The sequence below is a fragment of the Vigna unguiculata genome, chromosome 4 (genome assembly GCF_037176805.1).
Source record: "Vigna unguiculata cultivar grain cowpea cultivar isolate G323 ecotype 2 chromosome 4, ASM3717680v1, whole genome shotgun sequence".
In the NCBI taxonomy this organism is placed as follows: domain Eukaryota; kingdom Viridiplantae; phylum Streptophyta; class Magnoliopsida; order Fabales; family Fabaceae; genus Vigna; species Vigna unguiculata.
In genome coordinates, this window is record NC_140795.1 from 8,280,867 (window position 1) to 8,352,955 (window position 72,089).

At 30.7% G+C, this 72,089-nt stretch overlaps 4 protein-coding genes, 1 long non-coding RNA gene, 1 other non-coding gene and 2 pseudogenes across 7 annotated transcripts in view; 6 read left to right on the forward strand and 2 right to left on the reverse strand.

Moving 5' to 3' along the window:
- LOC114180440 (ABC transporter C family member 14-like) overlaps positions 1 to 724 on the forward strand; it is a 4,741-nt pseudogene extending 4,017 nt beyond the window's left edge. Inside the window, exon 7 of the transcript XR_014994219.1 lies at positions 293 to 724. The product of XR_014994219.1 is annotated as an ABC transporter C family member 14-like (transcript). The remainder of the gene's footprint in view (positions 1 to 292) is intronic.
- Positions 725 to 21,950: 21,226 nt separating this feature from the next.
- On the reverse strand, positions 21,951 to 23,756 carry LOC114180441 (uncharacterized). The gene is made up of 3 exons (XM_028066759.2): positions 22,846 to 23,756; positions 22,606 to 22,740; positions 21,951 to 22,516 (listed from the first exon to the last, which is right to left on the reverse strand). The coding sequence occupies exons 1-3, from the start codon at positions 23,281 to 23,283 to the stop codon at positions 22,094 to 22,096; spliced, it is 996 nt and encodes a 331-aa protein (XP_027922560.1). The 5' UTR covers positions 23,284 to 23,756; the 3' UTR covers positions 21,951 to 22,093.
- Positions 23,757 to 26,228: 2,472 nt separating this feature from the next.
- Positions 26,229 to 27,826, forward strand: LOC114181132 (inositol 1,3,4-trisphosphate 5/6-kinase 4-like). The gene has a single exon (XM_028067489.2). It carries the CDS (start codon positions 26,272 to 26,274, stop codon positions 27,709 to 27,711), a length of 1,440 nt encoding a protein of 479 aa, XP_027923290.1. The 5' UTR covers positions 26,229 to 26,271; the 3' UTR covers positions 27,712 to 27,826.
- Positions 27,827 to 28,161: 335 nt separating this feature from the next.
- On the reverse strand, positions 28,162 to 31,626 carry LOC114181395 (uncharacterized protein At1g66480-like). The gene is made up of 2 exons (XM_028067839.2): positions 30,797 to 31,626; positions 28,162 to 28,496 (listed from the first exon to the last, which is right to left on the reverse strand). Exons 1-2 carry the CDS (start codon positions 31,358 to 31,360, stop codon positions 28,401 to 28,403), a joined length of 660 nt encoding a protein of 219 aa, XP_027923640.1. The 5' UTR covers positions 31,361 to 31,626; the 3' UTR covers positions 28,162 to 28,400.
- A 5,684-nt stretch (positions 31,627 to 37,310) lies between these two features.
- LOC114182542 (uncharacterized) lies at positions 37,311 to 38,440 on the forward strand. Its single transcript, XR_003604114.2, has 2 exons — positions 37,311 to 37,976; positions 38,188 to 38,440. It is a non-coding gene; the product is annotated as an uncharacterized LOC114182542 (long non-coding RNA).
- Positions 38,441 to 42,946: 4,506 nt separating this feature from the next.
- LOC114182583 (receptor-like cytoplasmic kinase 176) lies at positions 42,947 to 44,067 on the forward strand. The gene is made up of 4 exons (XM_085671844.1): positions 42,947 to 43,013; positions 43,066 to 43,382; positions 43,591 to 43,758; positions 43,930 to 44,067. The coding sequence occupies exons 1-4, from the start codon at positions 42,947 to 42,949 to the stop codon at positions 44,065 to 44,067; spliced, it is 690 nt and encodes a 229-aa protein (XP_085527970.1).
- Positions 44,068 to 44,339: 272 nt separating this feature from the next.
- Positions 44,340 to 44,703, forward strand: LOC146886725 (receptor-like cytoplasmic kinase 176 pseudogene; annotated as a pseudogene).
- Positions 44,704 to 48,724: 4,021 nt separating this feature from the next.
- TRNAK-UUU (transfer RNA lysine (anticodon UUU)) lies at positions 48,725 to 48,796 on the forward strand. Its single transcript has one exon. It is a non-coding gene; the product is annotated as a tRNA-Lys (tRNA).
- The last annotated feature ends 23,293 nt before the right edge of the window (positions 48,797 to 72,089 follow it).

Below are 72,089 nucleotides of genomic sequence, written 5' to 3' on the forward strand. Positions count from 1 at the left end.
ATATATATATATATATATATATATATATATGTATATCAACAAAATATAGATTGCTGGTATATGTAGAATTTCATAGCTATATTTTCATTGAATACCTCAAAAATGCATTTCATATTCATTACATCTGATAAATATAGACCGGTTTCCCATCATACCTTTCACAATTTCATGACAATTCTCATTTCTTACAATTATGATAACATAGTCAAAATTTAGCACAGGTTTGGGTTGCCTTGGGCAATAACCTTATATATGTCTTTAAAATAGTTTGATTAATTGTGTTTTAAAATAGGTTTCTTCATTAACATCACAATTCAATGAAATGAAGGCAATGATGACTTTCTTTGTATAAAACTATCAAGGAGAATTGTCTCAAGACTTTCCTATGTTTCATACATCACTGGTAATATTTAAATCTTTAGTATATTAATATATATTTTATATTATAATGAATGTTACTAATTATGTTTTTTATGAGGTGTTTGATCAAGGGAGTGTTCCTAATGAAGAAACAAATGATTCAAATCAAGATCAAGATTGATAGTCGAAGAATGCTATATTAGACTTTTACTATTTTACTTTTATGAAGAAACAAATATTGTAATATTTCACTAGTTTGAACATCTAAATTTTATTGTTTACCTTGAACAAACAAACTTTCTTGTTTTTATATATTATATCTAGTTATAAACAAATATCAAAAGTTTACAATTTTTGTTTATTATTTGATATGTTTCAGGAATTATGTGGATTAAAAAGTGTAACAAATAAAATTAAAGGGATTTAAAACACCAAGCAAAAGTCATCTATAAATAATGAATTGCATTGTTAGAGTTAAAAAACCGTACTAGGGATTTAAAAACGTTGAAATTGAGTGAAATTGAAAACCAACAGAGGTTTAAAAGACTACCAGAAAGTAGCGAAGTTTTTAGAACCGTCGGTGAGTAGTGGAGGTTTCAGAATCGCCGGTAAGTAGTGGAGGTTCCAAAACTGCTAGTAAGTAGCGGGGGTTCCAGAACCGCCGGTAAGTAGCGGGGGTTCCAGAACCGCCGGTAAGTAGCGGGGGTTCCAAAACCGCCGATAAATAGTGGGGGTTCCAGAATCACAGGTAAATAAGTGGGGTTTCAGAACCGCTGGTAAGTACTGCTTTACCAGGGGTTGCTGAAAATTGCCGGTAATCTGTTAACGACGGTAACTTTTCTAGGGGAAAACCAAATCGTGGGTAATGCCTTTAGTGGAGGTTAAAACTGCTGAGAATGCCAAAAATAACCTCCATTAAAAAATATTCTTGATTCCTGTAGTGTCTCTCATTGATTCCTGAAAAATAAATAAAATAAACAAATAATAAACCTCAACTACCACGTGCCAATTATTCTTATTTTTATTACATCATTTGACAACAAGCATATGCCACTGTTTATATAAGGATTAATGTATATGTCGAATTTCAAAGAAAGGAAAGAGAAGAATGTCAAGGGGTGATGTACTTGGAAGAAGACAACGTAGCAATACTTGAAGCTGGAAGAATGAAGACAGAAGAAAAGACAAGATGTGCAACTTAGAAAAAAATAAGGTCATAATGTTTTTTACTAATATATATATATATATATATATATATATATATATATATATATATATATATATATATATATATATATATATATATATATATAAGGATATTTTTATGAATTAAAATTTAGCGGATACGAGTATCCATAGGTATGGATACTATGATACTCGTACCCGTCTCATTAATATGCGGGTATCAAAAATACCCGTACCCATGGGTAGCGGGTATCCATTTTTAATATATGTTTTCTACCCGTTGCGTGTTTTATCCACAGATACCCGTAGGTACGAATTTTGTTGACATTAATGCCACTATGAATAAGGTCTACTTGTTGATCCTAAATTAAGTTGGATTGATCACAATAATTAATCATTTACCTATCATTAGATCATATTTAAACTGTCACCATATTGTCAATTAATATATGATCTTAACTGATGAGCGAGAGTCTTAATAAATACTTAATTATAATTAATGGACCTCTTTTGGATCCTATATTAATCGGGCATATCATATCTAACTAGATCAAGTATGCACAAAATATATATATATATATATATATATATATATATATATATATATATATATATATATATATATATATATATATATATATATATATATATATATAATCTTCACTAGTTTTAATATTCGAAAGCAACATTTACCGGAAGTTAATATCCGAAAATAACTCTGGTCAAACGGTTAAAGAGTAATTTTGCAATTTGGTAAATGTTTTGAGAATGGAGAAGAAATCTTAGAGATACAAGAACAAACGTCCATTTTCTTTAGTGGATTTCTTCTTAAACCTTTTTTTTTTTTTTTTTTACTTCCTCGATCCCATAAAAACTCAAACTTTAAATTACTCATCATTAAAATTATAATAAAAAAATAAACATTATCTTGCACCTATAGTTTTTAATATATTCAATTAAAAAAATATTACGGATGTATTTTGAACTATATATTCAGAAATTCTTTTAAAAATATATTTCAGATTATATATTTTGGAATATCATCCCAAAATATATTTCCGGATTAAAAATGACAGAAAAGAAATAATCTAAAATGCATTGAAAAAGCACATTTCTAAATATATTTTTTAGAAAATATATCTAATACCTTTGAAAATTAGCATTTTGGAGTACATTAAAAGCGCATTTCAACCTCTCCACTCTTTCGATTAAAAGATGCTCCAAATGTTCACAATGTGGCACTGGGAAGGAAGAAACAAGGCGAAAGAATATATAATTTAGGATTTTTAAAATAATTTTAATGAACTTCTTTTCTTTCACTCAAATGTTGGATTTGTGTGCTTCTTTTGACATAAATTGAAATATTTGTAGACAATTTGTTAAATAGATAATATACTCACTTAGTTGACTTAATTGCTTTTAGATATTAACAAATAAATGTGTATTGTTAGAGGAAACTTATATCAAATTCATTTGTATTGTTTGATGGTATAAACATTTGTGCTACTTTGAACTGAACATTCAATTTACAATAGTGATAAGGTAATAATATTATTTATATCATAACTAAATAAGAAAACTAATTCTTTATATTTAAATAGTGAGTGTAAACAAAAATATAAAAGAATTGGCATTTTATTATTAATAATTTTATATAAAATATTTAAATAAATAATTATGATTCTAGTTCAATGCCTTATTTTAAAAACAAAAAGTTCTTTTTAGGTGGAAAATTATTTAGAGGAATTTCACATCCTTTTAATTTAAAACTTATTTTTTAAAAGAAATTATAACATTTAAAATAACGTAAGCTATAAAGATTTTTTATTTTAATGTCTTCTTCTAAACAAAAATCTTAGAAATAAAACTAGTAAAAATGTATGCATTATGCATGTGTATATTTACTCTCTATTTTTTACGATAATAAAAATTAATAAATTATTATTATTATTATAAAATTAAATATAAATAATTTATATAATTTTATTGAAATAGTTTTCATTTATTTTATTGGTAGTGTTATAATTAAAAAATGGTTAAATTTAAAAAAAAAATGGTTAAATTTAAAAACATGGTTAATTTTAAATAAATTAAAAAATTAATTATTTTAATTTAAATAACTTTTATTTAAAAGGTAAATTTGAAAAACAAATATAAAAAAAGAGAGAATAAAGTGTTACTATAAATTGATATGAGTATACCTATTCTCCTGGAGATGTATGAGGTATATCAGTTTGAAAATATTGAAGTTTAATGAAAATAATGAGAACATCAAATAGATATATTATTAAAAGGTTTTCACGACTAAATTTAATCACACCAATAACTTAGAAATTCTAAAATCCAAAAACGAAAAACTAATTATTGTAAGTAAACAATGTATTTATAATTAATATTAACTTAAATTAGAGAGGAAGGTCTAAAAATAGAAAATGTTGGTAAATAATACGATTTACTAATAACTATATTAAAGATTAATTTTAGTCATAAAAATTTCTTAACTTCTAAATCAACTCAAGTCAAAAGAGTGTTAGAAATTGAATTTGGAGATGGAAATGTCCTTCTAGTTTTTAATTTAACATGACGTAATAATTACAATTTTAATTTATATGAAACACTATTTTAGATAACCATAACTTTTAAATTATAAAATAATATTTAATTTAGTTAATATTATAATTAATTTTTTTTATCTTTAAAATTGTCGCTATATAATAATTTTCTTGTTGTATATATTATAAAAATAATATTAATTTTGAAAACCAGCTAATTGTTTATTTTTATATTTTATTTTTTTCATTTATAAAGTATATATTCATTCTACATCTTTAATTTACGTAATAAGAAAAAATGTTTATGCTATTCAAATAGTATGAATAAATGAATATGCTATTCAAATTATTATGATGTTAAAAAAGACTCACAATAGAAATTAAATAGTATGAATAAATGAATATGCTATTCAAATTATAAATACTTATTACCATCATAATTGATGGTTAATAGTTTATCAATGATTTCTTTTTTCTAACAAACTATTACCTATACTTTTAATTTTAGTTGGAAGTTTTGTCTGTATTTTGCAGTATGTGTAGATAAAATTACAATTCTTTTACAATATAAAATTTTATAGGATAAAGTATAAAGATAATGAATCAAGTTCGGTAGGTCAGTCCGCAAAAAATAAACGAATCGGGACATAGATTTCAATATGCTAGCTCATTTTAACCAGTTCCGCTCAACCCATCAACTCGACGGGCCAACCTACAGGTCTAATTAGGTCAACCTGCAACACCTTTTTTTTTAAAGTGTGTTGTAGTGTTTTACGTCTCTTTACTGTGCTCCTAAATGCACTTACTAAAATCTCTTTTTCTCAATCAAAAGGATTCTCAAAATATTCTACTTCAATGACTATAAGTTCCTAATTGGCACACTACAAAAAAAATGTCTCATTAGTAACTAATTTTAGTGACCAAAAGTTGTTAGTCACTATAGTGACTAATTTATATACCAATTTACAAAATTAAAAATTATTGGTTACTAAAATAGTCAATATTATAAATAAAAAATTATATTTGGTCACTAAATTAGTTACTAATTAATTAGAGACCAATTTAGTAACTAAGTCATTTTGGTAGCCAAAACATAGGTAGCTAATTTTTAGTGACTAATTTCTTTGGATAGCCAAAACCATAGTAGCTAATTTTAAAAACCAATTTAGTGACCAATAATAATTTTTTATTCATAATAGTGACCATGTTAGTAACCAATAATTTCTTATTTTGTAAATTGATATCTAAATTAGTCATGATAGTGACTAACAACTATTATTTACTAAAATTGGTTACTAATGAAACATTTTCTTCTAGTGGCACAACCCATGCCCAACTTACATATATGTATAATTTTTTTCTTCTTTTCACTTAATTCATAGTCATGACATTTACTGATATATCTAAAACAATGTTATATGCATTAATGATTTACATTTTAATCCTTAACTATTTTTTGCACTTGATATTTTCCGTAATCATCATCATCTCATGAATCTTCAACGATACAATTCACATGGTCATATTCATATTCACCACCACAGTTTGGTAAGTAATAGTTATTTCTTCTTCATGTGGATTTTGATATTGAAGATTCATGTGATGAGGATGATAACGACAACATGAAGTTGTGTAAATGGTTGAGGAGTTGTTATTCACCATTATAGCTATAACATATGTTTGACCTAAAACGTGTTATATGCAAAATGTACATACATACATACATACATACATACATACATACATACATACATATATATATATATATATATATATATATATATATATATATATATATATATATATATATATATAATACCATGTAATTTCACAAATCTTAATATTTGAAATATGTAATATAAATTAAAATAATAAAAAAACCTTAATGTTATTGTTAATTATCACCATTTCTTCACTATTAAGATCTTTTGTACATTACATAAAATTAAAAAAAAAAAGAATAATGATTTTATCTCTATTTCATATTTGATACTATAATATGAGAATAAAAATAAACAAATTAATTGATGATAAATATGGGACAAATGTGAATAAAAGAAAGGGTGATAAGTATCGATCAAATGTAACATATTATCTCAAGAATGAGATTATATGTAAGTTAAAGGGGAATAATATCTTTTATTGTTTTCAAATTTATAAAGAGTACCAAAAGTATAAGCTAAAAGGGATACAACTTTGCACATTAAATATATCAATAAAAAATATTGTGCAAAGAAAGAATATGTTCTTGTAAATAAAACCAATATCCATTTTAACTCTTTACCAAAAATATAGTAAGCAGGTGTATGAATGTATTTGAGTTATCTCAACAATCACCCAACATCCATAAATTAAATTACATTTGATTTTATTTAAAAAAATATTATCAGAGAAGAGGTCAGCTCATAACTATGAGTACCTACACAAACATACTTAATTACATAAAAATGGTCAAAATAATAAGAAAAAAATGATGATAAATAAAATACATACTTTTATTACTTCTTTCTCCACCACCTTACTTCTACCAACCACTTACAAACTTTTTAACCATCTTCAAAAATTACTAAAAAAATATTACATATGAAAATTTTGTTCTTCAAAAATGAATGTGTTTGAAAATCATAAAAAGTAAATAAAAGTGTATTAAAACCAGAGTCAAAGTTAAAGAAAATAAATGATACCGATATGATTGGTGAAAACCAATCACTCTTACGATTTGACCCTAATCAACCATGAGGATGATCTATGGAGATAACCTCATTTTACGGGCAACTAGTCCACCACTCTCTAAAAACCCTTATTGGTATGTGAGACTTTTCTTGTACTCTTTTACTGGTCTCCATTTCTTGTGTATTTATAGCATTAGATTACTTGTTGTTGACGCACTTAAAGACGGCCGCATCCAACAATTATGTGAATTAGGGTTTTGAATCATTTTGTATACATGTTCGACCCTAATGGGCTTAGCCCAATTTAATATGGGCTCTTTTATCTTGATTTTTTTTTTCTTAGAATGGATTGTGGTCTCCTTTTTATATAAGTTGAAACATTTGTAAATAATTTTTTAAATAGATTCTAAATTTATAAAAGTCATATTTTTGTGAGTCTATTTAGTGACTACAATATATTATCAAATAAATGTATATTCTATAAAGATAATTTACACCATATTCAATTCATGATGAATTCATGGTATAAGAATTTGTCATGCTTCTTGTAATAAATGAAACACTTTATTTATATTTATAGTAATAATATTTATACTATAACTAAATAAACAAACTAATTATTTATATTTAAGTAGTGAATAAAAAAATTACATTTTATTATTAATATTGACTACATGAAAGAAGCGCATTTCAGCCGTTTCCCACTCCAAAACTACCACCCTCCCAGATTTTTAATATATCCTTTAGGATTTTTAATATAATTTTAATGAGGAGTAAAAGGGATACATCAGGTTTTTTGGAGATACTTGAAGAAAAATCGGAAGTGCAAGAAAAAGTAACATTCTTCTTTCACTCAAATGTTGGATTTCTGGGCTTCTATTGATGTAAATTGAAATATTTGTAGATGATTTGTTAAATAGATAATATACTCACTTAGTTCATTTAATTGCCTCTAGATATTAACAAATAAATGTGTATTGTTAGAGGAAAGTTATATCAACTTCATTTGTATTGTTTGATGGTATAAACATTTGTGCTACTTTGAATTCAATTTAGGTTTAATTATTGATTTAGTCTTTCAATTTATTGTTTTGATTCATTTTGACTCATTATTTTTTGGTTCAATTTAGATCTCTAATTTTATTAAAAATGTTCAATTTTGTTCTCTTATTATTTTTGATTCAACTTAGTCTTTTTTTTTAAAACGATCTAATTTTGTGTTTTCCAATTTGAGACCAAACTAATAATTAAACTTAATTACAAATTATGTTTACATATTAAATAAGTTTTTAGAATTTGTACATCAATCACTGCACTTAAGTGTAAAAAAAGGTAAGTATTTAGGTGAGGTGTAAAAAATTAAATAATTTGAGTATTTAGGTGGAGTGATTTGATGTATAAAATTATAAAAAATTATTTTAATATGTATATATAAGTTGTAATTGAATTTAATTTTTAATTTGGTCTCAAATCAGAGAGGACAACGTTTAAAGAAAGAGGACTAAATTGAATTAAAAATAATAATGGGACCAAGTTAAACATTTTTTTTTTAAATTAGAGGATTATATTGAATCAAAAAATAATAAGAGGACCAAAATGAACCAAAGTAATAAATTAGATGACTAAATCACTAATTAAGCCTTCAATTTACAATAATGATAATAATGTTTATATCATAACTAAATAAAAAAACTAATTCTTTATATTTAAATAGTGAGTGTAAGTATTGATTTAAAGTTATCTTTTATAATTTTTATTTTGCATTATATTATAAATTTTTTTAAAATATTATTTTTTTCATAATTTAAACTAAAAAAATAAGATAAAGAGGAAAAATTAAAGTAAATAAACTTAATCCATGGATAGGAAGAAGTTATGTATAATTTTTTTATTTGCATATTTTTATTTGCATATTTTTTTAAATTTGTTTAACTAGTTCACTTATCCTTCAAGGGATATCAAGTTACTTTAGATTTATGTTTCAAAAAGAAAATTAAATTAAATTAGATCCTTAACTTTTTTTAGTTCAATTAAAGTCATCTAGTTTTCTAAAAAATCCAATTAAGTTTTATAAATTGAATACAAGACATTGTTATCACCAACACTAATATCTGACATATGAGTTTGTCAGGTGGTATTGATACTTCCACGTGACACTAATAAATGGACACATGACAATTTTATTTTATAAAAAAATAACAAAAGAATTTAAAAAATTTAAAAAATTTAAAAATGTCATTGACATTGAGACGTAACATATATGAATAGGATGTTAACACTAATCCAATTAAAAGAACCAAACTAAATTATTTTTAAAATTTAAAGAATTTAATTGAATCAAATAAAAATTACATATTTAATTGAATTTTCGAAAGGAATTACAGGATGAAAAAAAAAGAGTATTGTATTTATAGAAAATCTTATGATCATCGTATGTTAACTTATTTATATATATATATATATATATATATATATATATATATATATATATATATATATATATATAACGTTTTATATATTTGTATGATTGATTAGTAGTCAGATTTAATATAAAATTATAAGTTAAATATAAACATGAAATAAGAAAGTTAGTTTTAGATAACTTAAGGTGCAAATTATGTTATTATGAAAAAAAATTCTAATAAATTCATAGTTAAAATTTTGAAATGGTTATTCATGAAAAACACGCAAACATGCTAAATTTGTAAACGGTATAAAATGAATATGAATTTGCTAAACATAAATCAATTTAGAGTGATATTTAATATTTATGGTATTGTGATTTGGCTTCTTACGGTGAAGGCATCATCAGATGTCAGATGAAATTGGCACAAAATAATCTACACCAATTTGGTATTAAGTTTGGTTTACCTTATGAAGAATCTTAAATTAAATACAAATGGATAAAATAAATAATATACAAAAAGAAAATATTTATATATTTATTATTTTGATATTTTGAGTTTAAAGTAATATTTTCATTTTTTATATAATTATATTTATTATTTATTCTAATAGAATCATTTTACTATTTCTCCTCAAATAACCTTCTTACTTATTTGTATAGGACAAAGTTATTATTTTTAGTTGTTGGATTGGGAATAAAAACAAAAATTTCTTCATAATCAATTTAATTCAACTTTGCTTTTACTTATTTTTGGAACAATAATTTAAAGTAAAACTATGTGATAAATATTACTGGTAGTTAAATTAAAAAATTTATTGAAACACTAGGAAATTGAATTTTGAGTGATAGGATGGATTTAGACAAATAAGATGCTTATTAGTTTTTATTTCTGCAGAAAAAAATTTATTTATATTCTCATTTTTGTTTTAATTGATGGAATTTGAGTGTAAATTTGTTTGTTTCATCCTCATTCTCATGAAGGACGAATATAATTGTATCATGCTTGTACGTGTCTTTTATCAGTATCTGTCTGTTTATTTTTCCAAATATTAATTTAATTTTTTTATTAAAAATAAAAATGACAACGAATAAAATATACATATTTTTTTCTCTAGTGTCAAATATAAAAAAAAATTATTGTACAAATATTAAATAAGAATATCAAATAAAATTTAAAAAGGTCAAATAATCATAATAAAAAGCTAAAAAGAGTTGATATAAGTTTGTTATATTACATAATAAATTAAATTAAAAGTGTTATAATAATTTAAAACAGAAACATGTATAAAAACAGGATGAGATAAAACAAATATATACATATTCATCATTGGAGCAATAACTATGAGATTGTTCATTTATTTTTATGATGTCATTGAATTATAAATAATATTGTCTGGGTTTCATGGGTTTCATAACTGTGAATTTTACCAATATATATATATATATATATATATATATATATATATATATATATATATATATATATATATATATATATATATATATATATATATATATATATATATATATATATATATATATATATATATATCACAATTTAACCTCCTTTATACCATTAATAAAATTTATTAAACTATAAAAACTCGAGATGAAACATTAAACCGAGACCGAGGTTACAAAAACTTACAAATTCATGATGTTTAATAAATTTCACCTCTTCAAAAAGATTGATTTTATACATACATTACTAATATATATCTGAAAAGATATCTAACTATTGGAAACAATCAAAATTTTCGTACTAACAAATAAGAAAGTAAAAATGAAAAAAATATTTGACAAAAGAAAGATCTAAAAGAAGAGAGAAAAAAATAAAAATACAACAAGTTCTATCTTAAAAGGAGTGATAACGTGACTTAGTAGTTAAATAGAAGGGAAAGATTATGAATATTATCCTCGCTAACAATTTGGAATAATAAAGTTGGTTTAGTAAATTTAAAAGGAAGAGAAGGGTACGAAATGTTGTGAATTCAACTTCTTTTACCGACAAAACCTAACTATTAATATTTATTGATATAAAAAAAAAAAACTTCATATGTGTAAAGAATTGTACAAAATGGTATATACATAAATGCCAATGAACAAAGAAAATGAGACGTGAGCTTAGAAACATATAGTGGGGGAAGAAGAATTTTCCTTTTTTTTGTCTTTTCTTTTTCTCTTTATTCTTTGTGCTTCTCTCCATGATTTGAATGAGTGAAATGAATCAGTTTTGTTCTTGAAGATGGTGAATGGATGGTGCTGGCTTGGCCATGTATGTAGGGTTGGTTTCTCCAGCCATTATAACAACAATCTTGGGCTCTGAATCCACCTCCATTCCCATTCTCTTTGCTCTTTCTGCATCAGCATTTGATGAAGAACTTTTACTATAAGAACAAGCAAGGATTAGCAATGCCAAGCCTATGAGTGCAAGCATGAGGGCAAGCCCACCAAAGAGGTAGGGAATGGGAGAAGTAGAGTTTTTGAAACTACCACTTGGTGCCTCAGCCATGGAGTAGGAGTAATTGCTTCCACTTCCATGCCCCATTGATATAATTTTTTCACAACAAAACAAAAAGAAAAAAAAAGAAAAATCCCTTCTTTTTTTTTGTTGATTTCTACCTTGTGTTTGAGCTAGGGTTTGGGGTTGTGGGGTGCTAGTAAGGCAATAATATATGCATTAGAAAGAGGTTTATATAGTGGAAGTTAAAGTGACACGCAATGGTTGTTTGGATGATGATGATGATGAAAGGGAAGGGATTGTGAAGTTACTCATGAGTGGCCCCACATGTTTGAATTCTGCATGAAATTTCATTATATTCTTTTCTTGAAATTTTGGTTGAAGTTGGAATTTCTATAATATTTGTTGATTCTTTGATATGTTTTGAAGCATCATATATTGTCTTTTGGATGACGTTTCTTGACTCTTGGGGCCATGGATTAATTCCTTTATATCAATTTTAGTCAAACCAGGGCCCCTATATACTTCTAAAGAGATTTTCTTTTTAATTATGATTTTACATGGATGAAATATTAATGATGAGCAGTTTCCCTTAATATATATATCATTACTAATTCAATAAAAATAAATATATAATAATTAGTATAATTATAACAATAAAAGAAATCACACTTGTTTAAAGCATGGTCTATTTCATATTTTTGTTAACCCATCAATATTTCTTTTCTATGTAAATGATAATATTTGTAATAAAATATTCATATTTTATTTTATTAATGTATATAAATTGATTTAAAAATTTTCACAAAGTTTCGTTGTACTATTATGAAGTAAAAGACTATATTGTCGTGTTTTCATTTTCTCAAATAGTTTCTTTTAACATTTTTAAAAAATAAATTTATTTTTTAACTCAGCATTAATATATCTATTAAAAAATAAATCTTATATTGATAGATGAAGTTTTACTTTTAAAGCTTAGTTAATTGTTTGGTTGTGTTATATTGGTCCATTTTTAAAAAAGATAATAATTATAAAATAAAATTAAAATATCAGACCAAAATTTTTTGATAGTATTGAAGTCGGAAATTTTTTGTTCCCGTTAGAAGGGACTACATTGAACCAATTTTTGATATGATCATTTTAACATTTTCAATTAACTAAACTGCTTTAGTTTTAATATAATACTTTCAGACAATATAATTTGGATTACGCGCACTGTGCATCCGAGAGAATTTATACAAACTTGTTTAATGTTACTTACCAAATAGGCACTTAAATATATAATAAACATAATAAAGCTATATATATATATATATATATATATATAAAAGCTACTAGTCTTTAGTTTATTTTTTCTTAAGTATCAAAATGAATTTTATAAAATGTACTAAAAAAAATGATAGGACATATTACTTTAATATATTAGTAAAATAAGTTTACTGACCTAACCATAATTAATAAATACTTAATTCAAGTCTTGTACAACAAATATTATATGTTATTTTTATATTCCACAAAAGTCTATTTATCATTTATTATCACATAAAAAATATTATTAAAAATAAAAGTAAAGATAAAATAATACAAAAAAAAAACATGAAAGACACCCAACTCATTATAAAATTTTACATTGCACAAAACTGTATTTATTATAAAAAAATCTAATGAAATAAATGATGACAAAATACTAAACCACTTATATTTCTTGCTATGTGTAAAATCCAAAAAAGAAAAAGCTAAATTGTTAATACAATTAATGATTACCGAAAGAAATAAATGATGGTGAAATACTAAACCACTTATACTTCCTTTGATGGATCTTGCCACTTCAAAACCCAAGAAGTACTTCAATGGTCCCAAGTTTTTAATTCTGAAGGCTTTGTGTAATGAATTCTTTATTTTCTCAATCTCTGTTATAGAATTTCCTGCCAAAATCACATCATCCACATATACAAGAAGGGCTGTAAAAGAACTTAAGCTATTTTTAGTAAAAAGGGAGTGATCAGATTGGGATTGTATAAAACCAATAGAGATAAGAAAAGAGGACAATTTAGCAAACCATTGTCGACTGGCCTGCTTTAGACCATAGAGGGATTTGGTCAACCTGCATACTTGACCTGGTTTAGGGATTTTGAGTCCTGGAGGAGGATCCATGTATACCTCTTCATCAAGATTTCCATGTAAAAAGGCATTGTCAACATCAAGTTGGTGTAAATACCAATTCTTTGTGGCTGCAATGGCTAACAAAAGTCTAACAGTTGTGAGTTTAGCAACAGGAGAAAATGTGTCAATAAAATCAATTCCTTCTAACTGAGTATAGCCCTTGGCTACAAGTTTAGCTTTGTGCCTTTCAATAGTTCCATCAGAATTGTATTTTATCTTAAAAATCCATTTACATCCTATAGGTTTCTTTCCTTTAGGAAGATCTGAAAACTGCCAAGTTTCATTACTTTCTAGGGCTTTTATTTCTCTGTTAATAGCATCAACCCACTTACTATCTTTACAAGCTTCTGTATAAGAATGTGGTTCATGATGAGCAGAAACAGCGAGAGTGTACTTCAGGTGTTCTTTAGACAGAGAATTATGTGAAAGAAACAGAACTAATGGGATAATTGGATCTATAAACAGATTTGTGATTTACAAAATGTTTTGGGTTCATGGAATGGTTCACCTGGTGTACATAATCCTTCAGGTATGAAGGAGTCTTTCTTTCCCTTGTTGATCTTCGTAGGTCTGAATCTTCTGGGTCTTGATCATTGTTAATAGATTGAGCAATGTCAACGTCTTCACTTTCGGTAGAAATGTTGCTAACAATGTCAGGAATGGATTCTGTCTCAATGTTATCATTAGTAGCTTCCTTAGGAATGACCTGGTGGGAATTTTCATTACTATAAGGAGAATTACTTCCTTCTTTTAGTAAGAAATCTGAGTCATGATGATCACCACTGGCCTGAATGCACTGTTTCATATTTTTATAAGGAAAAATATTTTCATAGAACACTACATTCCTAGTGATAAAGATCTCTCTGCTTAAGGTGTCAAGAAGGACATATCCTTTAATTCCAGTTTTAAAACCTAGAAACACACATTTCCTAGCCCTTGGGTCAAGTTTGGTTCGATTATTATCTAGAGTACTAGCAAAGCATAAGGCTCCAAAAACTCTAAGATTTAGGAAAGTAGGAGGCTTCTCATACAAAACTTCATAAGGACATTTGTTATTTAAGACAACAGTGGGTAATCTGTTAATGATATGAATGGCATGAGCAGCAGCATAACACCAATAAGCTTTAGGCATGTTAGATTGAAACAGTAAACTACGAGTAACATTTAGAATATGTTGATGCTTTCTCTCCACAATAGAATTCTGTTGTGGAGTCTCTACACAACTTTTCTGATGATTTATACCGTAGGTTTCAAAAATATCAATACAGTTAAATTCAGGCCCATTATCAGATCTAAAACATTTAATGATTTGGTTGAATTGATTTTTAATGTGGATTATGAAATTCTGAATGAGTTTTCTGGTTTCTGATTTGGCATGCATAAGAAAAATCCAAGTGTGTCTAGAATGATCATCAACCACAGTTAGAAAGTATTTATGACCATGAATGGATGGAATGCTTATAGGTCCCCATATATCAAGATGAACAAGATCAAAACAGGAATCAGAAATAGTATCACTTTTGGAGAAAGGTAATTTGTGCTGTTTGGATAAGTGGCAAACATCACAAACATCAGAACATTTAGAGTGAATATAAGGAAAGGTTTTACAAATGTGTTCAGTAATTCTACGGGCAGGATGCCCAAGCCTATAATGCCAAGTATCAATATCACTTTTAGCACAATTAAGCCTATTACAAGGAGAGAAATTAGAGTTTTCAGTAACTGGGAAGCCATTAAGGTAGTATAGACCCTGGTTGAAATCAGCTTGCCCAATCATCTGAGATGTAATAGTGTCCTGAATCTGACAGCACTCAGAGGAAAATATTAGTTTGCAGTTCAAATCTTTTATCAAGGTTTGAACTGAAATTAAATTGAAAGAAAATTCAGGAACATATAAGACATTAAAAAGGATTAGTTGTGCAAAAAATTGTACTGTTCCAGCAAAGTTAGCAGTGACAATACTGTTATTAGGAAGTTTTATATTAACAGGTTTTATTCTGAAAAAAGTGGAGAAATTTTCTCTGTTTTGTGCAACATGATCAGTTGCGCCAGTGTCCAAAATCCAGAGACTTTTACCTTCATGAATCTTATCAGAGGAATTGGTATGTTTTTGTATCTGATTGATGCTGTGTCCAGCTTCATCAGATTCGTTCAAGAGCTTCAACAGTTTCTGCATTTGTTCAGATGTCGGGCCCTTCATTGCCTCATCTTTCACATTCTGATTGTCATTTGGTTCTTCCTTTATATTCAGATTGCAAGCCTGTTGCTGTTCTCTTTTATCCCGAGTCTTGTTTTCTTGGGGATTGTTGCTGTATTCATTCCTTTGTTTGTACCAAGGGGGAAAGCCATGTTTAGAGTAACATTCCTCTATAGTGTGATTCATCTTATGGCAATACGAGCATTGTTTGCCATGGTTGGGATTTCGACCTCTTCCCCTTCCTTGGGTCCTTGAACTAGAGCCTCTGCCTTGACCTCTCCAGTTGTTTTGTTCTTGAGACTTGTAATGCCTTTCAGATGTATTAAAGAGGATTTTACTATCAGTATTCGCTCCAGCCGTACCTTTGTTCTGCCTTTCTTGTTGCATAATGAGGGAATAGACTTTATTCATGTTGGGTAGGGGATCTAACAACAGAATTTGGGTCTTTACAGTATTATAACCATCATTTAGCCCTTTTAGAAAACATATCACATATTCCACTTCCCTTTGTTTGATAAAGATTCTAGCAAGATTGCATTCACAAGGCTTACCGCAAATGCAATTGGGAATGGGCCTTAGAAATTCTAATTCTTCCCAGATGATCTTTAAATCAGTGAAGAACTGAGTGATGCTCATTTCTCCTTGTCTAGCAGAGTGCATCTCTTGAAGCAGGTCTGAGATACGAAAATAATCCCCTTTTGTGAATCTTTCCTTTAGGTCATCCCAAAGATCTTTGGCTGATTCAATGTAGATAACACTTTCTGCAATTTGGGGAGAAAGAGTCCTTATGATCCAAGATAAAATCATAACATTGGCCCTTTCCCAAGCTTCATAGATGGGTTCATCCTTGGTAGGCATTTTGATACTTCCATCAACAAATTTTAATTTGTTCTTGGACATGAGAGCCCTTCTCATGTTTCTGCTCCATGAGCTGTAGTTGGTTTCATTAAGAGAGGGAGATACAAGAACCTGTCCTGGGTTCTCTCCTGGATGTATGTAATATGGACTGGTAGGGATAAGAGATTGATCAAGATCCAATCTTTGCAATTGATGACTTGCACTGCTAACCTCTGATTTTATTTCTTTGCTGTTATTGTTGTCTTCCATGGTGCAAGATCCTTTCTTGCACGCTGCTGACTACTGGGACAGAGATCAGAGAGGGCAACGGAAACAGAGCAGGCTATGAACCTGCTCTGATACCATATTGTAGCCCCAGCGTCATAAAATGAGAAAGCGTAAACCCTGGCACCATGGAGCGGGAGACAACACTCGAGAGCTCCTGGTTTCTTCAGAACAGAAACCCTAGAGTTTCAAATTTGGGGAAAAGCAAAGAAAAAAGAGGAGAACGAAAGGCGTGAAAGAAGAATGGAAGCGCCAGTAGAGGTAAGCATGAAAGAAATTTTATTCTTAATGATTGTGTCAAAAACCTTATGAAAACAGAGAGGGAAGATCTCTTAAATAGATCCCTTTTTACATCTCATAACAGAACAACAACCTTAACTAACTTTAGAAGCTAAAACCTTAAGTAGTAGGGTTTCAATAAAGTTTTTACTAATATAATGAAGACTCATAATGTTTTGACTCATTTGTGGGGTAATAATTTTTCTGAATTAAAGTTTAGCGGGTACGGGTATTTACGGGTACGGATACTATGATATCCGTACCTGCCCCGTTAACATGCGAGTATCAAAAATACCCATACCTACGGATAGCGGATATCCATTTCCTATTCGTTGCGGTTTTTATCCGCAGATATCTGCGGGTACGGATTTTTTTGACATCCTTACATAAAACTGTGCGTTATATGATTATAATAATAGCTATTTTTATAGTTGAAAAAGAATATAGGAAAATTTCTGAAGACTTTATGATTGTTTTTAAAACCAGGTACGTCTGATGAAGCCGCTTTCCTTTTTGCTTTGAAGAGTTCAGTGTTGTTTGGTTTTCCTTGCTTCTTCTGTCTTCTGCAAACACGTTCACATATTAAAGTTTGAAACTTCTGATCTGAGAATGCATCCATTTTCGTCTACCTTCAATTAAGCTTCCAATTAGGAATTGGGGAACCAATTCTCTCAAATCAGAGGGAGGGAGAACATCTTTGTACCAGGTGCGTGGTTCTTCTTTTCCTCATTTTTCCAATTTTGCCTGCATGTTTGGATTTTCTAATTTTACATTGCGTTTGCTTCATCTGTTCTTGCTCAGTTCCAAACTTTGTTTTGCTTTTATTTTTCAAATGTTCGTTTTGGTCGATTTCACGCACCCAGTTTCACAGTGTACAGAAAATCTGTGAGAATTTTTGCTAGAAGTTGCATCAATCGTCAAAAATTGAAACTTGGTATTTACTAATTTGAGGAAACGGTATTATTTTTTAGAACGGTTTGGACATTAAATTGAAATGAAGAGTAAGTAATGAAACATATTGTGGAATTACTCATGTCGTGGTGAAAATGAATAGGTTTTGTGAAGCTTGGAATCTGGAAAATAGGATTTTTCTACTATTTATTTGGATGAATTATAACTTCTGGCTATGTTGGTCTTGGGTTGAGAATCTCATAGAAGATGTGTTATTGCATTTAATGGTCCACACTCTACACCAAGCCATTTTATGTCCTGTTATAGTGCATCATGACATGGGATTTATAAAGTTATGTATGAAAGGTTGAGTTAACTAAGATTGGAGGGCGAGCTCTGCATGGTGTAAAGGATAATGATACAATGCCCCGTTTATTTGACCCCCAAATTACCCGCCTACGTGGCACTGAATATTTTATTCATTTTTAAGGAAACGGGAAATGAAGGCAGCGAGAAGGGATAGTTTGCGTGATTTGCACGCGCTATGCATTGGATTAAGTTTTTAAAAAAACACATTCATTCGCAAGTTCCCTCGTTTCTTCCCCTGCACTTTCTTCTTCGACCAGAGACGCACGAGCAACCAGAAACCTATTTTGAATCGCAATGCTTTGTCTTCCCAAAAAGCCTATCGTTCCATAAAGGTTGGTGTTGTGGGTCGCAGTGGAAGCGGATAGCGGAGGTGTGGAGAGTGGTTTGGGTTGTTGGAGGCGGCGGCTTCCGCGAAAACTGGTGGGTAGCGTTCGATTCATTGGTTGGGCGCTCTCTTGTTGGTTGATTAAGGTCATTGGCGGAACGAACATTTCTCCGATAGGTTATGGTGGAAAACCCCTTTTCGAAGATTTAATGTGGTTTTTTTTTTTTACTTAGCATGTTGTGAAGTGTATTTTTTGTTGAATTTCTTTTGTTGTTATTCGTTATTGTATTATTAATAAATTTTGATAGGTTGTTGATGATTGCGGGAAGTCATCTCCTTACCTCTTTGTGTTTGAAGATTGCGTTTGGACCCACATTGTTGTTCAAATATGGCAAGTAGGGGCAGCGGCTACAACAGCGATATATTGTGGACATTCAACACAATTCACATCGCCAATTTGGTGAGTACAATTGTGGAACAATATTATTACGTTTTTTATCATTATTAATGTCTGTCCAATTGCCATGACTGATGTTTGCTGAAATTAGAGCGTTGCGTATATTGATCGCCATTTTGCGGTGGCCTTCGAGGATGAACTTCTTGAGGATTGGGAGTTGGTCGACAGCAAAGGCCAAATACACTTCGTTACCTATAACAAGGACGTCGATCATCCCAGAATCACTCATGGCTGGATGGACATTCAAAGAGATTTTCACATTTCCGGTGATTGTGATGTCCAGTTCAGCTACACTGGGAATAGCCGTTTTCAGATCACCGTGTTTGCAGGGACATGTAGTCAACTTAGCATGCAGAGGTATTTGCGCCATGCCGCCACAAAGTTTAATGACACAATATTTTGTGTTAGGTTGACCCAATATCAAACTCGAGGATCTCATCTGGTATATGTGAAGTTTTAAATATTCATTAACCACACGTGAACCTAACATAAATTAGGATACCTAATACTTCTTTTTTAAATGTTTGCCATTCAGGACCTAAACACCAAATTTGCTAACTTGATAAGGAGCAAGCATATCAATGAAGTCGTTCTTAGTGGCCCCAATACTGCGGTAGTTTGCAAACTTCTTATTTCAGATTCACCCCGCTCGACGAAGATAGGGAAGGGCTGGAAGGAATTTTGCAATCAACATCAATTAAAAGAAGGGGATCGTGTGCTCTTTCAAGTGGATCACGCTGATGCTGATGAATTCATTACAGTCTTTGTCAACAAATGTTTGTGTGACGACTAATTATGATCTTCAAACAATTTCATGATATGTAATGAAAGTTAAGCTTTTCATAAAAATCTGATATTTATGTTTTCTACGTCTCGAATTAACTGTCCTTTTGTGTTTCCATAACTGCCTTTTTTGTTGAACTTTTTGTACATGTACATGCAGTACTGCAACTCATTTTACAATGTATTATTACTTCAAATATGCTTTCCACACAATCCAATGGTCATCCAAGTAATTCCATCACCATGAACCATCAATAAACCACCTAAATAAGTAATTGGAATTCAAGATTCACTTCAAAACGAACTTTTCTGCGTCTCGAATTAACTGTCTTTTTGTGTTTCCATAACTGCCTTTTTACGTTGTACTTTTTGTACATGCAGTGCTGCAACTCATTGTACAATGTATTATTACTTCAAATATGCTTTCGACACAATGGAATGATCATCCAAGTAATTCCACCACCATGAACCATCAACAAACCACCTAAATAAGTAATTGGAATTCAAGATTCACTTAAAAACTAACTTTTCTGCGTCTCGAATTAACTGTCCTTTTGTGTTTCCATAACTGCCTTTTTACGTTGAACTTTTTGTACATGCACTACTGCAACTGATTTTACAATGTATTATTACTTCAAATATGGTTTCCACACAATGGAATGGTCATCCAGATATTTCCACCACCGTGAATCATCACCAAACCACCTAAATAAGTAATTGCAATTGAAGATTCACTTAAAAAGGAAGTTTTCCGCGTTTCGAATTAACTGTCCTGTTGTGTGTCCATAACTGCCTTTTTACATTCAACTTTTTGTACATGCACTACTGCAACTGAGTTTACAGTGTATTATTACTTCAAATATGGTTTCCACACAATGGAATGGTCATCCAGATATTTCCACCACCGTGAATCATCACCAAACCACCTAAATAAGTTATTGGAATTCAAGATTCACTTAAAAAGGAAGTTTTCTGCGTCTCCAATTAATTGTCCTGTTGTGTGTCCATAACTGCCTTTTTACATTCAACTTTTTGTACATGCACTACTGCAACTGATTTTACAGTGTATTATTACTTCAAATATGGTTTCCTCACAATGGAATGGTCATCCAGATATTTCCACCACCGTGAATCATCACCAAACCACCTAAATAAGTAATTGCAATTGAAGATTCACTTAAAAAGGAAGTTTTCTGCGTTTCGAATTAACTGTCCTGTTGTGTGTCCATAACTGCCTTTTTACATTCAACTTTTTGTACATGCACTACTGCAACTGATTTTACAATGTATTATTACTTCAAATATGGTTTCCACACAATGGAATGGTCGTCCAGATATTTTCACCACCGTGAATCATCACCAAACCACCTAAATAAGTTATTGGAATTCAAGATTCACTTAAAAAGGAAGTTTTCTGCGTTTCGAATTAACTGTCCTATTGTGTGTCCATAACTGCCTTTTTACATTCAACTTTTTGTACATGCACTACTGCAACTGATTTTACAGTGTATTATTACTTCAAATATGGTTTCCACACAATGGAATGGTCATCCAGATATTTCCACCACCGTGAATCATCACCAAACCACCTAAATAAGTTATTGGAATTCAAGATTCACTTAAAAAGGAAGTTTTCTGCGTTTCGAATTAACTTTTTGCACATGCAGTACATAACACCACAAACACTTAAGAAAAGTCTTTATTTATTGATTGCACCATAACAGAACAAAAACACAACAAATACAATTCTACACAACTTAATGTTTCATAGGTTTCAATTACATGTCTTGTTACAATTAAACAAATGAAAATGATATTTCATTTCCATCAAACAAAACAAAATACATACATATTGCTGATACTCCAACAACTATTTCGGTATCGTTTTCTTCTTCCGACTATAAACTGCGAACGGAGTTTGGATTAAACGGCTTTTCAACCGTAACCGTGGATCATTCCTCATACGCACGTACATATCACTGTTGGTTGCATTTCTGTCTTCTGCAGCTTCACTTGGAACATCCACTTCATTCAAATTCACAGGAGAAACAAATTCATCTTTACTTCTATTTTCCCTCTCAGCCAGAGTTGATTTCAATTTAGCAATCGCTCTACCAAGTTCACGAATATCATGTTCTTGCTGCTCAATTACACCCATAAGCTGCTCCTTCTTTTTCATTCCACCACACTCTTTCCTCTTACATTTGTCACGCTCGCCATCACCTTTTGATAAAGCTTCTTTCACAACTAACTCGCTTATTTCTTCCTTAGAAAGACAAAGATCATGCACAATCTGAAATTTAATTTAAAACAAACAACATCAATAAATTGCAAAAACAACTTAAACCACAAACAATGCAGGATAAAATAATAGAAAAGTACCACATTATTTTTCAAACTATTTCTTATGGACACATCTCCAACTTTGTAATCAATCCAACGCAACAACCTTGGAAATTTGGATTCAATAACTGCTCTCTTTCTCTTCACAAACAGGAAGTGATCAAAAGCCCATAGCTACATCATACAATATTACAATTCATTTCAAACAAAGTTAGTCATTCATAACAATAAACCAAAATGCTACACAACACGATATTGGAGAAAAACAAACGAACTTACCTGCAATAAATATACGCATCCGACAACATGGAAGTGTTTTTGATCTGATTGCTTCTTTAAAACAACTGAGGCAGAACTCAAACTACCAACCAAATACGAATAAACCACACCACCCCAGTTATATTTAACAAGACTAGTCAAATCATCTACAATTCCAAAAAGTGAAACAAACACTGCTCCATTTCTATTAGGCAACAGAAACTCAGAAATGCCTAAAAGAATGTACAACCGACAATAATCTTCTACATCAAGACACTCACACTCAGTCAATAGATAATTATAGACCATACTAATTGTTACCTTTTTTTCAGAAAATTTCTTCCTACAAACACTATCAACGCCAACCTCCTCTAAATCAATTCTATCTCCATAAACCCTCAACCCAAGGCCTACACATACATCTAATAACTTAAATGATACAAATTCGGAGTTAATCATGAAACCTCCTCTACTCTCCACCCACACATTACTTAACTCACAAAGAAGGTTTCGACTAATCTTAACTCTTTCATGCAACAAAACAAACCACCAAAATGGTGTTTGTTGAATACATTGTTTTTGCTCCACACTTAACTTCTTGTTCAACAAACCAATATATTGTGTTCTACAATAATGTCTGAAACTAATCTGCAAATAGACATATTAAAAACCATAGGTTAAACTTATTGTACTCAAATATAAATTAACTTACAAATCATCAAAAAATTAATTACCTGACTTATATCACTACAATCTCCAACCTCACAACCTGAACTACCTTCACAACCTTCACTGATGCCACTCATGTCAACTGACCTGCAATTATAATACGCATATTCAAAAACACAAATCCAATTTGCTTTTTCTACCCACCCAATCCTAAATGTCGAAACCAACATCCAACAACACAAATGCACATCCAATTTTGTACCCACCCGATCCTAACTGCCGAAACAATTCGCATTTTTTCTTACATAAAACGGTTCACATTTTCAATTAAATATCCACGACAACATTTACGATTTACAGAGCATCAGTTTGGGGAAGATAATGGGGTTTCATTTCCGCTCAAACATCACATAAATAATGGTTTCATTTGCGGAACAACATCACAAAAATAGGTGTTTCTAATAGGATAGTAAAACATACCACAACACCCTTTAATTTGCAGAACAAGAACACTTCAAATTAGGGCTTCCAATTCGACGCACGAAGCTATGACAGCAATCCGCACTCTCGCCGCACTCTCGCCACACTCTCGCCGCACTCTCGCCGCACTCTCGCCGCACTGTCGTCGCACGCCGCAGACGTCGCACTGTCGCCGCACTCTGCCCGCACTCTCGCCTTTAGTATAAACCGCAAACCAAAGTTCTGTTTTTTTAACTTCTCATTTTTCCTCTCTTGCGCGTGTATCACAACCTCACCATTCACTCCAAATTCTCTCACGCGTTTCTGCTACCGCTTGCTTTAAAATGAATAAAATATTCAGTGCCACGTAGGCGGGTAACTTGGGGGTCAAATAAACGGGGCATTGTATCATTATCCATGGTGTAAAAGTACAAGTGCTATTGGTGTTCAGAAGTCAGTTGGAACCACTTCTCTAGGACAGACATTTGACATTGATCATCATTAGTACTACTTTGCTTGCATTGTTTCTTGAGAACCATAGATAAAGATTAGAAATATTTGAAAAAGGGAAACAAAAATTGTCCTTTCCGATGAAGGATTAATACAGGAGCAGTTGATTTTTTGTTTTGGAAGAATTCTTTGTTATAGTAATTAGGAATGGCAAAATGGGCCAGGCCCGACGGGCCGGCCCGCCAGCCCGACTGAAAAAGCATGGGCCGGGGCTAAGAATTTCAGCCCGCCAACCCATGACAGCCCGGCCCGTCAAGCCCGCTGGCCCGTCGGGCCAGCCCACGGGCCAAAACGAGCCAGCCCGCGGGCCGTATAAATTAGTGAATAGAAAAAAAAAACACTTGCAGTGTAGCAGCAGGAGGTGGGTGGAGTGTTTAATTTTTTTGAAGTCTCTTCTCTACTCTGCCACTGCCAGACTTATTCCTTCATTCCTCTCACACTCTCTTCTCCTCCTCCTCCACCACCCGCGTTTTGGGAAACCAGAAGAGAGCACCCTCGTTTCTCCTCCACCCACGTCGCTGGCCAAGAAACACGAAGGCAGAGTGCAGGCCATTCACGGCGTCTCCTTTCTCCTCCACCGTGACATCCACCACGTCGCTGGCAGGGGCAGCAGCGCCACCATCGGACTGCGATTGACGAACGATTTCGACCGCCACGACCACCACGAACACAGATTTGTTTGTAATTTGCGTTCTGGTTCCCTTTTCTTTCAATTTGTAACCTAAATTTATGATTTTCGTAACCCTAAAATTGGTTTCCTGTAATTGGAAGTTATGGTGGCTGCATGCCAACGTGAGGAGCGTGAGTGTGATGGTAAGGGGCGGGGGAAACGTCGGGAAAGCATTGCGAGGGGTCTGGATAAGGGTGGAAGGGGTGCGGGGAAGATCTGAATTGGGCATTGTGAGGGTGGTGCGGCGGAACGGCGTCGTGTGGATGGAAGGCGTTTTGAGTGTGGGGGAGAGAGGGGTTGGTTCCGTGATCGCGAATGAGCTGTAACCTGCGCTGGTCGTCGGAGAAATTGAGAGGGTGGGTGTTGTTGTCGTGGATTCGGGGTCTCTTGAAATTCTGGAAATTAGGGTTGGCGGAGGCGTAAGGAAGAGGGGGTTGGTGTGGGTGGTGATAGGGTGGGGGCGGAGGAGCGGGGCAGAAGGGGAAGTGGGAGAGGGAGCAAGTGGGGCAGAGATTTGGGGGTGGAGTGGGACGCCATTGCCGATGATCCATTGCTAACTGCAACAACACTGTGTTTTGGAAGAAGAAGAAGATTTGATCCCTTCCCTTCTGAAAAACCAGAGACTAACCCTGCAGTAAAACCCACTGATTTGTTGAAATCTGATTTTGGACTGAAAATGTAACATATGGAAAAAAGCCCGCGGGCCAGCCCGCCAGTTTGCGGGCCGGGTTCAAAAGTGTAATCCGTTTCACCCTTGCGGGCCAGCCCGGCCCGGCCCGTATAAATCGGGTCAAAATCGGGCCGGGCTGGCCCGTTTTGACATCCCTAATAGTAATCTATCAGTAAGCAGGATGTTTCCTCATTTTCTGATGAAAAGGAAACTGAGTGAGATGTGGCTGTACTTGACATTAACTTTGCATTTATAGGAAATTGGTTATATTAAACATGGAAGTTAGGGTGGTTTGATGGTGTTCGTCTTTGTGAAGCTAATTCAATAGATTGATTCAAAAATTTACATATATTTGTACATTGCTTATTTGGTGAAATAACTACGTCACACTTTTCCACTTTCTATGTTTTTAACCTTGTAATAACTATAGTTTGTTTTTTTGTTTTGGTAGTTCTGCAACCACTTTCAGATGGGTGTTGTGAGGGGGGTGATATTGGATGAATCAGTACTCTTGGCTGAAAGTGGTGATGATCAAACTGCATCCACTCTACGACCAGGAACTGAGTCTCTCACCCGCATACTCTTCCTGTCCAAAATCCATTGCGGAATTGCTTATGACTCGGGTCTTCTGGACGACAAGGTGAGTATTCTTAAAAGAACTGCTGATCTGTACTCACTTGATTGCTTTGCCTTAAATGACTCTGCAAGTGAGGCTAAGCCTGGATGGAGTAACACCGATGAAGGCAGTGTTATTTATCTGATTTCTAATAAGGAGTTCTCACCTAAGTTAAACCGCTATAATTGGCTTATTGTTGTTCTGAATGTTGGAGGCGAAAGTTCATGTCACGATCCTAATATACATCAGATTGAGAGCTTAGAAGAGTTGCCATTGACCATATGCCGCATAAATAAGAAATTAATCGGAACCAATGCTGTGACTGTGGGTTACACAATGAAGCCTTCGCGTGTGGAAGATTTTGCAAAGAGGGGTGCATTTCCTTTGTGTCCTACTCAACAGGGGTTGATGTTCGTGCCTCTCACATCCAATTTGTCTCTATCATCTCAGCTGAAGGATGTTGACATAGTTCTCCACAAAGCTACTGATGAAATATTATCTATTGAAGACGATAAACCTACTTTTACACAGAACATGCGAGCATTGCAGAAATATTTGGATCAGCACCAGGATATCTGTGTGATTGATCCACTGAGTTACGTCTATCCATTGTTGGATAGGCTAGAAATTCAACAAGTTCTACTTGGCTTGGTAGAACTGAACACTGAAGGCAAATGTCTCATCAGAGGGGCTCATTTTAGTAAGGTTGATAACTTTGATGAATTTGATTTTGCAACTGGACTATCTGAAGCTAGATTGTCTCTTCCATGCATAGTGAAACCTAAAGTTGCTTGTGGTGTCAGTGATGCACATAAGATGGCAATTGTTTTCAGGGTTGATGATTTTAAGAATTTAAGTGTTCCTCTTCCGGCTATTATTCAGGAATATGTGGATCATTCATCCACTTTGTACAAATTTTATGTCTTGGGTGAAAAGATTTTCTATGCTGTCAAGAAGTCAATACCAAATTCCGATATTTTGATGAAATCATCTAATGGTGATGAGCACAAACCTCTTCTGTTTGATAGCTTAAAATCTATGCCCACTGCTGACAGTATCACAAGTAATGAGTCTATTGACCTTAAGTTGGTTACAGATGCTGCAAATTGGCTTAGGAGAAGGCTTCATCTTACCATCTTTGGTTTTGATGTTGTGATTCAGGAAGGTACTCATGACCATGTAATTGTGGATGTAAACTATCTCCCATCATTTAAGGAAGTTCCTGATGACATCGCTATTCCTGCTTTCTGGGAGGCCATTAGAAATAAGTTTGACTGTAGGATGTCTAAATAACTATCTGTTTGAACTTTGTGACTATTTGACACGGAATAATGTCAATGATTGCATCAGACCAATCGATCATATCAAGCTGAAATGAGATTGAATAACTCGTTATTTCTTGTTTGAAGTTTGGAATACTTACACTTGTTACGAATGATGCAGTCTAATGTTTCTTCTGCTGTTTGATGTTATATAACTTTGCAAGAAAGCTTTGGGTATGATTATTGGCACTTTAACTTTTGATTCTGTGGGTTAAGAAATACTTAATTTCACTTTTGATTTCTTAGTTTCTCGATTTTACAAATTTTCTTCTCCATATTTTTTCGAATTTGATCTCCTATTATTTTAATTGTGAAACTTTAGTTCATCTGTTAAAATAAATTTTAATATTTTAAATGAAACATTATTAATAAATGGTCTAACATTACATAATCAACATAGTGGAGGGATCAAATTCGTAAATTTAAGAAGGTAGAGACCAAAATTTCAAGGAAAACATTTAAAGAAGCACATGTCTCTAGAAAATACATTTCCAGATTTGACTACAGTGGGGGGAAAATTACATTTGATATTAGCACTGTTAATCTATAAATGTATAGACATGTCTATGTATATAGGCTACAGATTTTAGAACAAAACTAAATTGTTACAGAAGCAGAAGCATTTACCATACAAATAATGGCTTGCTTCTGCATAAATGACTATCTGGAAGGGCTAGTATAGACAAGTGACTTTTGAGGTGCTGCTGATTCCTCGTGAATTTCCTCATGTTCTACTGGACTGAAACTCACCTTCTTCTGAAGAACAAAAGAAATCAAATAAAGAACATTAACTCTATTCCCTGAAGAGTTACAATTAACTAATTAATATGTGTGAACAAAGATACAAATATCCTAGGCGAATTTAAGACCATGAAACTTTCTACACTTTTTTCTTGCCAACTTGGGTTTCAACTTCCAAAGACATTCAAGCAACACATTTCATCGAGTTGCTACAGACAACTAGTAAACTAGGATACTTATAATGATTCCTAGTGCTACATTTCTGGTCATAGTTGCTGACAAACCGACAATGTTGACATTTTGGCATGCTAACTATTACCCTCATGAATTATGGGAGACAATGATGCAGAAAGTGCTGCCAAGTGTAAAAATCCAAAACCACAGTAGACTTTATATCACAAATATATATATATATATATATATATATATATATATATATATATATATATATATATATATATATATATATATATATAAAGTTGCTTCTAAATGTAATGGATGAAGTGCCATTTTAGTTTAGCGCGTATATACCCTTTACTTTCAAAACTCTTATCTGCATAATCATTACTATGAATACAATTGTTGAAAGGTGCTTTGTATTAAAAGTAATATTCAAAAGTTAGAAAATACCAAGATAATTATCATTAACAAATTGCATTTCTTTTAAATGTTATAAGTGAGAAATATGATTGCTGACTAATTTTTACTGAAAAAAAAGTCTGACAAATTTGAGTGAAATTTTTTTAATCGTTTTTTGGTATGAAAACGTAAACATGCGACTTTTAATGGTTTCACTCTTACCAAGCTGGAATGAGTTTTAGTTTTCATTGCATCATTCTGTGGTAAAACCATTATTTGAAGAATAATTTATGTAACATGTTTTAGTTTAATGCACAAGTGTGATTTAACTTTTGAAAAAAAAAAAAGTCATTAAAACAAACACCGACTGCTGATGCTATCACACGTTTGACTTGTAAATATTTGCATCTTTGGATTGGATGGTCAAAAATGAATGAGAACTTAGAATAATAGGGCGAGGGCATGTTACTCACCATGTAAGATAACTTGAGAAGAAACCACAGAACAACCAAAAGAGAAAAAACAAAAATAAGAAGAAAAGAAAATCTCGTAAACAACGTGAAACACCCAAGTCATGACTGAATGCATCATCCTCAGAAGTTAAAACTTGCAATATAATTTTATTTTCCCAAACACTATCATTAGCATCAGCAAGCTAAAGTTGATTGCTACTCTATCATTAACTATAATTTGTACTCATAAAAATTAAAGTCTAATTTATCTCAACTGTGTTTTCGTTCACAAGATATCTCTGTCTACATTTTTGGTTTGCCGCTATTTTTATTCTTGAGTTAGAAAATGTCAAAACTTAACATTAAAATTTCATTTTTATCCATATATATCATCTTTCAGGTGGTCAACTAGAAAAACGGCAATTTGGAATGATGAATCACAAAATTTGTGATTATTAAGATAAAACAGAACAACTCAATCTAAGATATCACATCAGTTAATAAAAAATTTAAAAGTCAGTTGGAATATACTGCCAATATAACTACAAGTTATTTATCATGCATAATAATTTATTAACAATTTATTAACTTTTATTGCCACTTCTTTAAAATATTTTGAATGATTTATGATTATTAAAAACATCAACAAGTTATGTGTGGTTTTTAAGGGTCTCTCAAGTTTACTAAAATGAGCATTAAAATTGTACTTTTTTTGGGTAATATTTAATCCAATTCATTGTAATCTTTTCTTTCTTCAAAAGGGAAAAAAACTATGAAAAACTCAATGATACAAAAACTAAATAATAGTAAGATCTGTACAGTAAAAAAAAAAACATATAACAAACAGACTTTACATGTTCGGAATTATTCCACCCCCTTCTATTTCTTTCTTCTAATTCTTGTATTTACGATATTCTCTAGTCCAATTCTTAGAATTGGTTGGGAATGTATTCATGAACTTTCCATTTAAATATAAGTTTTAAATATAAAATAAAACTATTACATAATTAAAAGTAGGTCGAATCAAACACAACCTTGATCCTATTCTGATCAAATATACGATATGAATCTTCATGTAATAAAAAACCATTATTATGTTAAATGAATGTTGAGATAAATTATTTTGCGAAATTCACTCAAGATAGGATCATGTGTGTGTATGTACGCAACAAAATTTTAGTGCACGTCTATACCAAGCAAAACATTCAAACAAAATGTCAAAGATTGGAGAACACAATTGACAACATTAAAATAATCGAACAAAATTAAACAAACACAACATACCCTTTGTGCTTTCCGATTGCGAAGCTCCTTTTGGGCCTCCACCACCGATGCGCCACCGTCCACGGCGGCGGCATTGTTCCCCATGTACAAACTTAAGATCTTCTCCGCCACCTCACCCCCGTCGTGGCTCTCCTCCATGAGCCTCTCCAACTGGGCCTTGGGCACCCTCATTCTCACCCTCGTGGGCCCACTACTAGTGTCTGGGCCCGGCCCATGCTTCACCACGGCGAGGTCCGAAACGGAGCGTTTCGACAGCATCAAGAAATCAAGCCTATCCTTGGCGTTCATGCCACGGATCCCACTTGATCGCACCCTCCTCGTCAGTGGCTCGGGCCGAACCTTGGGTAACTCCACCAAGAAATAAAGCTTCTTGGGCTTGAGCTCGTGGTCGGGCTCCAAGGGCTTGGCCCGAGGCCCGAAGTTTTTTACCGCTTGAGAGTCCAGCAGAACGTGACCGGGGTAGTCTTTAACGACGTCGTTTGCTCTGGCCGGAGTCTTCAGCTTGAACGTTTCACCATCTATTTTCATCACCTTTGCTCTTTTACTCCCCATAGCGTTCCCCATCGATTTTCCTTCACTTTTCTTTGATTGGAATTTGTTTGTGATTAATTTCCACAAAGGGTGGTGGCGGTGCTGCTTCTTTTGCTCTTTATATTGGTATCATAAATAGGTTGTGTTGCTCCAATTAATATAAGAAGTTGACAAATTACGAGGTTTGTGTTTGTGTGTGTGAATTAGTGGAATTTTGGTAGAGATTCCATACAAATAAGGGAAGAGAGGGTTCATCTATAATAGTGGTGTGAAACCATTGATACAATTAACAGGGAACAAAGTTAAGTTTGGTGGGGTTTAATTTCACTTCCATGGTTATACATGGGACCACATTTTTAATTCACCTCATTCATCACCAACGACTTCACCTTTTTTAAACTATGATTCACAGTTTTTCTTATTAGTGAGAATGAAAAAAATAGTTAAATAGTTTTGTTTCGTTCACTGAATTTATCTGACTCGCTCAAATTCAGCAAAACTCTAGTGTTTCTAAATCTTAAAAGTCTTTGAAAACGTATTAATTGTATGAGAATTAAGTAGTTGCTTCCGTAAACTAATTCGTTAAAGATTTTTTCCTTGAAGATGTGGAGCTTAGCCAAACTTCAAATCTTAAACTCTTGTCTTTCCATTAAAAAAAAGTGACCTATGTTGCATATATGATTTTGTCTAGATCACTTCGAAGAAAACAACTTCAGTATATAGTTTTTTAACTACCATTAATGCTGTATAACTAATATATTTTTTTTATACCCATTCTATCGTACATTAAATTGTTGAAACCTTTGATCTTCATCGGCCTTACATCTTTTGTTGTTTTAATATTATTTAATAATGAAATCTACGATGATGATGCAATCAAGCAATCATTAATTTTCAGAATATATTATTTCAAGAAATTTTTTTCTCAATAAACTTACTTAATTTTGACATATATAGAGTACTTCTTCGATCACAGAACTACGTATATATGTTGCATGACCAGTGGCATGCTAGGCAACTTTTGAAAGGGATAAGGCGCTATAGAGGCCTTTTTACATTTTCAACTTTTCTTTTCAACTTTTATTAAGAAATATACGTCTGTTTCATAAATAAAGGTGCTCACACAGTCACACTTACATTAAATGGTTCTGTCCAATTTAGACTTTCAAATTAAAAACAGTTTTTCTCTCTTTAACTTTCATCAGTTTCTGTATACTTTCTGTCAGCAAAGTTCACACCACAGCCTTCATTTTTGTGGTGTAATTTAAGGTATCAACTCACTTGTATTGATTAATAATGAGCAAATATAATATGGTAACATTAAGAGTAGGTGCTTTATATTTAACATTGACGTGATACCAGCAAAATCGTTTTTTCTTTGTAAAACTTCATTGGTTTAACCATATTAACTAAATGTTTGGAAACCAATGATGAACAAGAAATTATGCTTATTAAAAATGTAGCTGCTATGATGCTGGAAGGCTCGGAACTATAGTGAAAACCGAACCTTTGACCAAATTGGTAACCAGACATCCAAGTCTAGAGACAAATCTGAAGTAATCTCACCAAACAACTACTCTTATGTCTGTAGTTACAACTAGTCTTCTACTAAGCAACTAGGTCGAATGAATAAGACACACATGAAACAATATTAAAGTAACTCAGATGTTTAAATACTAATTGTTGTCCGAAATCGCGGTAAGTTCCTATGCATTAATGGACTAAAAGCTTTTCAAAACAAGCTTTTCAAAAATACCCAAAGCTTTCTGCAGATTTACCCGTCTTTAGCTGAAATAGTTTTCAGTTAGAAGAAACATGAACTTGTTTAGGTTTTAATATTGGAACATCCCTATTTCAACAAACTAAACCTACCAACTACGTTCATTTCAACAAGACTGAAAAATATGTACCAAAGAAACCTGAGTAGGGACATGGAGGCTTATAGCTTGGACCAAACCTCAACCTAACCTCAATGCTATACCTTTTTAACGTTCATTTTATAGTGTGTAGTCATTGATAAAGGTGAGAAAAATATATGTGGAAAGCTATAAAAGTTGAAGTCTAAGACAAAAATTCAGAGGAGCACATGAAATTGTGAAATTTGTGAAAGGGAGATGGGATAGGTAGGAACATGACCCACTTCACATCTTCTCCATAAAATGCTTTTTATGAATACAAATTACAAATATTCCATGCACTATAGGATGAACAAGGTATGGATTAAAGTAAGTTTATTTTCTCTCTGTAGTTCTGTCGGCACTAAAAACATATGAAGCCGTAACGAATTGATCTAACCTTGTAACATGATATATGGTTTAAGTATTATAAATAATAGGATTAAATATGTTTTTGTCCCTCAACTTTTAGCGAAATTTGAAATTAGTCCATCTTCGAAACTTTATACCAATTTAGTCCTTCATCTTTAAAAATGCGTGAATTTAGTCATTTTAACCAAATTTTGTTAAGTTTATCTAACGTTTCAAGCACATTTCATAATAATATTTGAATTGTTTACATCGTTTGACACATCTTCATTTTAATGTTAACTCAAATATTATCAGAAAATGCGTTTAAAATGTCAAATAAACTTAACAAAAATTGGTAAGAAGGACTAAATTCACGCATTTCTAAAGATGAAGGACTAAATTGGTATAAAGTTTCAAAAAGGAATTAATTTCAAAATTCACTGAAACTTGAAGGACTAAAAACATATTTAACCCTAAATAATATAAATATATCTGTAAATGACATTATTTTAAGAAAATAATATCATCATAAGTGTAATATGTCTTATACCAAATATTATCTACTAAATTAACAAATATTACTACTACAAAATTTAAAAATATATATTTTAGGAAAATATATAAGATTAAATCCTGTTAGCATGAACAACAAGTTATAATTTGAACCAATCTTTAAAATACATCTGATCAAACTTCATAATTGAATATGTTAAAAAATAGCTAAGAAAACGAAAGTGGTTGAATTTAATAAATGATTTATAAAGTTATATATAATTAAAAGGATAAAATTAAAAAATAAAAGGTATATATAATTATATAGGTATAACTATAGATAAAATAAAAAAAAATAAAATTGAGATATCAAAGTTTATAACAATTCTTATCATGATCTTATTTCAAAAATATTATGAGCAATATCGTGTAAATAAATTTTATTTATTATGAGTAATTATTTAAATTTAATAATGATAAAAAATAATTCTTTTATAATAAGTAATTATTTGAATTCAAAAAATAACTACTATAATAATAAAACTAAAAAAATTATTTTTTATTATAAAAAAATATTTAAATTTAAAAATTAGTAATTAAGATGATAAAATTGAAAAAAAAAACAAAAAGAAAAGATGTGTATTTCTAATTATAGATACTTGTGCATCAACAAATATTATGAGTATGTAAAATTTCCTCCTTCTCTTCCTTTGCTTACCACACGATGTGTTAATCTGTATATGATTTAAACCATTACTAAAGATATTTTTATTATATCATAGATTCATGTATACTTTATAGATACACTAAATTAGGATTCACATATTGTATCAAAATTGTGGCCTCAATTGAAATCCAGTTTATATATTATTCATATTTTAATAAGGTTAAAATACTTTTTTAGTTCCAATTTTCGTCAAATTTTTTCAAATAAGTTCTAATTTTAGTTTTGTGTTCAAATAGGTCTCAATTTTTGTCAATTTTGTTCAATTGGGTCCTTTTTTGCTAACACCGTTTAAATCATTAACGGTCATGAACAGTGATTGCTACGTGTCACTTCGTGGTTTTTTTAAATTTTTTTTTTATTTTTTTGATTTTTTTTTGAATTTTTTTTTTGAATTTTTTTTGAATTTTTTTAAATGTCCACGTGTCAACCTAATAGCGTGCCACGTGTCAAAGTCAATGTTCTATATTCAATTTGGTCCTTATATTTGTTATTTTTGTTCAATTTAGTCCCAATTTTTGTTAACATTAACCAACTTGGTCCCTCTCCAAATTGAAACCAAATTTAATTTTTATATTAAAATTCACATTTTTTATTAAATATTTTTATATAATATATTAAAATTCACACCATTATAACTTTGATATAAAAATTAAATTTGGTCACATCTTCGATAGGGACCAAATTGGTTAATGTTAATAAAAATTGGGACTAAATTGAACAAAAATAACAAATATAGGGACCAAATTGAATATAAAACATTGACTTTGACACGTGGCATGCTATTGGATTGACACGTGGACATTTAAAAAAATTTAAAAAAAAATTCAAAAAAAAAATTCAAAAAAACCACGAAATGACACGTGGCAGTCACTATTCATGACCGTTAATGGTTTAAACGATATTAGCAAAAAAGGACCCAATTGAACAAAATTGACGAAAATTGAGGCCTATTTGAACACAAGACCAAAATTATGACTTATTTGAAAAAACTTGACGAAAATTTGTTCAAGAAATATTTTAACCTTTTAATAACAATTAAATCAAGATAATTAACTTCATTCAAATTCATAATATCACTACATTCCTTGAAATGATTAAAGTAACCATATATTAACATGGGAGAATTGTTCATAGAATATTCTAGTGACTATTTATATGTATCCAACATGAAAATAAATCACATTCCATTATCATATTAAGCAATTAAACCCACATTCAAAAAGTGTCACTTGATCGAGATGCACAATAGAAATAAGGTGGAACTCTCGCTCACATTTTTTTCTTGAACAAGAAGTGTCTTCTTGCCTTGGTGGAAATGTCTATATTTGACTCACTCACATTTTGACTTAAATGAAAATGTAAAAAAAAAAATGCAAGAACTTCAACAACATAGCTAACAATTCATTCTATTAACAATACTTTCTTAACAAGTTAATCATACCTTGATGCAAATATTCCTTACACAAATTTCATATGAAACCCATTTTAACTCAAATTGAGAACAAAGTTTAAAAGAACATTCAATAAAGTTCAAACATTATCACTAGGACAACTCAAATAATATATTAGATCTCAGTTAAAATAGAAATGACTTTCCAACACTCCATCTCGTATATAAAATCATCAAAATTCCAAACTTCTATATAAACATAAACCTAGTTATTCAAATTTCATATGATTACTCTCGCTCTAAAATAAATCCATATATAATTACTTCAGTAAAAATAACCCTCTTACAAATAAAAATAACCAAACACTTTCATAGTTTCGTATTAATTAAAACTCCTTCCTTGTTTGGATCCATTAAAGCCTCACAAATTAAATGACTTACATGAATTATGGTCAGAATTTTGCAGCTGATGGCAAGAATGACGTGCAGCAAAGGTGGATTATGACCTTCTTATGAGTAACACATTGTTATTATTATAATAATCTTCCCAACGCTCATATCAAAATGACCAAATTAAATGGTCTCCAAAATGTTGGTTCATTTCATGTTGCTTCAACTTTGAATCAGTTAACGGCTATGCCAATTTTTCTTCGGGTTTAGTAAGACCACAGCATTAATAATTTGGGTAACAATCAATATTCAATTCACATAAATGCTATATGCTCCTTGGATAAATAGAGAAGAATGCAGTGATTAAGAGCTCATCTTCACCGTAAAACACTATGTAAACACTTCTTCAAACTAGCCAACAAAATATTTCACCCTTTTATCATCATTACCCATCTAACAAACTAGCCTTGTTTGACTGTTCACATGGTTCTTCATTCAAAAAGGCACGTCCAACAGAACATCAAACTTTAATTGCTCTTAATCGCTTTAACCTGGTGCTCCTTAGACAGTAAGAAGTTTATCCAAAGCCCAAAAGATAACAGGAAAGAAATTCATTCAAGAAATTTTTCTAACGACCAACTTATAAATTTATTATCTTAATTTCTTTAATCCAATTGTCTTTAGATTCAACATTCAGTGAATAGAACCCTTAACTATGTTCTTATGCTTGTAGGGAACAGGAGATCTCATGACTGCACTTCTTCTTGGTTGGAGCAATGTATTTACCTTTACTTGGGAGTTATTACTATAGTTTGATATTACCAATGTTTTAAATCCCGGAATGCGGTGCGTAGCGGCTGGCTGCAAAAACACTGTAGTGAGATATCGTATAGGGGGATAAGTGCTATTTTGAATTTTTTTTTATAGTTTATATTAATGTATATTATCAAGAATGATTAAAATTATTCTAAATCAATAGCATTCATAATTAGCAACAAAAAGACATAGGTGTTTTTAAAACACGGGTAAACACCAGCAAAAGTTAAATGCAAGCTTTTCAAGATTGGTATTATCAATACCCCATGTTCTAAATTAAAGTCTTTTATATAGTTTTCGCATTTAATACATACATATAGTTTTGAAAATTAAAATCCCTCAAGTAACACTGAAGAAAAGCTCTGATGTATCTGTTCTAAGGTATTTTTTTGAAATCAACCCGTTATAGCACCTGCTATTTGGTCCGCTACTACCCTGTAAGAGCCGCTACACACTGCTACACCTCTATAGTGTGCTATTTATAGCCCTGTGTCATCTTACTAATAATTTCATTTATATCTTTATTTATTTCAGAAATACAGAGACAACCTTGAGATTGCTGCAGAACTTGCAGTGTCAAGCTTGCAGGTATTTATTTTCTTGATGTGTGTCATTAATCTTATTGTTTCTCCACTTCTGATATTGTGGTACTAGTACTTTTGGGTTAGTAAAGTTCTTCTATCATTCAAAATATTTTGAATAATTTATATTACTTCTTACGAGCAACATGAGAACATGATGAGTGAGCCCACAATTTTTAATGGATAATTAACCGTTCAAGCATCATCAATATGTACAGGCACTTCTACACAGGACGCTCAGTGACTACAAAAACGCTGGACATGATTCCCAGTCAACCAGTTTAGAGATCAGATTAATTCAAAGCCAGGATGATATTCGCAACCCAGAAGTCAACTTTAAAGCAGAAATATACAGCTAAAGTTGCGATTTAATTTGGACATGTATGTATTAATGTGTATTATTATTAAAGAATGAAGAGAATTATGATAAATTGAGAAGGAAAGTTTATTTATTTGTTTTTTATTGATCAAGTTTAGAAATGGGAAAGTTTTAGAATCTAATGATTACTAATATGATGATTAGAAAGTAAAAGAAATAGAGTCTAACCATTAAATATTCTTATACATATTTTTAGGACATTACACATTCACACACACACATTATATATATATATATATATATATATATATATATATATATATATATATATATGTATGTATGTATTAGAATCCATATTCACCATGTCTGGCTTTTTTCTGTATGCATTGATCATTCCATCACATGTGGATGTTGATTGTTTTGAGTATGCCAGACTATAGTTCTGTATGTTGGCCATAGAAGATGATTGAGGACTACGTGTACTTGATGATTCTCCGATGCCTGTCCCTTTGTGGTTTTATAAGTGAGAATAAGTTGTTTCATTATTCTAATTAAAAAAAAAAATGTTTGAGAGGTCTTATCATATGGGTGGTATGTTCCCCCATGTACCATTTTCATTAATTATGGTGAAATTTTGTGTGGTTCTATTGTTGACATTATCCAAAAATAGCGGTGCTTCAAAATGATTTAATCTAGCTTTTTACATCCTGATTAAAAATCCATTTGGCTCCCCAGTGGTTTTCGCCGATGAAGGAGGAATCATGTCTGTGACAATTAACTTTCCCCTCTTATGCATTAATATCTACTTTGCACACACCTGGAGATACACAATGGAAAATGACTCAAACAAGGAATAGAATTTTAAAGGTATTATCGTGTCATATTTTTCTTATCTTCTGTTTTTTGTTATCTGACACTGTTCTGATTGCCTAAATATTCATTCTAGCATCATTAGTATCTTTCATCCTGTTTTTGAAAAAGAAAAAAAAAACTACACACTGAATTTGTATAAAGAAATCTCTGTAAACATTTTTAGAAGAACAAAATAAAAGTTTTACCTTCAAGTTTTTGGAATACTTTTCTTCCTTTGTTCATGCTTCCTTGACAGTTCATGTGTACTTTTAAAACAGACGTATGTGAAAGAAATAAGTACGAACTCTTACACACACATCTACATATCAGATTAAATGTAAATAAATTTAGTTAGAAATTAAATAAAAAAGTTTACTAGGAAGAGTGACAAGACGTGGAACCTCAATCTTTAATAACTCGTCTTAATCAGTCGTCCACATTTTTTATAGTGCTTGTGTCTAGATATTGGAAAATAATTTCTTTCTCTGTTTGTTTTATTTAGATGAAGCACGCTCCCTTTATCCATTGTAAGTGCTAAATTAGCAAAATAACTCAAGAGAAACCAGGTCCACTAGTGTAAGCTCACGACTTTCTCAAAACAAAAGAAAAGCTAACTAGTTCAGCCATGATTGGAGGAGTAAGAGATGGTTGAAAAACTGTGATTTGACTCCGCTTTGTGGCTATTTTGACTCAGCTTCCACTATTAAAAGTATTATACCGATTTATTCATCATAATTGCGTTATCTCAATTTCATCATTAGAGTGTGTATTAGTTTTATTTTGATATATCTTTTTTAAATTTAATTATTTTTTTCAATATGTATAATTTAAATGTGATAATTGATACTCAAAATATGTTAAAGAAAATCAAAGTTTACAAATTACAAAACAGAGAAAGAGAATCCTTCAATGCCTCATTCCAACGATATATTTTTCTCATTCCTTACCTTCAATTAGTCGTTGTGGTCACGAGAAGCCAAGTTTGAGAAAGTAAGTATTCATGAAGCGCAACAAATAGACTCATTCATAGCTATAAAAATAAGACAATTTTCATCCGATGGGTTTGACCCAGTTCAGGCCCACTAATGGTTTGCCCTAAACAACTTACTCATTATAATAATTTATAAATATTTTCTTTATTTCTTTCTTTTCCTAATCTCCATCTCATGCTCTAAATCATGATAGGTTGATAAGTAACACAGCCAAAAAAAGAGAGTATTGTTATGATAATGTTTTCTTTTTGTCTCATCATTTTGTTTCACGGCAATGCGACTTTTGACGGCATAGTTAGCGATAGTTAGCGATACTTGATAAGAAAGTTCGTAAAATTACAACTCTGTTTCGGAAAAGTCTATTCGCAAGTAATGTCAAAATAGTAAGAATACTTCTAATGCTATGTTTAAATGTATTTATTCTACTCCATTAACATCTGGTTGATAAAGCTTTGAGATATTCACGTATATTTCTTAATTATTATTTGGAGTGGAAATTTTTATAGAAAAAATATGCAACAAAAACAATGTTTTCTGTTTGACTTCAAATTCTTTACATAGAATAACGGACCAGATAAAGTTTGGTTACGTGCCTTTATTTAACTACTTTAATTAAAAACACAATGTCGTCCAAAATAAATCTTTCTCTCCCCTCATATTTTAGTGCCAAAAATAGGCTAGTCAAGGCATTCTAGCGCTCTTTTATATTATGATAAATAAATAAATAAAAGGCGCAACGTGCGTAAGTGTTTATTGAATTGATGATATTTGACAAGTAATACCAAATCTAATGGTCTAAGCGTGTATTTATTTTTAAATAATTTAAATTATATTAACTTAATCTGCATGTCCTGAAACTGGTCAACAATTTTTAACTACGTCCTGAATCATTTTTTACAATTAAATCTCTAAACTTATATTTATTTTCTAATGAATTTCCTTCCTCCATTTTCCCTGTTACATGCAGAGACTATATACAACAACAAAAAGAGAAAGATTTATGTGGGTCTTGCACCACAAAAAAAGTCTTCCATTCAGATTTAGGCATAAACACGGTAGAAGAAAGCTTTTCTAGAAACGAAAGACAAAAGCACTTTGATTTTCATTTCTAAATTTACAATATTCATATCATCCATTTGTTTCTTTCTATTTGGAAAAGAATGTTTCGATTTTATAGTGGCTAAGATAACACTCTCTCTTTTAAAATTTGATATTTCCATCATTTTTTTTAAGGTTAGAAGAAAAAAAAACTTATATAAATTAATTTTAATCTTCATTTCTAAACTTGTTAGAAGTCTCACATCGACTAAAAATAAGACAATCTCATAATATATAAGTGAGGGTGCAAACCTTATCTTATAAGCTAGTTTTATGGGTTGAGTTAGACTTTAAACCCACTTCTAACATAGTATTAAAGTCATTGTTCGATTTTGTGGGATTGAGTTAAATTTTAAACCCTTTTCTAACAAAACTACAGGAAACGTTTAGGTGAGTAATCTGACCATGGACATTTTCTCTTCATCTCTTTTCATTAACTTTCCTAAACTAAGCAACACATCCATAATAAGAGTGAGAGGAGGAAGTCAAAGCAAAGCAATTATGAAGTCTTCCCTTTTATCCTGCAACTTGCTCCCAGCCGTAACCTAGGGTGGCGGCCACGACAACCCTGTTCTTATTAATCCTTCTCGATGGTCTAATAAAGTACATGAAATTTCCAAGAAAAATAGCCACATCACAAACCATAACATAACATCATTCACACCAACACACCAACACACCACTAACTTTCCAACTCAATATTGCCTTGTAAATTCGGCAGATAATACACAAGTTCATGCCTGACAGCTATCTTTCACGTCCAAACTTTCTTCCTTTCACACGTGCAACTCCTTTTCTTCTCTTCCAAGCCTTTCTTTCTATCCTCCAAATTCAAAACTTCAACTTGTAGCAGCTGTTGATTACACTGAAGAAAAAGATACAAGAGGGTACCTTTTTTTTTTTTCTTTAGCTCTCTCTAGAATAGTGTTCATGGGTTGCTTCTTTAGTGCTCCTCCAAAGATCAAAGCCGAGAGCCCTCCACGTAATGGTATCATTCTTTTTCTGCTCTTCCCACCTCCTTTTTCTTAACTTGAACATCTTGATTCTGAACTGTGTTTGCTTATGCTGGACACCATTTCGATTGGAGTTTTGAAAGTTCCAAATTTGTGTGGTTTTGTGAATAAAATTTTGCTGCTTGTTTGTGTTCGATGTTTGACTCAAACACCGTACAAGACTTGCTTCGGATGAACGATACGTGATCAGTTGTGCGCATCCAAAGCAAAATATAAAGACTTTGATTTAATTGGCACAGATTGATCAACGAAATTAAATAAAAATACAAACACCTGATATCAAATGAGATTTTTTTTATTGGTTGGAATTGCTTTCTTTTATTTGCAGTGAACTTGGATCCTCTACACATTTAAAGGAACTAAGGATCCGAAAATTGTTAAATTCAGTTCAAAATTACAAGTTTAAGATGCAACAGAATAAAGACGGGTGTGATTTATGCAGTTCACAAGAGAACTCAGAGATATGATCTCTTCAACCATTGGTTTTAGAAGTTTAAAGTATAGAAGAAAGACAGAAAATTTTGACAATATAGATTATTCCATGTTTGTTTTTTAAGATGTTTTTGGTATGCAAGATTTTTCGTTTCATGCCGTGTTACATAAGACTATTATAATGTCACACAACATTTTCTTATCCTTAAAAAGGGGAACTGTGTATGAGAGAAGTATGAATGTAATTGCAGTGATAACATTACAGACATGAATGGTAGAAAAACTGTTTCTGTACCCCTTTGACTTATGTGGTTTTCTGAATGAAGCAGAAAGTAGAAGTTAGTAGAGTGCTTGTCTTGAGTGAATGATGTTCTGTTCTGACATGAGCAGGTTTGAATTCAAAAGATGGTGGCAAAGAAGAGAATGATCTGAGTGTGACGGTGTCCTCTTCATCTATGCTTCTAACTCCTCAGAATGAGGTTGAGATATTGGAAGCCAGCAATTTGAAGGATTTTGCATTCAATGAGCTAAGAACTGCTACAAGGAACTTTCGTCCAGATAGTATGGTAGGTGAAGGTGGGTTTGGTAGTGTGTTCAAAGGGTGGATTGATGAGCAGACACTTGCCCCGACTAAAGCAGGCACAGGAATGGTCATTGCTGTCAAGAGGCTTAACCAAGAAAGCAACCAGGGACACATTGAATGGTTGGTGAGTGTCTCACTTTCACTTCGCATTTCCTTTCACAATTTAGAACATTCAACAATGGTGAGGAGTTTCAGTGATGCTCAATTAATCAGAAGTAATTTGTAATAAATTTCAATCAAGAATGAAAAGTGTGTCCAAAAGAGTGTCAGAGATGTGTTCTTAACATTAGTCTTTTTGTGAATATTGTAACTGATTAGCCTGTATTATGCAGACAGAAATCAACTACCTGGGGCAGCTCAGTCATCCTAATCTTGTGAAGCTAATTGGTTATTCATTGGAGGATGATCACCGGATTCTAGTGTATGAATTTGTGGCCAAGGGTAGCTTGGATAATCACTTGTTTAGGAGTAAGCTTCTTTTTGAGTTGCTTTTCTTACTTGTTAGGACCTTAAGCTCCTCATAGTGATGAAGTAGATGTAATATTTAGGGACTTCAAAACTTCTAATATCTTACTTGATTCTGTAAGTGAAATCACATTGATCATACAAGAGTAAGAGATAGGTTTATTACTTAGCCCTGGCTTTCTAAAATTGGTTTTCGTGAATGACAGAATTATAATGCAAAACTCTCTGATTTTGGATTGGCAAAATATGGACCAGAAGGTGACAAGAGTCATGTTTCTACAAGAGTGATGGGCACCTTTGGCTACGCTGCTCCTGAGTACATTGCCACAGGTAAATATGGGTGAAAAAGTTTCTACACAAACATTTTTAGGAAAAGATTTATTTTTATCTGAGAAAGACTTGAACCAACAATCTCTTTCATCCTCCCTTCCTATCTCTTCAGTTCTCTTGAGGACAACCTTGTAACTTTCGAATGTTAGTAAAGAAAGTTTTCAACTTTACTATTAAATCACCTTTATTTCTAGGAAAAGATGATCCTTTATGTTAACCTTCTTCGAATTGTGTATGTTTTGAAGGTCACCTAACGAAAAGGAGTGACATATACAGTTTTGGGGTTGTTCTTCTGGAACTTATGTCAGGAAAACGTGCATTGGACAACAACAGGCCAAGTGGGGAACATAATCTAGTTGAATGGGCGAAACCACTTCTGATAAACAAACACAAGATCTCCCAAGTGATGGACGCACGTATAGAAGGGCAATACTCAAAGCGAGAAGCAAAGAGAATAGCTCACCTTGCAATTCAATGCCTCTCCACAAATCCAAAACTTAGACCAAACATGGGTGGTGTGGTGAGATCATTGGAACATCTTCAGGATTCCAATGACACACAAATAAATGGTCATAGCTCAAGCAGCGGTGGCACTCCTATTTCTAGCTTGTCTCCTTCTCCTCTTCGTACATAGGAGACCAACTTTATGATTTGCGTTGTTTTCGAGTAATATATAGAGATGGCACTTTGTGTAGCATGAAATGAAAGCATGCATGCTTGTTACTTGTACAGATTTTTATTTCTTTATATTAGTAAGAGAATTTTTAGTTATCTTCCATTCTCACTTTTTTTTTTCTCCCACGCCTCAACTATCTTTCTTTGAACATGTGGCAAAATTTGAATGAGAATTGCATAGTTCTGGGACCATGTTTGGAAACTCCTACCGAATTGAAGAATTACCTTGAGAATTATGTGCATCGTTATGCTCTATTTCCACTGCTTCCAGTGGTCCTATATCATTTACTTTTTTTTAAATATATAAATATGTAAAATATTTTTAATTATCCATGACTTTAAAATATTTTTAATTACCAATTTTATTTATTTGGAGAATTTGAAATTTTTTTTCAAGAAAAACGATAAGTTGTGATAAAGAAATTAAAAAAAAAATTGAAATTGAAAATTTTTAAGCAGGGATTTCAAATAACTAAAATAGTACAATTTAAAATTCACTTAAAAAAGAAAGAAATTAAAATTCTCAAAGTCGTAAAATTGTTCATTTGTTAGAAAAAGAACGTTATATGTCTAAAAAGTTAAGTCAAGCAAAAGATCGAGATGAGTCGATTCAGATCGAAGGTCGAGTCAGGCTAAATGTCGAGTCAGTCCAAGTTGAGTAGAAGGTTAGGCTTGGATGGTTGGGTCAAAGGACAAGTTAGGTCAGATCAGATCGAAAGTCGAACTGATTCAAGTCGAGTCGAGCCGAAGGTGGAGCCAATCTAACCCAAAACGGACCGAAAAACAAACTATGTCACCCCAGGTCGGTCCGAAGGTTGAACCAGATTGAAGGTTGAACCAAATCGGACTAGATCGTGTTGGACCAGCTCACTTCAAGTCAAATCTACTTATATATTGTAGTTGGTGCAATAGTAAAACAATAAATCTATTAAATTAAATGATAAATTTTGTTAAAGTAATCTTATCTCATATTTAAATATCATCTTAAAAAGTAAATTTTAAATTTAATTCATAAAATTAAATTATAAAATAAGATTTAGACTCGCTCCTACATTGTTATAAATTCACACGTGAAATATCAACATATTTTTCATTCTTGGAAGATCGAGGAGCATCGTCATGAACGCCGATGCCTTCAACATTTGACTATGGACCAACCTTCATAACGTCACATTATAATTCATGTTACAACTTTAAGTAAATAATAATTAGTCCAATTTTAGAACCGTTTTAATTTAATTCCACATGAATTGGACCAAACTGGGTCAGAATGTGGCTCCTTCACTCGCATGCATGCCCCTTTTGAATCAACTTTGTACATTTGACTGTTGAATAGTAAGATTCCCAGAATCTCCTTCAATGCTTCAATTCCACATTATTACATGTTCAAGAAAATAACCTCTATATGCTTCAATTTGAACCCTTATTATATAAATAATGTTCTTAAAATGCTCTTTTAAGCCCTAACTTTACATGATTAATTTAAATATCTATCACTTGATGTGAGACTAGTGTCAATTATCTGTGATTCAGTGTTGTGTTGAGTTTGGATTTTGGGAATACTAAGGTCACGGTCTCAAGAAATTTTTACAGTGCATTATTTTCTGAAATGATAACAGCGTTAGAAGATAATTTTATATTATATAAATAAGATACAAATCTTATTTTATAAGTAGATTTTGTGAGATTGATAAATTTAAAATCCAATTTTTTTAACATTCTGTTCCTAAAAATTTATAATAGTAATAAATTTTATTATAATAATAGTTAGATAAAAAATAATTAAACTATTCTTTTATTATCGTAAAAAAATGTAAAAATATATGCGACGTGAGGATATATTTCTAATGATTAAAATAAAATGAAAAATTTATGGTTGATTATTTTTTTTCATTTTTAGTATTATTATGTGTGAATGAAAGAAAAGGAAAAAATATGACAAAGAAGACGATGCGGAGAATAATATTAACAAGAGAGATGAAGAAAAAAATATCAAATCTTTAATTCAATGTCTATCCAATACTAAAAATATATTTTTTTTAATATAATAATTTTAAATAATTTTTTTCCTGTTAAGTGTTAAAAATGTGTTGAATAATTGAAAAACATACATATAAGATTTTTCAAAAAAGTAATCATATCCGCTGAATACTTTTTTTCTGACATGTAGATAGGAGGAATATTCCTTAAACTTCTCTTTTAAGAGTGTTCAAAAGCAAGACATGTGAACTTGACTTGATTGATAGCTATCGACAAAAAAGAGAGTTATAGTGAATGGTATTACAGTTTTGCCCCCATATTTTGAGATCAATTACCACAATTTAAAATTGTGTTCTTTTATATATTTTTTTATCACTGCAACAACTTTTCTTAACAAGTGTATGTCTAATATCTTGAAAGTGTAAAATATTTAAATTTTTAAAATAAATAAGAAGTTGCAGAAAATTTTAAAGTTTATTAATTCGAATGTAGGTTTCAGATTGTCATTGTGTGGCGAAGTTAATTTCATAATTTTTATGTTTTTTTTTTCATCCATTGGAAAATAGGATCATATATAGAGATAAATTTATTATTTTATTAAGCCATCAAATTATTAGTATGTATTACCAATCTTTCAATTTATTATCCTCTTGAAGATTAACCTCATAAATGATTAGACCTGAAATTTCCCAGTATCAAAATTAAACAAAACTTTATTAAATATATTTTTTAATTAAATTATATTGAAGGTCCCCTTAAATAATACATTCAAAACATTTTGGTTCAAGAGGTTTTTTCTTAACAAAAATATAATAAGTCATTCCACACCTGAACTCGAGTTTATCAAATGAATTTTTACATTAATTCAATTCAAATACTATAATATCACCAAATACTATGATGTAACTGATTTTAAAAAAAAGTAATAATAGGAAAAGCATCTTATTGTACTGGATAACCTATTATTGACATTTAAATATATATAACTTATCTTCAAATTGAAGAAAAAAAAAGGAATTTTGTAACATTTCTATTAGTACAGAATATATGTTAATTTTGAATTTGTATTGGTTGAAATTATTATGTTAATTTAATATTTTACTTAAAGAAGTGACATCTACTATCATTATAATAAAACAAATCGATAAGAATATTATTTAAATATCTTTATCTAAATTTCTGACATGTGTTTATTTTATTAGTTTTTTAGTCATTTACTAACTATCAGTACTGAATTGACCCTACTTATATGACATGTATCCAAAACTTTAGTGATTTAAGAGCTTTGTATCAAAAGAATACTTGAATTGACATAGTTAGTCTCTATGTATCTCACTTTGTTCATTTTGAAAAGTGGTTTTTCTTGTTTTCTTTACTTTGACAAATTTTTAGGCTATTGGAAGAATGAACTTAGTTAGTGTACAAGTATAAGGATAATGATATTTTAATTTATTTTTTTATTATTTTTAACTCATCATTTTTTCATTAAATTATCATATTATATTATTAAAAAAATTTCAAAATAAATACTTTAATAATAATTAAAGTAATAGATTAAAATATTATTATCTAAAGTATAATGAATTATTATCCAAAGTATAATGAATTATAATGGAAGCTTTCATTTTATAATCTTGGAACTTGGTCGAAATAGGTTCGAATTATTTTCAACCTCCACCTTTGATTGCAGGTCATTTAATGAAAATAACTAAATCAAACCTTTTAATAAAATAAAAAATGAATTAAGAAAAAAAATCATATTAAATTAACCCACAAATATTAAAACTAAAATACTAATTAAATTTACCAATTATTATGTTAATGAATAAGATAAAAAATAAAAAAAACTCCACTTTTTTTATGTCAGTGATTTAATTTTTATTGTTTAAAACAATAGAAAATATAATACTCGAACTTCAATCATAATCTATCATTAAATAGTAAGTTTCACAAGTTAAAACATAAGAAAAATGCACATAACAGAGTTATATAAATATAAAAAATAATATCATGTGTGCCGTCTTAGCTCAGTGGTAGAGCGCGTGGCTTTTAACCACGTGGTCGTGGGTTCGATCCCCACAGACGGCGAAAATAATGAAATTTTTATTTTCAGATTTTTGTATTATATTTAGTTAAACTTATCGTTACATATATATGGTTTTCATATATTTCTGTTTGCGGGGATAGCTCAGTTTGGAGAGCGTCAGACTGAAGATTTGAAGGTCATGTGTTCGATCCACGTTCACCACAAATTTTGAATTTATAATAGGTCAAAATTACTATTATGATATTAAATGCTTATAACGAACAAGCATAATATCCACTTAAGAGAATGATTCATGACTTTTTATTATATGAAATTGTTTGATACATTTTAGTAATTTTAAAACTTAAATAACGTTTGATTTTTAATATGTGCGATGATTATTTTATTTATAAAGTAGTTAAATTTTTAACCCCAAAACTAACAATTCATATCATTTTTTGTCTTTTTCATCAAGTGTTTTAAATTTTTAAATATCATCTTTATCATCGATAATATCCACTTAAGAGAATGATTCATGACTTTTTATTATATGAAATTGTTTGATACATTTTAGTAACTTTAAAACTTAAATAACGTTTGATTTTTAATATGTGCGATGATTATTTTATTTATAAAGTAGTTGAATTTTTAACCCCAAAACTAACAATTCATATCATTTTTTGTCTTTTTCATCAAGTGTTTTAAATTTTCAAATATCATCTTTATCATCGATGAACAAATTTACTTTTTTATACAAAACTCAAATTTACGATATTTTGATATTATTGTTTACTAGTTACACAATTTGGTATATTTGTCAAAATGATAACAATATTCATTAAATAAATATTTTCATCTCATTCATCCACTTTCACACTTTCAATAATATCACTCTTTTATAGAAAAAAATTCTGTAAGATGTTCTTCAAAATTTATATAAAAACCGACAAACTTGCTCAACATGTCTTGTTACTCGCTTAGAAAGTTACCTTTGGAAGACTCTCACTCAACGACTAAATGGGTCACACAACGAGTCGAGCACGAAAAATAAAACGTACTCTACTACCTCTCTACAAAACTCAAGTTTGACTTTCGCTCAAAAAAAGTCTGCTCATCAAGTAAGCAAGAGAGCATACATCCCTAACTTTTTGCCAAAGTCAAATATAACACTCGTGGAAAATGGGCTTGATTAGCAAGTTTGCATAACGCAGACTCAAATTTTTGTATAAAAAAGGTTCATAGACTTTAATGAATGTTTTTATCCTCTAACTAAAAAACAATGCCAATTTAATCAAAATTACTCGCTAAAAACCAAGGATGCCACTCCATATATCAAATCCAAGTTTTCACAACTTAGAGGTTAATTCAACAATTTAAACACATGCTTACTTATTTATCAATTACTCCTCAAATATATCAATTCAACCAATGTTATGCACAAATTCAACATTCAATTCACAAAGATACAAACAGTTAATTTATACCATACAAATCAAACATGCAAAAGACTACAATTAACTTTTATCATGGTTAAACAACCCCTAATTTTACAAATGTTTCTTACTCTAATTCTCAAATAATGACCTAACTAGACAAATAAAATCCTAATTAAAAATTTAAACATATCACTATTATCACATAGCAATATAGATTCATATTAGAACATTTTATCGAGTCACATGCGCTTCCTTTACAATCCATATGCAACTCGGAGTAAAATCATCTAAAAAAATAATAAAAAGTAAACTTACTCTATTTTACACTCTAATCGAAGATGTGTAATTTTTATTGTTTTTTATCCTAAAAAAAGAGGTAAACTTGAAAAAAAAAGATATCTATAAAAGTAAAAATAGTAATATTCACAGCGATACATGATATTTATAGACAATATTAACACTATTTATACAAATATAACATAGAAAAATGTAAATTAATTTAACACAAAATAAAGATTAATTAATAATAAGTAAAAACCAAAATGGATAAATTTAATAAATTTAAAAACCAAATTAATAATTAAACTAAATATTATTATTCATTTAAAAGGTTGGTACAGTACTGAACTCAAGGAGATGACGATGATTCTGATGTATGGAACACATTTATAATCATGAAAGTAAGTAAGGAAACATGAAATAAAGTTTAAACAACCAAGAAATAGAAAATTTGCATGTTAGAGCAACATCAACGTCAATTGTCTAAGATATGCTTCTAAACTCGAAAATAGAAGTTCTATTTCTAATTCAACTAATTCTTAATTCCACATGCTAAGGTTCATTTTTGTGTTCTTTAGAATATAAATGATCACTTTGGATTCACTAAAATTGAATATAATTCCATATTTGAGTCTGGTAAGGTAGCAAAATCAAGCATCACTTCCATAAGAAATGAAAATCAAAATATGATTTAGGAGAAAAAGAACATAAATGTAATAACAGATAATAGCATAATTGAACGAAACATTACACTTAAAATGAAAAAATAAATAAAATTGAATCGGTAGAATTAAGTGAAAAAGGTAGAAGAACATAAATCAACTTACGCATATCCAATTAAAATGAAAGGAAGTACAAAATACTAAAACTCTGAGTGCTAGCTCACTTTGAAGTCAAGAAAATCTCAAGCTCCAACAAATTAAATTATACTTAAAACGAAAAAAAAAATTAATGAAATTGAATTGGTAGAATTAAGTTAAAGAGGTTAAAGAACTTGATATCAATTTAAAAATTCAATTAAAATGAAAAAAAGTACACTAAACAAATCCTCAACTTCACTACACCACATGTAACCACAAACACTAGATTTAGTTCCCATTTCAGTCGGCCTTTTCCGAACAATCCAGCTTTCATTCACAACAAACTAAACTTAACTAAACTAAATCCATTAAAAAAAAACACTGGAGATCAAACTAAATCAATGCTAAAAATCAAACAAAAAAAAAACTTCTTTCTAAAGAAATACATAATACATAATAAAGGACTTGAAACCTCTTATTAACAAACTTTAAACTAATAACAAAAGAGGAATTTATACCTATAAATTTCATTGGTATATTTAATTAAGGCATAAAACTTGGTTAATAATTTGTATTTTATAAAAGTCATTATTAATGATAAAATATCAATTGTTTCGGTTTTGTATTCACTACTTAAATATAAATAATTTGTTTTTTTATTTAGTTTTAATATAAATATTATTAATATAAATAGATTGTTTCATGTATTATATAGGAAGCATGGAAAATTCTTATACCATGAATTTTTCATGAATTGATTTTGGTATAAATTTTCTTTGTAAAATACGCATTTATTTGATAATATATTGTAATCACTAGTTAGGCTCACAAAAATATAACTTTTATAAATTTAGAATCTATTTAAAAAATTATTTACAAATGTTCCAATTTATATAAAAAGGACACTACCAATCCATCCTAGGAAAAAAATCTAAAATAAAAGAGCCCAACTTAAATTAGGCTAAGCCCATTAGGGTTGAACATGTGCACAAGATATGATTCCAAATCCTAATTCACATAATTTTTGGATGCGGCTGTCTTAGAATCTATTTAAAAAATTATCTACAAATGTTCCAATTTATATAAAAAGGACACTACCAATCCATCTTAGGAAGAAAAATCTAAAATAAAAGAGCCCAACTTAAATTGGGCTAAGCCCATTAGGGTTGAACATGTGCACAAAATATGATTCAAAACCCTAATTCACATAATTTTTGGATGCGGCCGTCTTCTAGTGCATCAACAACTAGTAATCTAATGCTATAAATACACACGAAATGGATAACACTAAGAGAGTACAAGAAGAATCTCACATACCTATAAAGATTTTTTAGAGAGTGGTGTATTAGTTGTCCATTTGATATCGGTAGAGAACTTGTAGCCTACAAATAGAGTGCGTGAAATGAAAAAAAAAATGGAAAAGGAGGTTGTTATCTTCATAGACTATCCCTAGGGTGATGATTGTGATTAAATCATAACAATGTTTGATGTTTCACAAATCATATCGATTTTATTTGTTTTCTTTAACTTTGACTCTAGGGTGGTGATTGTGATGATTGTGATTAAATCATAACACTCTCATTTACATTTTATGATTCTCAAACACATTCATTTTTTAAAAACAAAATTTTCATTGGTAAGATGTTTTAGTAATTATTGGCAATGGTTAAAAAAAATTTAGTGGCTAGTAGAAGTAGGGTGGTGGGAAAAGAAGCAATAAAAGTGTGTGTTTCATTTATTATCATAATTTTTTTTCTCATTATTTTGATCATTCTTATTTAATTGGGTATGTTCTTGTGTACGTATTCATAGTTATAAGTTCACCTCTTCTTTGATAATACTTTTTTAAGTAAAACAAATGTAAGTTGATTTATGGAGTTTTAGGTGATTCTTGCATTTATCTTTTTCCTCTGGTACTCTTTATAAATTTGAAAACAATAAAAGACATCATTACCCTTTATCATACATATAATCTCATTCTTGAGGTAATATATGGCATATGCTCGATACTTATCACCCTTTCTTTTATTCACATTTAGCCCTTATTTATCATCAATTAAACAATTATTTTTATATACATATTAAAGTATCAAATATCAAATATGAAATAAATATATATTAATTATTCTATTTTTCTTTTAATTTTATGTAATGTACATAATATCTCAATAACAAAGAAAAAAATAATGATAATTAACACTAATATTAAAGTTTTATTTATTATTTTAATTTATATTAAATATTTGAAATAGTAAGATTTGTGAAGTTATATATATATATATATATATATATATATATATATATATATATATATATATATATATATATATATATATATATATAAACTTTGCATATAAACTTTTTAAGTCAAACATATGTTGTAGGCATAATGGTGAATAACACTTTCTCAACCATTTTCATAACTTCATGTTGTCGTTATCATCCTCATCACATGAATCTTCAATTTCAAAATCCACATGAATATGACCATGTGAATTGTGTCCTTGAAGGTTCATGAGATGTGGATGATTATGAAAATATCAAGTGCAAAAATAGTTAAGGATTAAAATGTAAACCATTAATGCCTATAACATTGTTTTAGATATATTGATGAATGTCATTACTATGAATTAAGCGAAAAGAAGACAAAAAGATATACATATATGTAATTTAGGTGGGTTATGTCATTTGGGAACTTATACTCATTAAGGTAGAATATTTTAGGAATCCTTTCTAATTGAGAAGGGAAACTTCTAGTAAGTGAATTTGGGAGGGTTGTAAAGAGGCATAAAACATATTAGTTTGAAAGACATTCATAAGGACTATATTACTGACATGGTAAAGTTGATTCATGTCTTGTATACCTTTTTGTGAGTATTTTACTTGTAAAATTTTATGTAATGTAATATATCTAACATTTATTTTTGTTAATGTCCCTCATGATGGAATAAAATTTATTTTGTTCTTGAATTGATTGAACAAACAAAATATGTACTAATATATAACTTGTGTACGAAGTTAAGGTGGTGTAAATATGAATTGAAATAAAAAAGATATGTGTTAGTAACACATAGAAAAACATAATAGTGCACATACCTAATTCTAGGGATGGTGCGTATCAATGTCATGATTTAATACATTATTGGTGTTCTTAAAAGAGAGATATATAACACGGTCAATTTTTGGTTAACATAATTATTTTTGGTTAACACAAGAATTAAGAAGCTTCTAAACCATATTTATAAGATGATGTATCTCTTTTAGTATTGTCTCTTATCACATATTTTTTTATTCCTTTTGTTATTGAATCTAATTACAAATAAATATGGTTATTCAATCTAATTCGTGAACACAAATGTATATTGACACTCAAACTTAAAAAGATGAAATCATTGTTACTAAAAGGATGGTTGTGTGACTTAATGAAATGTTTTTTTTTTTTTTTTCAATTTGTATGTTTTAAAATGAAAAGACACATGGTTTCATTGTCATAACTTTTTCAAAATGGCTTAACCTTACAAAAAAGAGTCCTGCGTAATCAATAGTCATAATTTAACAATCTTTTCACTAATTTTATGTCATTATAAGAGATTTTATAGACTTGTTATTCTTCAAATATATGTGAGTTCTTTTGTTTAAAGTACCTCTTCGTACTTGTTACTTCAAAGGAACCATGGATAAAGTTAAACTAAAGCTTGATTCCTATAAAGGAAAACTATTATCTGCAATAAGTAGGGAGTCTAACTTGTAATACTATCATATTATGTTGTTACATGAGTTCTAGATTTATATTCAGCCTGTGTTATTCTTTATTTTGTCATTATTTAAATATAAGTTTCTCATATAAGTCTTTTTATGTTTGTATTTTTTTTTTATAAATTATAAAGTATGAACCAAGTCGATAGTTCATAACAATACATGCATATTAAATCTTTTATTTAAAATGGATGTATAAATGCTTTATCCTATATTTTTATATTGAAAAGAATTATAGTTTTATTTACACATTGCAAAATGTAGTCACAACTTTCAAAAGCCTTCAAGGAAGTTATTGGTGTGATTACATTTTGTCTTAAAAGCCTTTCAAAAATATATCTATGTGATTATCTATTTAACAAATCATCTAGAAAAATTTATAGGAAATTGCTTCCTACACCTACCGATTTCTTTCTGTAACCCATCGATTGTTTAAAATGATAATTTTATCCTTGAAAAAGTAATTTTCCGATTATTAATTCTGGAACAGATTTTTTGGAATATGATTTTTGGAATTTCTGAAATAACATTTTTGGAAAAAAAATTTTTGGAATAAAATTTTTGAAATGAAATTTTCGAAATACATAAAATACATTATGTAACACTTTTTTCAAAATATATTTCTGGAATAAACTTATATAATACCTTTGGGAATGAATGTTTTGGAATAATCTTAGATATATTTTCGAATTTTGTTTTCTAAAACATATGATATATTTTTCGGAAAAAAAAGAATTTTTGATGAGTTCTTTTGCCAATTTTTTTTTCTTCCTTGCAGTTCGATGATGGCAGCAGCGGGGGCAGTGGTGGTGTAATCCAATAGTAAAGGGTATTTGATATTTTCCTTATATTATGGGGTGCAGAAAGAAATTTAATGGTTGCAAGAATCAATTGCCATGAATAAATTTTTGCCAAAAGATGATTCAGACAATTATTGGATGCAGTCGTTTTCTGTTGCAACAACAGCTACCTCTAAGGATATAAAATAAACTCTAAACAGAAATAATGATCACAAAGACTGTTTGTTTAAAGAAAAAATCGATATCACGGAAAATAGAATTAAAAGTGAAATTATTTGGATTAAAAAGAATAAAAATAGAAAATAAAAAATTATGAAAATTGATAAATATAATTATTTTAAAAATTTAAAAATTTAAAAATTATTTTTATTATTATAAACTAATTATAATTAATTATTAAGTTATAATTATATTATCAATAATAATAATATTATTGTTACTTTTTATTAATATTTAATTTATTAATATTATTTTTAATCATTTTTGTTATAATATATATATATATATATAATCGATAATCAATTATCCTACCCGTATAACATAATAAATTATTGATTTTTATCAATATATATACATATACGTAATCGATAATCAATTATCCTACCCATATAACATAATAAATTATTGATTTTTATCATAATCGACTATATGACACATAGGTAATTTACATATTGTTGTATTCTTTTTTTTTTCTTTTCATTTAGGTTAAATTATTCCATTGTTCCCATTTTCATAGAAAAATATTAAATAGGTCTATTTTTTTTTGTCTCAATTAAGTTTTTATTTTGAAAGATTCGTTATAATTAGGTCATTTCCATTAGTAGTACACTGACAGCGTTAATTATGTGTCACGTATTAACACGTGATTTTTTTTTTTAAATTTTTAAATTTTTATATAATTTAAAAAAAAATTCTCATGTCAAGTTAATGTTGTGCCACATGACAGAGGTAGTATGATGTGATCGTGCCAGTTCACGTCTCACTATTGAATGTGAAAGGTCTTAATTTGTTATTTGTCTCAATTTCATCCCAATTTTCTTAAGACTGAATCAATTTGTATCTATGGAATTTAAATTCAAATAGGTTTAGTGAACCACTACATAACTTATGCTCTTTATTGTTTTGGTGTTTTTCGGTGTTATATTGAGAGAATGAGAGAAATTGTCAATAAGTTCAACAATTTAATTTTGTGTTTTAATTTATAACCTTTATTATTGTGAAGAAGATACATAGAATATTAATCCACATTAGTATAATTGGTAATTTATAGTTTCTGTCATTTAAAAACATAGTTTCTCATTCTATTTAATTTAAAGATGTTTCTTATATTGTAGCATTGTATACTTAAAATGGTAGACTAGTGAATTTATTAGACAACAAAATTTGTATGGTGTATATAAATTACTACAATAAAACTTCCAAATAGTGACCAATTTTAATGATTAATAATTATTAGTAACTATAGTCACCAATTTAGATATCAATTTACAAAATTAAAATTATTGGTAAATCACTACTATGAATAAAAAATTATAATTGATTACAAATTGGCACATCTCTATCTATTAGAGATCATAAAATCATGCTCTAATTGTTGATCAAACTCTTGTTTGTGTAGCAGAGTTATTTTAGGCTTTGAAGCCCGGTAAGAGAAGAATCGTTTTAGGAATCTACTTTAAGAATATACTTTAAGGTAAGGGAAACTAATCATTTATAAGTTAATTTTCTTAAAATATTGATTCTTGGTTTTGAGATTTAATTTGGGCTATTCATAATTTTATCTTTTTTAGATAGGTGAAAGCTGAAAAATTTAAATTAGAAAAATTATGATAAAAAGTAAAAGAATTTATATTTTTTTTAAGAAGAAGACTTGTGATGAAAACGAAAAAAAATGCATCTACGCCATCTAAACTTCTAAACTTGAGAAACTTCATGAAAATCAAAAAATTGAAGAAAATGAAAAAAAAAATCTCTAAAGTTCCTAGTGTTACATATAATGGATTTGAAAATGTTTTAAAATCTTCCGCAGAAACATTCTCAAGAACAAATTGAAAAATAAGATGGATAGTCAATTTTTGGCAAGTAATATTATATAATATAATAACCACTGGCATTCAGATTTATATTTTATGTAAATCGAATCAACCGTAAGATTTTTTAAATATGATAGCTGTCATATGTGGATTAAACAAGTTACTTTTGAAAGTAATTAATTCTAAAATAGCAATTAACTCATCATATCATAATTGAGCCTTCCAAATAAGATGGAGAAATACTCTATAAACATGAAACAATTATCAGAATAAGAAGCAAACATGTAGAAATTTAAAGGGAATTATATGTGGAATAAAGTGGACATTATTTGCACTTTAGTATACAAAAAGTGTCTTAGGATATTCCAAGCACTGAAGGCTTTGCAATGGTGTCACTGCTTTGCAGCCATGCAACATGAATCTTGGTCTTGTGGAGGAGAATTTTGAGAGGTAAAGGTAATATGTAACCAATGATAATGCAGATATAGATTATTCTAATATTCTAAGACCATGACAACACGAAAGTTAAGTCAGGAAATGCAAGTGCAGTATGTTTCTTTATCTTCCCAATTTCCAATTCCCAGATTACTAACATTATCATCATACCTTCATCTTCCACGTCTGTTGTTCTTTTTGAGAAATATTCAGCTCCACGATAGCTAAAAGTGCAGCTAATAAACTTTTCTTTAGCACTTTTGGATTCACACTAGCATATGCCATTCAGAAAGAGTGCAAAAGATTAACCATTCTTTGCCACGAAGCCTCACATTGATGCCCTAGTGCTTACATCATCTTCAACATCATGTTCAATTATGTTGATATATGTTTTTCAACCTAAGGCTGTCAAAATTTCAGATTTTTAAAGATAATTTAAGATTTTATTTTCTGTTTGATGTTGTCTAATTGAATTTAATTATAAATCTTTGAGAAAGTTGATTGCATAGTCACTGATTAGGTCAGAATGAGTGGTGGTGTTTGTACAAATTCACGTCCTTTTCATGTATATTAAACTTAGAGACCTTTTGTAACATAGGATCTACGATACTCAAAAATTCAATTGGATTATTTTTCTCTTCCTTCTTTTATTGTGCATCTTCACCAAAATAAAAAATCATCTAATCTATTTTTATAGTTTTACATAGGGATGACAATGCAGATCGGTCCGGCCGTTTAGGCCCAATCCGCTCTTGGTCCACACAATGCGGGTCAGCCCGTCCTGTCCTGCATTTTCAACGTGGGCTGAAAAGTCCAGCCCGCCCCGCATAAGTGCAGGCCTGCGGGCCAACCAACTTGTTTTTTTATTTTTTTTAATTCTTATGATAAAATTTTCAATGTTCAAAAAATTAGAAAACTTTAAGAAGTTCACAAAATTAAGCAAAGACTTTAGGGAGTTTAATGATAAATTGATAATTCAACATTTTCATCATATTCATATTCAAACTTTGACATGCACAATGTATTCTTCAAATTTTAGCACATTAAAAAAATACATAATATTTGTATTTTTCAGTCATACAAGAATTTGAAACGAATGCAAGAGTCCAAAAAAAGTAATTGATATACACAAGTGAAATTTCTTTTATGCGGGCTTGCGAGCTGCAGATTTGCAAGTCGGGGCATTGCGGGCCTACAGGTTCACTATCCTAGCCTGCCCCACGTTATTTTTACGGGCCTACAGGTTAGGCCCATATTGTCACCCTACAACCTTTACAGTTTATTTGATTTCATAACATGGTACTTGCTTTTTAAGGGTTATTAGTGAGTAAAAATAAGTTAGAAAGTCATATACAAAAAAAAAACTCACAAGAAAGGATGACATCAAGAAACAATTCTTTGCCTCCACCATAGGAGAAAATTATTGGGCTGCAAAAATGATAACTTATTTAAGAGATCAAACTCTATGGGAAGTGATGGAAAATGGAAGTAATCCAACCCATTTATCAGACAACCCAACTTTGACGCAAATAAGATTCCATAATGAAAAAGGGCAAAGGAAAGTACTTGTCATTATAACGCAACAACGCACGATGACTTTTATAAAGATATTGAATCTTGAAGACAACAAAAGAAGCTTGAGGCAGTTTAAAGGAGGAGTTCCAAAACTGTGAAAGAACAAGAAGAATAAATGTGATGAATTTAAGAAGTGAATTTCAAGAAATCCAAATAAAGGAGCCTAAAATAGTGAATGAGTTTTCTAAAAGACTTTCTAAAGTGGTTACTCAAATCAGATTGCTAGTTGACGAGCTTAAAGAAATAAGCTATGGAGAAAATATTAGCGTGTCTTTTAGAGAGGTTTGAGTGAAAAATCTCCTTTTTAAGAAAATAAATATTTTTCTGATTTCACTTGCAGAACTTGTCAATGGTCTGTAAGCCACTAAGTAGAGAAGATCACTAACAAGGGAAGGAAATGTTGTTGTGGCCCAATGAGCACAATGAGCACAACATCCTAAATGGTAGTAGACACTTTTTGTTGTTTGTAGATAATTTTACAGGGATGAGTTGGGTATTTTGGTTTTCTAAAATAAAAGTCGAAGGTGTTTGTTGTTTTTCAAAACTTCAAGCTTGTAGTTGAAAATAAGGTTGGATGCAAACTTAAAAAACTCATATATGATAATGGAACTAAGTATACAATTAGGAAGTTAAAAAAGTTATGTGAAAAGGCTAAAATTCAACATCAATTAGTTGTTGCTTACACTCCTCAACAAAATGGGGTAAGTGAAAGGAAAAATAGGTCAATTATGGAGATGACAAGGTGTTTGCTCATTGAAAAAGATATTCAAAAATCTTTTTGGGCAATGATAACCAACACCTATACATACTTGTTGAATGTGTTGTGTATCAAAGCCTTGAAAGGAAAAACACCTTTTGAAGCATGGTAAGGAAGGAAGCCTTTGGTGGAACATCTCAAAATATTTGGTTGTGTATGTTATACTCTTATTCTAGATGTAAAGAGAGACAAGTTGGATGACAAGTCAGAATTGGAAATCTTTTCTGGGATATGGTAATAACTCCAAAGGTTACAGGATATATAATCCTTCGACGAAGAACATTATTATTTGTAGAAATGTGAAGTTTGATAAGTTTTCTAGTTGGAATTGGGAGAATTCCAAGGAGAAACCTCAAACAAAATACAACTTGGAATAGACAATCTCTAAGAACAATATTGAAAAATTGAGGAAAAAGATTTAAATGATAATGATTTTTTAGAGGCACTAAAACTCTTGTTGAAACTTATGAAAGGTATAACATTAATGCTCTATAACCTAAAGAATATGATGAAGCTGCTAAAATATATGGGTGCATATGTGTTATGCAAGGGGATATGAATATGCTTGAGAAAACAAAACTTGGCAACTTGTAGACTAGCTAAGTAATGAAAAGGTTATTGGTCTTAAGTGGATTTATAGAGGCAAATTTCACCCTAATGGTTTCATAAAAAAACTAAAGTCTAGATTGGTTGTTAAAGGCTATCATTAACAACATGGAGTTGATTTTTCATATACATGTGCTCTGGTGGCAAGACATGATACAATTAGGTTACTAGTTGCATTGACAACAAAAATGGTTGGAAATTTTATCACTTTTATGTAAAATCAACATTTTTTAAATGGTTGTAAACTAGTGAACATACCCTATTGTAAATGATAATTTGTCATGCCAGCAACAAAGTAGAAGCTTTATTTATAGAAGCTCAATTGGTAGCCTATTGTATCTTACAACCATTGGACCAAACATAATATTTACTACAAGTTTGTTGTCCATATTTATGCATTGTCCTATGCAATCTCATTATCATGTAGCAAAACAATTGTTAAGATACATAAGAGGTACAACTAAGGTAAACTACGTAAATAAATTCAAACATAGTTGAAGGTTGATCTTAGCATAGCTAAGGTCAACTACATAAATAAATCCTAGCATGGTCGGAGGCTAGTCTTAATACAACTAAGGTAAGCTAAGTAAATCATGCTTATCAGAGTTAGAGGTTAATCTTACACAACTACGGTCAGCTACATAAATCAATCCCATCATGGCAAAATGTTGATCTTATCACAACTAAGGTCAATTACATAAATCAATCACAAATTAACTAGAGGCTAATCATAGCACAAGTAAGGTCAACTATATAAATCACTTCCAACTAAATCACTCCCAGCACGACTATAGGATAATTTTAGAACAACTAAGGTTTGTTGCATAAATCAATCCCACGAAAGCTAGAGGCTAATCTTAGCACAACTAAAGTGACTCCTATACCAATTAGAGGTTGATCTTAAAACAACTAAGATCAACATAGTATAAACATAAAAGTGACCCTAACTTGTACGTCATCGTTCTAAACCTTTTCACCAAATTCAGCTCAAGGTTAGGGTTTATGTACCATTATGATATGGACGAGCCTCTAAAATTTCCTAATCTTTTGTGCCTAAATCGGTTTAAGGTTGGTGGTTGTGTATCGTCATAACAAAAAAAAATCCATATAACGAGTCAAGATCAAGCATATTGTAGATGAGCTTATAAAATTGTCTAAGCCTTGCACCTAACTATATTCAAGGTTAAGAGGTTTTGTATTGCCATAACAGGACAATGTCCATATATTGAGTCAAGATAGGGATTGTATCCACACGATGTGGACGAGCTTCTAAAATGTGTGTTGTCACAATATGCCAACACCCATGTACCAAGTGGAGAGATTTGAGACCATGTATAGAAAACACTATACGATCATAACCAAGTACGAAATAAAATGAAGTTTTGATAAAGTCGGTCTGGGCTTAAAATATATTTCCCTATAATCTTAGAGGTGTTTAAAAGATAGGTCTTTTGTAAATAAAGATTGATAAATGATAAATTATGGTTTCCCATGTCCCAAGAGATGTAAGTTGTTGCTAACCATATTAATTATAAATGTAAAAACAATCTAAGAACACAAAGACTTTATGCTCTAGTTTTAAGTATGGGCTCGACAAGTATCTAAAACTCCAAGATAGCTTGTCCTACGACATTCCTTTTTCTTATCTGTTTAGTCTCCAAGGTATCTCATTCGTCAGAATTCGCTCGGATGGTACCTACAGAAGGTACTCTGATGCTAAAGTCAGTAGGTGACTGATTAGAAGGGTATTAAGTGATGTAATGCATATATATATATATATATATATATATATATATATATATATATATATATATATATATATATATATATATATATATATATATATAACCACACCTTAGGCCTTTATTTATGGTTGATGTTATGATTTTTTACCTTTTTGTTGGCCTAATCACGACCTAATCATACCCTAATCAACATTAGTTAGTTGATTCATGGTTAATTTGATGTTTATTCTTCAACTAATCAGCTAGGATGATCAGCTAAGGATGATCGACCAAGGATGATTAGCCAAAGAGGATCAGTCGAGGATGATCGGTCGAGGATAATCAGCCAATGTGATCATCTAGGATAATCGGTCTAAAGGGTGATCAGCTCGAGAGTGATCGAAAAAAGATGATCAAGTCGAGGGTGATCAACAAAGAATTATCGGTCCAAATGGTGATCAACATAAGATGATCGACAAAGGATGGTCGACCCAGAGTATGTTGCAAAATAATTTATTTTAAGAGCTTTTAGTTTATGAATGGAAACTATAAGCTACTTAAGCTAACTTCTTGAGCTAGCTTCTAACTTGTAGCTTACTTAATTGTTATCCTTAATTTCTTTTTTGTCAATAATTACTTATTGCGCTATGTTTAATGTTCGCTTACATTTTAAACTTTTCATGTAATTTCAATTTAAAAAATTAACATTATATTTTAAAAAAACTAATGTTTTATTACATGATTCTACGTACAATTACACAAAAAAAAATATAAAATAAATAAACTCAGTATAACCGTATATGAAATTGAGAAATAAAAATAAATAAATTTATTAAAATAAATAAAAATTAAATTTGATTAAGTTAGCTCATTACATCAACTAATATAAATAATTTATTTGTCTAAGAAATCTTCTACAAATTTAAAAGAAATAAAGTATCAATAAATTCAATAAAAATATAATTACTTTTTAAAAATCTAAAATTATAATTGAATAATAATACGTTTATGTCTTAAAAAAGACAATTTTTTTTATATAATAAAAATTGTCGTTATATCATTTTACATTTTTTCTACATTTGCCAAACTTATCATATAGTTTATCAAATACTTCTAATCCAATAAATTAACATCTCAACTCCACTTATAACTTATGCATATAGGTTATCACTCTATCACCTCGGAAATTATTGGCTAATTTTACCAAATAAAGAAAAACCTAAAACACTACTTTTATTTGCTTAAGCAAGCAATTTTTTTCAATTATAATTTTTTAAAGTATATAGATCATCTCGTAAAATAATATCGTCTGATTAATTTATATTCTTGCAAGATCAAATATACTCTGTAAGATTTTCTTTTATGTCTCTTCTAGCGTGCTTTAGACTCCAACTTCATACCTTCAAGCCGGGATGTCCTAGGTTCTCCTCTCTCCAAATTCGAATGTGATGTGCCTACAAAAGACATTGTGACACCTAAGTTAGCCAAGAGCGTTAAATGACAATAAATGCAGTAATAACGAAACATAATTAATTTACCTTATGTACTATGCTATTTATATTATGTTTATGGACTTTGATCTGGATGGACCTGATTCACGTGGCTAATTAGCTTGATTAACTTTTCCTAATACTTTGCTAATATGATTTAGTCATTACCCTATCTTAACCACATTTTGTTATTATTAATGATGTGGTCGATATGTTGTCGTCCTGGCCGAGGTTATGCATTTTGATTTGACCATATTAAGGCTGAGTACATCTCGGGCTAGGTGGTTGAGATGTTCTCAAGCATGTATAGTACACTAGCCCCCCAGACTCAACATGATATATGTTCGAATTGGCCAGTATGTTCAAAGAAAATTTGTATTTCTTTGGTCGTCTTGCCCTATAAGCATGGTAGCCCCCAGCCTCGAGAAGTGTAGCGATAAATAGGATTGATTGATACGTGTCAGGCCTGTAGAGATCAATGTGACATTAGGAAGTCCAACAGTTGCGACCCTTGACTATTAGACCTAAGGAGATCTATCCGCTGGGATTGTAGGGGTGGGAGATGAAGAGTCACCAAGACTTTGTTATAAATAGGAGACACATTAGTCTCATTTGATCACCTACTCCAGTATTCTTCCCTCTACTGCCAATATCCCCCCAAGAATTCCTAGTATTTTAGTGTTGAATAGCACCAAGTATGTCATCTAGTATCTCTAACATGGCTTCTTGTGTTAAAAGGTTGGTTAGTGAAGACTCTAGATCTATGTCGTCTTCGAGTACCTCATCCTCTTAAGTCTGAGAGGTGATTATAGAAACTCGTGAGGAACCTACAGTCGAGATAAAGTCTAACTTGTTAAGGAGATGAGGTTATGAATGGGTAGATTCCAAAGTTAAAGAGCAATTTTTTCAAGTTTAGATGGTCGTCTACCCTTATGTGGTGGAAAATAATACATTTATGTATGATAGGGTTGAGGTATATAGGATACAATATCTTTGCAGAGAGTATGTACAATAGATAATGTTTGCCATAACTGAGAGGGTTACAAAGAAGAATTTTTTTATATGAACATGACCTTCTTTGCCAAACTTCATGTATGTCTTCCCTTTGGCTACTTTATCATGGATGTATTGTGTCTTTTAAATGTCGTTCCCACCTAACTCGATCCAAACAACTAGGGTTTCCTTCAAGCCTTTTGACTAGTTTAATAAGCCTTAAAACTAAATCTAGCACATTAGTGCTTCCTTCATTTTTACAATACCCATCCTCAGCATGTTGTTACTTGGCTTTCTTTAGTTAGTTAGGCGAGGACTTGCCTTCTTAGCTCTTTTTCCCAATCTTTTGAAAATTTCAAAACCAAATTCTTTAGGGTGATTGTGAACCCAAGTAGGCACTCTCATTTTTAGGATGAGAGCAGGAAGCTTAAGTTCCCTTTGTATTGGACCAACAACCTAGTGAGATATAATGATTGGCCTAGGCAGTGCAGGACTGATGAGGATGAGAGAGTTTTGAATATTTTGGATGAGCTTCCTCACTGACTACCTACTAGGAGAATTGTTAAAATCTATCTATCCCTTAAACCTGAAACTGACTTATAGGGTACATGTGACTATTTATCAGTCTTTGCAGGTATGATGACTCAACATGAAGCAAAGGTGAGAAGGTTGACATAGTTCATAATTTAAGGAACAAAATGTTGGTGGAGAGTTAGAGATCGGGAGAAGGGACATTGATTCCCGTATTGAAAGGACAAACAATGGACATTCATTCTCCTATGGGTGCACCCAAAAAAGTTTAGCCTTACAATGTTTAAGGAGTTGACAAAGATAGGAAGAGAATGTGGGTACATATTGACCCACATAAGGGTAGCTTTGAACTCCATATTATTGGACTAGGCAGACTAGTTGGCATCCAACTCACTATGCGACAAAGTATTCAGTGAAAGTTGAGCGAGGAGCAATATAAGCTGGTAGATAAGAGTGACCCCAACACCCTAATATAAGCATTCCTAGAACTCATAGTTGGACACTAGTATACGTCCATAAGCTAACTAGCCTTTTGAAAAATGAGATTAGGGATGAGGGCAAGCCCAAAATGGCCAATGAGTTGGTGATTCTGAAGAAGCAATATACCTTAGACAAAAAGGCTTGGGATAAGGAACAAATTGTAATGAAGGAGGAGAAGACAGAACGGGACAAAAAATTAAACATCTGGAAGAATCACTCTTGGATTATTAGAAGAATGCAAAAGAGAAGATCACAAAGCTAAAGAGTGCCTTGGCCAAGGAGAAAAAGGCTCGCAAAATCACAAAGGCTAAGTCCTTCGAGTATTAGTAGCTCATTCTCATCGAGCATAACAATGACTTCTTGAAAGCATTAAGACAAGCTAAGTTTTATCCTTCAAATTCTTGTTAAAGACATGGACGAGATAGATGTTGAACGAAATGATCCCCCTACTAAAGATCAAAATGTTGAAGATGTCAACCCTAAAATGATAGAGTAGTTTGACTTGATGACAATATTCTTTTAAGTTTTTTTTCTTTTTAATTAAGGCTGAAATGTACGTAAGCCGATTTTGTAATGAATAGCCCATTTAGGGCCTATGAATGAAAATATTATTCTCTTACTACTTATTTACTTTCTCTTTTCGTTCCTTAGCTTCTAATTTCTTTCCATAAAGTGAATACCAAGGCCGATATAAATAAAGTTGTTAGGTGTCATGCTTAATAAACGTCGAAGTAATCATAGTCATTGAAAATTATTTTCCCTTTTTGACAAGAAGCGAGGTGGTTCTTGGCAGGAAACTTCAAAAATGTTCAAATAGGACCTGCTAGGTAGTCAGCAAGGAACTACAAAAGATGTTCAACCAAGACCAACAAGGTAGCTGGTAGGGAACTACGAAAGATCTTCAACTAAGACCAACAAGGTAATCGATTGGGAACTACAAAAGTCGTGCTTAAAGACTTGTAATTTTAAAAGAAAATATAAACAATGTATATATATATATATATATATATATATATATATATATATATATATATATATATATATATATATATATATATATATATATATATATAAGAAACCCCTTATTTTATTGATGAAGAACCTCGTTAAAATCTTATCGGCCAATACCTCGTTTCAACAACCAAATCATATCTAGTGAGGTACAAAAGGGTGGCTTTTTGACTTCGATTATGAACCAAAGTATAAACTTCAATATTAGTCTCAATTCTACAAGAACTAAAGTATAAAACCATTAATAAATAATAAAAAAAGGATTATGCTTCAGTTATTTTAATAATCAAAGCCTAATCCCTTTTTGATTTAAATTATTTTTTAATTTTAAGGGAATAATAGGCTTTGGTTCTCCAAACATATGAAGCCTAATATCCTTAGAATAAAATAATTATTAAAATCAGAAAAGGATTAGGCTTCGGTTGTTACCATAACCGAAGCCTAATACCCTTTAAATTAAATAATTTTTAAATTAGAAAGAGAATAGGCTTTGATTATTACCATAACCAAAGCTTAATACCCCTCCTTTTTATGCTTCGATTTTGGTAATAATCGAAGCATATTCTATGCATTTTTTTAAACAATTTTTTTGTTTTGTTTCTGGTTACATATTAAAGCTGGACAAAATCAAAACCAGTCAGATACAATAATATAAAATCAAACATAACCAATATATATCATAAATGATACCCAAAATTAGCCACATACAACAATATTGTAAAGTCTTAAATAAATCACAAGTAAATGTGTTAAGTACACTACTATACATTTGTATTATGTATTTTGCACAAGCTATCCTTAAATACTTAATGGACATATCAGGAGTTGGTGTATGACTCTTAAATTTCTACACAAAAGACAACAATTTCAATTAGTACATAAAAATACAAAGTTGCAAAGTATTTGATTCAATGCAATTATTACTGTTTCCCAACTAGTTGTAATACGAGCATAAACAACGGTTGTCATCCATTGCATTACATAGTAATCACACTCATATGAGCTAATTTGTTTATTACACTATAATATATGAACACAATTATAAATAATTAAAGAAGAAAAGGTATCAAACATTTATAGATATATGGACCAAAATAGCAAACCTAGAGGGACAACCATGAAAGCTTTTTTTTCCTTAGTAGTTGATTTCCCTTACAAGATGTTATGTCTAACAATTAAATTATGAAAAAGAGAATGTTTTAGGATACACTTATATAACAAAGAAAGTTCACAATATTGAGGTTCTTACTAGTCTATTACATGTCTGAGATGGTAAGGGAGATTTAAGCAAGGAGCAAAACCACACAATAATCTTATCCTTTAGGAAAACCACAAGTAGCTGCTAGTGACGTTTGAATTGGAAATAACTTCATTGTTATACCTTAAAATGAAGTATTATAATTACAAGTTACCAAACTACACTTATGCAGCAATATAAGGGCCAAAATATATTTGTTTCCCCCATTCAAAGCATTTGGTGATGTATACTTGGATGTCATAAAACGTATTGCCTTCATGAGTGAGTTGGGGGTCTATGAACCCATATAAATCACATTCGACCCTATATTGTTATTGACTCCAAACATATACCTGAACACAACATTTATTCGATCTAAGTAATTAGATAAATCAATTAAATATAAAGAATGGTTCAGAGACTTACATCATCCATAACTGAATAAGGCTAATAGTTAGTTCTTTTGTCCTCGATGCAAGCTCTAAGACATATTGCTTATGCAAGTACAATAAGATATCATTTTCTCTCCCAAATACACCAGAATCTCATGGAACCAACATCGACTCAACGCTTATGATTTCATGAAGCTGGTGTAATGCGCCAAGAGGATCGTTCATATATAAAGAAATCTTCTTGGTTTTAGGACTTTCCTCTCGATATGACTATTGTTACATGAAAAAAAAAAGTTAAGTCCAAACATAAATAACATGTAAACTTAAAAATTGAGTAATGTATGGAGGATTTGGGAGTCCGTATCGAGGATCAGAAATAGAATCAACCAAATCTCTCGGCCAAGCGAGGAAAGATTGAAATGCATCTGCCGCAATATATACCTCATTTGTTGGCACAGGAACCAAATAATTTGGTACCGTGACCTTAATCTCATTGTTTGATAGCTCCATACCATGAAAAATTGTGGCTACCTCAAATATTGTTCCACGGAGCACTAGTGTCCTCCCTATAACATCAAAAACATATAGTTGACATGGACAATTATCATCCATGTCATCCGCTAGAAGGGATTGAGCTAAACTACTCCATTTTTCTGTTTTTACTTGTTAGAGACAATGTTGATGTTATTTTATTAAAGAACAATTATTAAATTCATAACTTAAAAATGATTCTTAATTTTACCTATAGGAGGCACAAAAGGTTCTAGTGGAGGAGATACTTGCGAAAAAAAGCCATAACTATCGAACTGCTCTAGAATTGGCACATAACCCTTTCAGTCACTTGCTCTGTGACTTCATCATAGAGTTTCACTCTAACCTTCTTAATGATTTTCTCCATCAACCTTTCTTCATACTTAGCATTGTGTGTGCACGAAGACTGGTGTGAGGAGCCTCCAAAATATTGGCAAATGCCGACTCTTGATCCACCAACACGCACACGATCAGGGTGCTTAGGTTGTCCAATTGTAGTAGCAGAAATGTCATGACGACCTTCTAGAGTGAAAGTACCTTGGGAGCTCTTCTCAACCAAGGAGTCTTGCAACATAACAAAAGAAATTTAAGATTTAATCTGTATAAAATCATATTACTATTGAAATAAGAAGTTAAATCTTACAATTTTTCCAGAGATTTGTCATGCGATGTTAGAAGTGTAAGAGCTCGATCATCGTAGACAGACTAACTTTCACTTTTCATCATGGGTTGGTGGTGGAGGCAGTTGTGGACAATCATCCTTAAAAGGTGTGGGCCTAGCTTTTTCTTTTTCCTTCATTTTCTTCTCTTCAAGTTTTCTATACCCATCACAGGACAATAAGTGTGGGCTTTTATTTTGAGTACTTATCCCTTGACCTTTTGTCCTCACATTTTGTAACATATGAAGTCCATTTTATGAATTAGTTCAACCTGTACACAATTATCAATAGGGAAATGGATGATTTCGAGTAGACTAACCTAGGTCTTCATCAATTTCCTTATATTTGACACATGGATTTTCATTCTTTTTAGTTTCAAAGATATATCTAGACATCAATTTTGTCTTAAAACCACAAAATTTATCAACGATCAAAGATAGACATTTATTTTTAAGCGTTGCCACATTTAGAATATCAAATATCATCTGTAATAAAGAAAATGCACATCAACATTATTTAAGAAATTATCAATATAATCAAACTATAAATTCAATAACCTTAATTAATTTACTAATAAATCTTGCCATATCATGTTCTGATCAACCTTAGATACATGATTGAAAGATAGATTAAGGATGAATATTATGTATGTGTCAATACTCCTAAATAGCTTCTAAGGACGTCTTCATAAGGACCAGAAGCCACACTAGTGATAACATCACTAACAACATGTCTCTTCTCACCACTAGTTCGTCTCATTAGGAGTTGTCTCAATCTAATGGCTCCTCTGGTGGGTCTAGTAAGTGGTCTTTCATTCTCTAATGAATTTTGATGGTCAGCCATACATTTGTTAAAAGAAAAAAAGCACAAAAGATCAATAAGAAACATATAACATATAACATATTATTTAACAAAACACATAAATTTATACAAGAATATGTAATTCATACATAAAGTTATGGACTGGCATATATAAATTCCTTCATTGTGATCTTCCCAAATTGCAATTACATCGTCAACTACAATGTCTTCATCAAAATTTATCATTGTTTTAAATGGATGGGTGTCAACAATATGAAGATTACTCATATTCTCTTCATTAATATTAATTTTCTTTTCCTTGAATAGTGACATACTAATGATAGACGCATGATGCTTTACATAAAAAACTTGAGATGTTTATTGTTCCATGATAAAGGGCTCGCCTTGATAACCCACCTTTCGAAACTCAACGAAAGTCATACCTAATTCATCCATTTTAACACCACTTTTATTGTCAACCCACTTACATTTGAATACTAGAGTAGTAAACATAGTATAATCAACCATACATATCTCTTTTATTATACCATAGTACGTCATTGATCCAAATACTGAATTTTGATCTTTGGATGTGAAAAGTTGTGGTGACTCAGCTTCAAGACTGACTCCACTATTTTGTATTGTGCTTTTATCATCCAAACAATGTGTAATTATTAGTTTCGTAATTTGTATAACATATGACATCAAATGTAAATCCATTTGCTAGCTACATCAAAGTCTTAGAAGATTATGAATCTTTCAAAACCTAAGATTTAAACCAAGGCATTTAAGTTCTATTATGCTCCATCAACTGCCACTTCTTTGATTGTCTCAAATTATTCTCCTTCATAGTGGCTTTTTGTGCAAATAAGTAAGGGATCATCTCATTTATGTTGTTCAATATGTATAAATGTGCTTGCAACAGAGTCTTTGGTTACCATATTCACACCTCAGAGTTTCTTACTTATAGAACACATGTACAACCATGATTTGCGAGGAACTCCTATCGGATTTTCTTTTGTCGTATAA

Bases quoted from the DNA above. Each gene is read 5' to 3' on its own strand.
- LOC114180441 (XM_028066759.2), bottom strand. From the start codon at position 23,283: ATGATTAACTCCGAATTTGTATCATTTAAGTTATTAGATGTATGTGTA. The intron at 22,741-22,845 runs GTAAGTTCGTTT...TGTATGATGTAG, and splicing joins GATGCGTATATTTATTGCAG to CTATGGGCTTTTGATCACTT. The intron at 22,517-22,605 runs GTACTTTTCTAT...ATTAAATTTCAG, and splicing joins ATAGTTTGAAAAATAATGTG to ATTGTGCATGATCTTTGTCT.
- LOC114181132 (XM_028067489.2), top strand. From the start codon at position 26,272: ATGGGTGTTGTGAGGGGGGTGATATTGGATGAATCAGTACTCTTGGCT.
- LOC114182583 (XM_085671844.1), top strand. From the start codon at position 42,947: ATGGTAGAAAAACTGTTTCTGTACCCCTTTGACTTATGTGGTTTTCTG. The intron at 43,014-43,065 runs GTTAGTAGAGTG...TGACATGAGCAG, and splicing joins GAATGAAGCAGAAAGTAGAA to GTTTGAATTCAAAAGATGGT. The intron at 43,759-43,929 runs GTTAGGACCTTA...CGTGAATGACAG, and splicing joins TTGAGTTGCTTTTCTTACTT to AATTATAATGCAAAACTCTC.
- LOC114181395 (XM_028067839.2), bottom strand. From the start codon at position 31,360: ATGGGGAACGCTATGGGGAGTAAAAGAGCAAAGGTGATGAAAATAGAT. The intron at 28,497-30,796 runs GTATGTTGTGTT...TTTGTTCTTCAG, and splicing joins GCAATCGGAAAGCACAAAGG to AAGAAGGTGAGTTTCAGTCC.